Here is a 71,927-nt window from a genome sequence, read left to right on the forward strand (position 1 = left end):
GCTTCTCATGCACCCCGATCTGGGGACTGGACCACAAATGAGGTATGTGCCCTGACCTGGAATTGAACCTGTGACCTTTGGTTGACAGGCTGGTGCTCAACCCACTGAGCCACACTGGCCAGGCATGCTTTTGATTGTAATGTAAATGCTGCCATTAGGCCAAGTCATCCAAATCACAGTCATCATCTCCATACACAGAAACCCAGATGTGACACAGCTGCTAGCCAAACAAGTAGATTAGGGAGCAGGCAGCTCGCCCCATCACTTTCACCTTTTAAAGCCCTAGGCAAGCTGGGTAACTGACAGCCTGAGCACCGCCCCTATTCCACCCTGCCACCGTGTGGCTTCCCTCCTGTGCTCTAATCCCTGCTTTTATGCTTTAATTTCACTAACGGACCTTCCCTGTCCACTCCACCCGCCCCTGCCCCCTGTGGCTCCCTTTCTGTGCTCTAATTCCTTTTAAATTCTTTAAATTCTCCAATAAAGAGTGAATCCTCCAAACCCTAGACACCCCATCCTGGATCTATGTAAAGGCAGAACCCCAGGTCCACGTCTGCACCCCGCCCCCCTACTCTCTGTGTGGTCCCCGGACGTGCTGTGTACCCTGCAGGATCTGTGAGTAAGAGACTCTTAAGTCTCTAATGGTTTTTGCTGAGGCGCATCCTGCAATCACAGTAAGAACTACAAGGGTGGTCCAGGCACAACATGACTGCCGTCCAGGAAATGTCCGTGGGCACTCGCCACAGTGACAGTGGCCCACGCAAGTGTCCCAGGTATTCCAACCTGAGCATCGTGGTGAACAGGCGAGACCCAGACACACCATTCCTCAGCTGATAAACGTCTGGGCCTTTTCCAATTTTAGGCTATTATGAATAATTCTGCTATGACTATACTTGTACATGTGGGTGTGAAGCGGTTTTGTGGTTTTGATTTGCATTTCACTAATGACTAAACATGTTAATCCGTTTTCATGGGCTTAGTGGCTGTTTGTATATTGTCCTTGGGGAAATGTTTTGACTCCTTTGACAAGTTTTTATTTGGTTGTTTGGCTTTTTATTGTTGCCTGGTAAGAGTGTTCATTATCTTCTAGATACACTTCTCTAATCAGGCATATTGTTAGGGATAAAGAAGCAAGCCAGTGACTCTCAAACCAGTAGGAGATAATTAACTAGATGAATCATGGAAAAGGGGCAAGGAAATGACATCCTGCAGCTCCTCACACATATCTCTGGGATCAAAAGGAGGAAGACTGTCATCACCAAACACAGAGAAATGGGAAGATGTAGCTAGATAACTTTGTAAATAAGTTGGAGATAGTTGATTTGAAGATATTTTCTTGGAAGTAGTCTTTTCATTTTATGAATGGTGTTTTTGGAAATAAAAGTTTTAAATTTTTTAGCCTTTATTCATTTTTATTATTTTAGAGAGGAGAAGGGAGGGAGGAAGGGAGAGAAATATCAACATGTGAGAGACACATTGATCGGTTGCCTCTACCACACCCCCAAATGGGGACCTGGCCCACAACCTGTGCCCTGACTGAGAATGGAATCAATGAACTTTGGGTTTGCAGGCCAGCGCTCAATCCATTGTGTCACACCAGCCAGGACAAAAATATTTTAATTTTGATGAATTTCAATTTACTATGTGTCTGTGGCTCCTCTTCCTTGTCCAGGTAGCACTGCTCCAGTCTCCAAGCTTACCCCGTCTCTTGTCACTGTAGACCAGTATGAGGGCTACCTAAGATTTATACAGTAATATAAAAATGGGAGTAACTGCAAGAAGTTCATTAATGGAGAAATGATACCAAGGAAACAAACACCCTTTACAGAGCCCTGTTTAACACCCTGTAATGAAGATGAAGGCTTCCTATCTGATGTTTGACTGAGAGCATTCAAGCCCCATGCCTTCCCCCTGTCAGCCCCACGTCTGGCTCAGCCTTTTAAGAAAGACCTCGGGCTCCCTCCCCTCACCTGAAGGGAAGTTCAAAACACAAAGAGCAAGACCTGCCCCAACTTCTGGCCAAAACGAAAGCCACGGCTAACCCCGCTTCCCCCTTACTTCCCCTGGATCTAACACGAACCCTTCCCCTTTGGGAACCCTATTCTTTCCTGTGTGGGTAGTAAACTACATTTTGTGTAAATTTGTGCTGTGTGTCATTCCTCCTGATACCCATATAAATTCCTGGCTCAGGGGCTGTCCTGTATCCAGTCAGGCCACTAGGCACCCAAGACCACCACCACCTACAACAAAAGTCCCATAGCCAGCTTCCTCTGCCCTTCCCAGTCTCAGTGGTCACTGTCTGTGGCCGGTCTGCTACCTCTACTGGACATAAAGCTCTGTGATGTCAGGGATCAGTGCTGCCATGCCAAAGTGAGGTGCCCATTGTTGGGGACACTGTGTCTTCCAAAGGTCAGAAACACTCAGGTTCTCATGGGAAATAAGAGATATTGAAAGCCCTTTGGCTTTATTCTCTCTGCCCAGTTCCCTCAGTGGGAGGAGGACCCGGGCAGGAGGCCCCTCTGTGGGTCACATGCATGGGGTCTCCATCAGTCCCAGGTCCAGCCCCTCCGAGAGGGGTGAGCAGGCCCCAGTGTTAGGCCCTGCTGGACAAACCCCAAGTAAGACGTGCCTCTACGCAGTTCTGGCTGACTGTCCTTCTGGAATGTGAAACAGAGAAGGAAATTGGGGTTTCCACCTGTCACAGGCTTCCCCACTGGCTTTCCCTGTAGCCCAGCAGCTAAATAGGATGACTCTCCTTCCTGGTATCAAGGGGGTGTTATTTCCACCTGCCTGCAGGGAGCCAGGCAAGAATGGTAGGAATTCCATCTGTGTTCCAAGAATGTCAGGCATGCAGGAGGGCCACTCCCCAGGGCCCTGGGCCCTGTCCTGTGCGCTGACTGGATGGGGAGGTTGCTCTTTGGCTCCGCCTGCATTCCTCAGGTGTCAGGCCTGATTCCAGGTACTGCAACAGAGCTTTTGGGGATCCTCACTGGGATGGGCATGCCAGCTCTTTTCCCTGCTTCAAATGCTCAGTGGCAGCAAACAGAAGCCACTCAGCCCAATATAAGCAGAAGGGGCTTTGAAAGTACAGAGATGAGGGGCTGATATTTCTCTGCCAGAGCTGGACATGCTCCATGCTGAGACTCCACACATGCCAGAGTACGACACTGTCGATCTGGGAAGATTTAACATTTTTTACTTTAAAAAATTGGACCCTGTTTAGCAAAACCATAGAGAAGTATCCAAGTACATGAGTCATCCCCCCTTGCCATGTGGATGAGGAAACCACAATTAGACACCAGGGGTGATGAAGGATGACCCAGGTGGGGACCATGAGGTGACTGGGTGTCCCATCCTCGGGCACTTGTCTTGTAAGGGGCCACATTATGCACAGATTCCAGTGACCTCCATTATCATTAGAATCTGAACTCAGCCATAGGTCTGTACAGAGAGCCCAACCCCTTCTTCATAGAGGGATATAAAGAAATACAACTAGGAGGTGAGTGATACAAAAGAACACAGGCAGACAATGACCTTGAACATTTCACCCTAAACCCTCTCAAGCCTGCAGGTAAGCTTGGGGAGTGGAGTAGTGCACCTCGGACAAGGAAGAGGAGCCAGAGAATAACCACATATCTAGAACTCAATTTACTGGCTGGATTCCAGGATTATCACTAAGGGAGGTCATCACAAGAACTTCCTGAATTTAGAGTGAATTGGAAAAGAATTTAGATACTGAAGACTCAAGAATAGATCGCACTGATAGGGAAAATAATTGCCATGTTCTGTTTCCGTAACTAACTGTGCTTGTATTTGCATCAGAGAATCTTTTTGAACAGTTTGCCCGCAAATGATCTGCCAATGAGTATTGATTCCTATACTTGCTGACAAAATGCCATAAAAGCCTGTAAAATGTGCAGCTCGGGGCTCAGACCTTTGGAGACTACTTCTTTGGGCCAGCATGCGTGAATAAAAGTTTGTTCCTCCGCCTTTCCGAGTGCCACTTGAGTTTCTCGCAATCGGTAACTTCCCGCAACAACACAACTATCATGGACAAGTTAAAATGTATGTCCCCAATTAATTTACACACCAGTACTTTCTTGATCATAACAGATAATAAAAGTCAGAATGGTTTATTTTATTCATACAACACAAAAGGTTACTTAAATAATGCCATGTTACATGTTTTATGAAATAAAACCATTTCTCCACATTTGTGGATTAGATGATTTAATATTGTTAAAATGAGAATAACTTCAAATTCATCTACAGATTCAACATAATCCCTATCAAAAGCCAGCTCTCCATTGTGCAGAAACTGGCAACCTGATACTAATTCATAAGAAAATGTAGGGGACCCAGACAGGTAACACATTCTTGAAAAAGAAGAAAAAGTTGGAGAACTTAAATGCCCCAATTTCAAAGCTCAGTGTAAATGAGAACAGTGTGGACTGGCATCATGATGGACAGCAATCGAATAGAACTGAGATTCCACAAATACACTCGCACATGAGTAGTCAATTGACTTTTGACCAGGGTGCCAAGGTAATTCAATGAGAAAAGAAATGTATTTTCAACCAGTGGTGCTGGGACAACTGACATGCACATGCAAAAAGAAAAAAACTAGTCGGATTAGTTCCTGGCACCATACAGAGAAATATAAAGGCTAAAATTATAAAATTCTTCAAGGAATCTATGAATAAATCTTTATGAGCAAGAAGAGTAAAGCAATAGTTTTTTAGATGAGAATACAGGAGAGAAAAAAGTGAAAACAGAGAAGTTAGAATCCATCAAAATGAAAAACTTCAAAGGACGTCATTGAGAAAGTGAAGACAACTCACACCATGGGAGGGGATATTTGCATATTTCCTGCCTGATCAAAAAATTTTATCCAGAATACAATTACTTTTCAGGCAACAGACAGAAGTATATTAATAAGAAATGGTGAAGTTTACAAACACATTGCTCTACATAAAATATAGAAATGGTAAATAATGGCATGAGATGTTCACCACTTTTAGTCACTAGGGAACTTGTAATAAGAAACACAAAATACCAATCCACACCACTTGTAAACAGATATCCATACTAGCATTGTCATTTTTTTCTATTACAGTTTATATTCAATATTAGTATGTATTAGTTTCAGGTGAATCGCATAACAGACAATCATATACTTTACAAAGTGCCCCCCATCTTGATATTTCAAGTGCCCACCTGGCACCATACAGGTATGACAACATTATTGGCTGTATCCCCTGTGCTGGACTTTACATGCCTGTGACTATTCTGTGACGACCAATGTGTCCTTCTCACTCCCTTCTCCTTTTCACTCAGCCTCCCTACCCCCTCTCTTGTGGCAACTGTTATTCTAACCTGTAACTATGAGTCTGTTTCTATTTTGTTTGTTTATTTGCAAAACAGCATTATTAACAGCCATCAGTGGAAATCAAAACCCCCGCTTTCCATCAGCTGAGGAGTGGGTACATAAAAGGTGGTGTGTCCATGCAGTGGGGTATCACTGACAACAAAAAGCAATGACAGCCTGATGCACACACTACAACAAGCATGAACCGAGACCCCCTATGCAGAGTGAAAGAGGCCACCTAGGATCCCATTTCTATGAAATGTCCACAACAGTCAAACTCAATAGAGACAAGGCGTAGATTAGCGGTTGCCAGGGGCTGGGAGGAGGGGGTGTCAGGAATTAGTGGTGATGGTTGCCCACCTAGGTACATACACTTTTCAGAAAATGCTTTGAGTTATATATACACTAAATGTTTAAAATGGTGGGTTTAAAGTTGTTATATAAATTTTAGCTCAACAAATTACTATTGAAAACAAGTCAGTTGGGGGAGGGAGTGAGAAACCATCCTAGACATACTAGTTTGAAGACACTGTCCTCCTACCACCTTGGAGTCAGGCAAGCCCGTACTCTTCCCTGGCCCTCAAAGGAGAAACTGAGTGCACGTGAACACACATGCACTGTGAACAGCTGCACTATTGGTTCATAGTATGTACACTTTGACCCTAGCTTTTTCTCCTTTATCATGATATTGCAAATATTTTCCATGTTGTTAGTATATCTGTGAAAACTAGATACAAATTAGGTACTGGTGAAATCAGTCTTGGTACAGTCAGACACTGCCACATGGCTCAGCCATAAGAAAGCCTGATATGAATGTATGGGTTCCCAGAAATAAATAATTCAAATTACATTTAAAAGGCAAAAGAGCCCTGGCTGGCATGGCACAGTGGATTGAGTTTTGACCTGCGAATCATGGGCTTGCCAGCTCAGTTTGCAGTCAGGGCACATGCCTGGGTTACGGGCCAGTTCCCCAGCTGGGGGCATGTGAGAAGTTTCTCACCCTCTTTTCCTCCCTCTCCTCCTGGCAATCTAAAAATAAATAAATAAAATTTTAAAAATAATAAAAGGCAAAAGAGTGAAAGATATACATGTATTAAGTTGCTATGCTCCAGGCACAGGTGGAAATTCTTCACAATTATGACTTCCTTTCACCTGGTTTTCAGCACCATTTTCCAATTCAGGAAACTGAGGCACACAAGCCATATCACTCACTCAGGTCACACAATGAATAGCAGGGCAGGCTCTGACCTGGGGACCCCAGAACAGAGTTTCTACTCCCCCAGCACCTGCTACCTCCCATCATGTCAGTGCAGACCTGCACTTTAGGCACAGACCCTTCCTGAAGGTCCCCCTAGACGCAGTTGATAGTGGTTTTTTTTTGTTGTTTATTTCTTTTTGAGTCACAGTTGAAGGTTTATTGCCAGTGTTAGGAGATAGTGTGTTTTTTGAGGAGAGGAAGACAAGGGTTGATGATGGGGAGGAGCTTTGCTTTACATTTTATTTATTCCCGAGCTGCTTATAGTTACAACGTGCTCTTCATAAACATAAAATCAAGACAAATCCAAAATAAAAACAGAAATCATCAGCTATGCCAATATGGGAAGAATGGAAACATTCAGAGATTCAAAATAAAACTTTGTATTTAATATTTAAATTAATTACTAATGACTACAAAAGAAAAACAAACAGATCTTCAAACCAAATATTTGCGAAACATCATCAATGACAAAAAAGAAAACTCAAATGACAGCCGCAGAAAAACCTGTAAAGAGTACATTACTCCGCTCACCCAGTTTCCAGTCAGTACATGACTTTAGATTCCCACGGGTAAATGCTTTTGCCAAATATTTTGTGAGAAGATTCAAAAATATTTCTGAAATATTTTCACTGAAAAAATTTCCAGTGTGTAAAAGCACCCACATGAAGGGAAGTAATTTGGGGGCAAAGCCCAGTGTTCCCCAACTGAAAAGTACTCTGACGTTTTTGAGGCCGATACTGCCAGGGCTTTCCCGTGCCCACCCTTACAAGCGCGCGTACGATCTGCCTTAGAGATCACAGACCAAACCTCAGTCTGATGACCCTGAGTGCCACCCACGCCCGCCTGACCCAAGGCCGCGGCCACGCCCGCCCTCCGCAGCAGCACGTCCGCGTCCCCGCCTGGTCCCACCACGGCCCTGTCGCCCGCTCTCATGGCGCCGAATTTAAGACGCTTCCACTGTCCACTTTCACCGCAGACTGTACTGTAACCGCTTCCCGAAGTCCTGGCCGCTCCCACCTACTGCACACGGGGAAGGACCCGCGGTCACAGGCGACAGGCTCTGTGATGCCAGAGGCCCAGCTTCCGAAAGAGGGACCGCGTTCGGGGAGGACACCCCGGCAACAGCGCGGCTCCCAGCGTCCCGGAGGAAAAGACGCCCCAGAGCCTGGAGGGACGGAACCGCACAGGCAGGGTGCAGAGTTGGGCCGTGGGCAGGAGGGGGACGCCCAGGACCCTGGACAGAGGCCTGTGGGGCCCGGAGTCTCCTGCAGGTGTAGGAGTCCACCGAACATATGGCTTCTCTGCGGAGGAGGCCTGGGCGCCAGCTGCCCCGTGTGTCCAGCGACCCGCGCACACTGCCAGCAGGGCCGGGGCCCCTCCCCTCGCACTCCCAGACCCGAGCGGTGCCGGCCCGAGAAGGTGGGAGGAGCGCCCACCTCAGCAGCCTCCCCAGCCTCGCGCATGCGCCCTGTGGTTCCGGGCAGGTCCCCGCCCATCTCAGCCAACCGCCTGCTGCAGCCCTTTGTCCTGAAAAGATCTGGAGCCCCTGGACCAGGGGCCCATGTTGCCTCCGTCCTCCTCACACAGCGCAGAGCTGTGGGAATGACCGCACCTGTGAGAAGCACCCGGGAGACCCACGGACCGTACCTGCCGGGGCCGCCCTACCTGCACCTGTAATTCATTCAGCCGCGCATCCTACCTCTGGCTTCTCGCCCAAACGTGGGCGCATGCGCACACGGGCCAGGGCGTCCAGACAGAGACGGGAAGCCCGCCCTTTGTAGACTTCCTAGTTTTGCTTGATTTACATGAACCAGGTCGGGAAAGTACGACAGGACTCTGAGAGTCGGTCAAGTTGAATAAGACGTTCGACCTTTTTGTTGTTTGGTGGAGGCCAACATGAGAGTCTGTCCCAACACCTGTCGGGATGAGGGACACTTACTGAGGTGACCTTGTACCCACGTGCAGGTGTGTGGTGGAGGTGATGATGGAGATGAAGGTGCTGTTATTGGGGAGAATGGAAAATAGCTTGGGGTCCCTGGGGAGAAGCTTTTTGGTCTGAGTTCTTTGTAGAAGAGAGTGAGAAGCGGGGTGAGGTTGGCATGAAGCTTGGAGAATCGGGGCTGGGGGATTGTTCGAGGGAGGGGAGGAGCCAGACATGACCCTACTCTCCTCAGGTGCAGACATGGTGGGGAAACCTGCCGCTCCCAGGACGGCCTGCCCCCTCTCCTGGCTTCAGAAATGGATGTGTGATGTGTGATTTGTGTGTGTATGTATGTGTGTGAGGTGAGAGTATGTCCTCCAAACAAACGCAGAACTCAACAAAGCAGACAGACAGACGTTCAATTACGAAGTGCTGTCCTCTCCTCGGAATGCGCTTCCAGGCCCCAAGATGCTGGAAGCCCCAGTCTCGGCTCAGACAATGCAGTGCAGGCACTGCGGTCCTCTCAGAGGATTTGAGCCCAGACAGGCTGGGGTGGGTTTAAATACCAGTGGGCGGGGCCTGTGACTAGGCGGGGTGGATTATGGGAGGGAAGGGGCGGGACCTGGCCGCTCCCTACTCGCAGATTATTCCAGCTTTGTCAGACTGACTCCGCCCAACAGAGAAGTGCTCTCCTGACTTGATGGTACAGTATTCCCCCATTTATGGCAGCTATTACGTTCTAGACCCCGCCCCCCTGACCCCCTCCCCGCGATAGGTGCAAATCTGCGAAGTAGGAACCTTAAATTTTTTTAGTATTTATATATATTTTAAGGCTTTATAAACCTTTCCCACACACTTATAAACCGTTTCCAGTCCCTTATTAACCTTTCCCATTCCCTTATTAATCTTTTCCACACTTTTATAAACACTACTTATGTTCTTAAACATATTCTACACTCTTAAACGTATGTAACTTTAACAACATATGCATACAGTACCGCAAAATCCCGCGATATAGCGAAAATTCCTCGATAAATAATTAAATATAATATTTTTAAAGATCCCGCGATACACTGAGGCTACGATAAATGAACTACGATATAGAGAGGGACTACTGTATACTAAAAAGTGTCAAAAACTGTAAGGCAGGAACTTAGAAACCTTGTTTGACAAATTAATGATGAAGTGTAATTGTATGTTCATGAATTTTAGTAAATTACCACATCCCACGGGGATATTGATAAAGAGGCAGCCTATCGTGAGTAGATGTAGGCTATAACAAATTTCTGTACCTTTACCTCAGTTCTGTTACTAACCTACAACTGTTCCAAAAAATTAATTTTGGTGACTTCCATTCAAGATGAACATGGGGGTAGACATGCTCCGCCTACTGGCAAAGGCATAGAATTACAACTAGATCTCAAAAGTAAATAACAGCCAGAACCGTCAGAAAATTGAGCTATATGGAAGTCCTACAACCAAGGATTTAAAGAAGCCACATTCATCCAGACAGGTAGGAGGGTCCGAGTCACAGACACAGGACGGAGAGGCGGTGTGGCTCCGACAAGCAGCAGTGGCAGCTGAACGGACATCCCACATTTTGTGTGGTGGATAAAAATCGAGAGGGATACCCTGGGAGTGGGCAATCCCAATCCCAGGCCAGACCACACAGCCTAGGGTTCCAATACCGGGAAGATACGCCCCCAAAATCTCTTGCTCTAAAAACCAGTGGGAGTTGGGGCATCAGAAGAAACTACTGAGTTCTTGCCCCTTAAAGGGCCTGCATGCTCTTAGAACACAAACCCCAGGGCAGCAACTGGAAGGGCTCCAGTCGCATACGGGAAGTGGGTGAAGTGACTAAAAACAGGGTGAGTACCAGGCAATATGCAAGGAGTGAGGCAGCAGCATTGTCCCCTTTATGAACCACCTGCCACAGACAGAGCCACAAAGCAGTGAAGTGGATGGTCCTGTCCTAGCAATTACCTAAGGCTCCACCCCACACAATTTACAGGTGCCTTTGCTATGTAGGCCACCTTGCTAAGACAGGGAGTAAAAGCAGCTCTCCCTAATACACAGAAACAAACACAGGGAAGCTGCCAAATTGAGGAGGCAAAGAAATATGCCCCAAATGAAAAAAACAGAACAAAACCCCAGAAAAAGAACTAATTGAAATGGAGTTAGCCAACCTATCAGATGCAAAGTTTGAAACACTGGTGATAATGATGCTCAGAGAAATGACTGAGTAAAAATATAAAGGAAGAAATGAAGGTTACATAAAGTGAAATAAAGGGAACAAACAGTGAAGGGAGGAAAGCTAAGATTCAAATAAATGATTAGGGAAAAAAAAGGAAAAAATAAACATTTCATCAGAACAGAAAGAAGAAACAAGAATACAAAAAAAAAAAATAAATAAAAGAAGAGACCATTAGAAACCTCTGGACTACTTTAGACCTACCAACATCCGAATCATAGGGGTGTCGGAAGGAGAAGAGGAAGAACAAGAAATCGAAAACTTATTTGAAAAAGTAATGAAAATAAAACTTCCTTAATTCAATGAAGAAAATATACATACAAGTCCAGAGGCACAGACAGTCCCAAAAAAGTTGGACCAAGACACATCATAATTAAAATGCAAAAGGTCAAAGATAAATAGAGAATCCTAAAAGAGTAAGTGAAAAGCATTTACCTGCAAAAGAGTACCCATTAGAGCATCACATGATTTTGCAAAAGAAACTTTGCAGCCAACAAGGAGTTTTTGTTCTGACAGTTTTGCCAGCAATGGCAGCAAGTGGCCACAAGGGGTCTGAAGAGAAGTTTCACCTGTGTTCTCATTCTGGCTTGCTAAGAGCAGTAGGAATGAAGGTTAATATCTATGATGACAACGACGGACCAGGCCTCTGGGGTAGTATAGGACTTGGGTGAGCTAGGAAAACAGAGGGTTTTGACAGCAGATGATACCCCACTCAATAGTAGACCCCAAATAGTAGGACTTCTGGAAGCACTGTTATTACCCCAGCAAATTGCTAGTATTAAAACCAAGGGGTTTAATATAAAGAAGTCAAAGGAGGCTCAGGGAAATTAAATGGTTGAAAAGTATTCCAAACTAGAAGCTTTTCAGCATCCTCTTGAGAAATTTAGTCATTTCCAAGCTTTGAGACTACATCCTCTGTCCCACTTTGAGGCCCCAGAACCCTTGTGGGATTATTCACCTTCTGAGAAGGAGACAACTTCTTTAAGATGCACCCTAAGGAATAAAGAATATCCTTGACTTCCAGACAAGATGGAGGCATAGACAGACATGCTGCGTCTCCCTCCAAAACTAAGAAGGAATACAACTACCTCAAAACTAGAAAAACCAGAAGTTCCAGAAAATCAAACTGCATGGAAGTCCAGCAAACAAAGATATAAAGAAGAAACACTCATCCAGACAGGCAGGAGGGGTGGAACTGGGGCGGAGAGGACGAGGTGTGGTGGCAGCAGCAGCAGCAAGCCGGTGGAAAGCACACTCACACATTTTAAAAAGTCAGGAGGGACACCTGGGGAGCATTCCCAGCTCCTCACCAGACCTCGCAACTCACAGTCCCAGCACCAGGGAAAATCAAGCCTCATTGCTTCTGACTGTGAAGACCAGAATGGGTTGGGATGGAGGAAGAAATTGACGGTCTCTCAGAAGAGTCTGCTTGTTTAAAGGGCCCCCACGGCCCTAGAACATCCACAGACCCACCCACTCTGGGAACGATGGCCAGGGCAGCAGCTAGAGGGGCGCCAGTCCCATATGGAAGTGGGAGAAGTGCCTGAAAAAGGGGCGAGTGCTGGGCAGGCGGCATTGTTCCCTCTCAGACCCCTCCCCACATACAGCGCCACAACGTGGTGAAACAGGTCGCCCTGTACTGATGAATCCCTAAGGCTCCACCCTTTACAACATAACAGGAGTGACAGCTCTACCTGGGACGTGGAGGCAAATAAACACAGGAGCCTGTCAGAATGAGGAGACAGAGAAATATGGCCCAAAAGGGGTAACGGATCAAGGTTCCAGTGGGAGAACTAAGCGACGAGGAGATAGCCACCCTAACAGATGAGGAGGTAGACAACCTAACAAATGCAGAATTTAAAACACTGGTGATAAAGATGCTCACAGGCTTGACAGATATGCTTGAGTATGGCACATGCATAAGGGAAGAAGTGAAGGCTATGCTAAGTGAAAAAGGAAAATCCACACAAAACCAATGGTGAGGGGAAGGAAACTGGGGTTCGAATAAATGATTTGGAACATAAGGAAGAAAGAAACAGTCAATCAGTACAGAATGGGGAAGCAAGAGTTGAAAAAAATGAAAAAACTTCCCAAATTTTGCGAAGAACATGGACATACAGTTCCGGGAAGCATGGAGGGTCCCGGGCAAGGTGGACCCAGAGGGGACCACACCAGGATGCATCATGATTGTGATGCCAAAGGTGAAAGATAAAGAGAGAGTCCTGGGGGCAACAAGAGAGAGGCGGAGAGTTGCCTACAGGGGGGTGCCTATAGGACTATCAGCTGATTTCTCAGAGGACACTTTGCAGGCAGGAAGGGACTGGCAAGCAGTATTCAATGTGACGAAAGGCAACCTGCAACTGGGATTACTCTATCCAGCAAAGCTATCATTTGGAATGGAGGGTAGATTAAGTGCTTCCCAACAAGGTAAAGCTAAAGGAGTTCATCATCACCAAGCCATTATTACATGAAATGTCAAAGGGACTTACTTAAGAAAAAGAAGATCAAAACTATGAACACTAAAATGACAACAAACTCACAACTATCAACAACTGAATCTGAAAACTAAAAACAAAATCCAACTAAGCAAACCAGAATAGGAACAGCATCATAGGTATGGGGATCATTTGGGGGGTTATCAGCTGAGAGGGGGGAGGGGGAGAAATGGGGATAGGGTGCAGGGACTAAGAAGCATAATTGGTTGGTACAAAATAGGGGGAAGTTAAGAATAATATCAGAAAGGGTGAAGCCAAAGAACTTATATGCACAACCCATGGACATGAACTATGGGGGGTGGAACTGCTGAAGGGAACGAGGGTACTGGGCAGAGGGGAGCAAAGGGGGAAAAAATTGGAACTAGTGTAACAACATAATCAATAAAATATACTTAAAAAAAAAAAAAAAAGAATGTCCTCATGGCCAAATCACAACAACCCCAGATTTAGAAAGATTGAATGGAGAAAGCTGGATGTTTAATCCACGCAGATGGACTGGAAACACCAGAAAACCACTGGGTCATGCCGAATTCTACCTCCAGAGTCACCTTGTACAGTTAGCATAACTTTTCACACTACAAAGTGTGGGATATTCGGTAGTCCCCAATTATCCCATTTTTACTTTCCTGCAGCTTCAGTGACCCACAGTCAACAGTGGTTTAAAAATGTTAAGTGGACAATTCTGGAAACAAATACATCTTTTAAAATATTTTATTTATTTTATTTTCAGGGAGCTAAGAAGGGAGGGAGAAAAGGAGGGAGAGCAACATCAATGTATGTTTACCTCTTGTGCGCCACCAAGTAGGGACCTGGCCTGCAACCCAGGCATATGCCGAGTCTGGGAATTGAACTGATGACTCTTCGTTTCCCAGGGTGGTGCTCAATTCACTGAGCCACACCAACCAGGGCAATAATTTATACACTTTAAATTGTTCAAGGTTGTGAGTAATGTGATGAAATTTCACACTGTCCTGCCCAAACCCACCTAGGACCTGTGTCATCCCTTTGTCCAGCGTGTCCACATTGTATATGCTTCCCGCCCCTTAGTCACTTAGTAGCCGGCTCCGTTAATAGATGGACTGTCCTGGTATCACAGTGTCTGTGTTCTCGCCACGCTGATTTTACTTAATAATGATCCCAAAGTGCAAGAGTAATGCTGCTGGCAATTCACGAATGCCAATGAGAAGTCATAAAGTGCTTCCTTTAATGAAAAGGTGAAATGTCAACTTAAGAAAAAAAAAAGAACATTGTATGTTGAGGTTGCTAAGATCTATGGTAGAAAGAATCTTCAATCTGTGAAACTGTGAAGAAAGAAAAAAAATGCTAACTTTGTTGTCGAACCTAAAACTGTAAAAGTTACAGCCAAGTGTGTGATAAGTGCTTAGTTAAGATGCAAAAGGCATTAAATTGGTTCGCAGCCGCCGTCGCTCTCTAACGCCAGCGCCTCCTTCAGCTCACAGAGCTCCAGCCGAAGGAAAAGGGGGGTAACTAAAGAGATCTCTCTGCCATGGCTCGTACAAAGCAGACTGCCCGCAAATCCACCGGTGGTAAAGCACCGAGGAAGCAACTGGCTACCAAAGCCGCTCGCAAGAGTGCGCCCTCTACTGGAGGGGTGAAGAAACCTCATCGTTACAGGCCTGGTACTGTGGCACTCCGTGAAATTAGACGTTATCAGAAGTCCACTGAACTTCTGATTCGCAAACTTCCCTTCCAGCGTCTGGTGCGAGAAATTGCTCAGGACTTCAAAACAGATCTGCGCTTCCAGAGTGCAGCTATTGGTGCTTTGCAGGAGGCAAGTGAAGCCTATCTGGTTGGCCTTTTTGAAGACACCAACCTGTGTGCTATCCATGCCAAACGTGTAACAATTATGCCAAAAGACATCCAGCTAGCACGCCGCATACGTGGAGAACGTGCTTAAGAGTCCACTATGATGGGAAACATTTCATTCTTTAAAAAAAAAAAAAATTCTCTTCTTCCTGTTATTGGTACTTCTGAACGTTAGATATTTTTTTTCCATGGGGTCAAAAGGTACCTAAGTATATGATTGCAAGTGGAAAATAGGGGACAGAAATCAGGTATTGGCAGTTTTTCCATTTTCATTTGTGTGTGAATTTTTTTAATATAAATGCGGGGACATAAAGCATTAATGCAAGTAAAGATGTTTCAGTGAACAAGTTTCAGCAGTTCAACTTTATAACAATATAAATAAACCTGTTAAATTTTTCTGGACAATGCCAGCATTTGGATTTTTTTAAAACAAGTAAATTTCTTATTGATGGCAACTAAAAAAAAAAAAAAAAAAAAAAAGGCATTAAATTTGTGAATAGAAGACATGAACAGAAAATGTGTTCCTATTGATGACACTGTGGTGCTCCAGGGAGCTCATGCATCAACTCCAGCATGGATCTCCTGAAAGGAAAAACAACAGCAATTTTCTGCAAGTAAGGGGTGGTTACAAATATTCAAGACTAGGTTTGGACTGAAAAATACAAAAATTATAGGAGAGGTAGTGTCTGCCAACGAAAAAGCTGCTTCCACATTTCCGGCAGAGTGGAAGAAGTTGATGAGGGTTCAGTACTATCCCTGATTTCAGACACCCACTGGGACTCCTGGAATGCACCCTCGTGCCCTGGCCAGGTGTATTCTCTACTCACTCCGAGGGATCACCTTCTATTTTAGTATATGCTGCCATGTTCAGAGACACTGCCTAATGAATTTGAAAACTATTGACATAAGTGAGGGTGCAGGCCAGTGATTTCTGGATAATTGCTTAACCATGGAAAGTAATAGCATTGATACCAGAAAGTAGAAGAGAAAGCGTCAAGAGTGGCTGGCAGTGAGTGTGTCCACTCAGACTTGAAAGCCTGTGGAGGCAAGTTCTCCTCTTGAACTGGATTGCTTTTGAGATCCAGCTCAGCCACAGAACCTGGATGATCGTAATTTTTCAACTTGCTATTTCTCCATCATATTCCTTGCCATCAGACTCTCTGTTGGGCCATTATGTGGTAGGACCTGAGTTTCTGAGCCCTTTGACCTGACCACACCCACAATCACTCACTTTTTGTCACACGAGTTCTTCCTTTCTAGTTTCAGAGTCCCAAGAGATGATGAACAGGTACAGAATTCAGGAACATATGAATATGTTAATAGGATTAGGTCCAAATGATCAAAAGCACATCTCAACATGAAAACTTTTAATTTTAATTTCAACTGAATAGTAAAAAAAATTTACTACAATGTTGAAAAATCAGTCTTCTCTTGAAATACCAAAAACCTTCAGTCTTACACCTGGAAATAAGAATAAAACCTCTTTGATTACTTGCCCATGTCCCACCCCACTCTTACCAGGGCAGGGACAGGGGTGAGGTAGCAGATCAACCTTAGGAACCCAGAGGGAGCAAGAGAGGAACAATTTTGAAGTAAAACAGTTAACCCCATTCCCCTCGGGCAGGGCTGAGAGAAGAAGACATCAAAGAATAGTTGTGGTTTGTAAATGGATCTGGATTTGGTTTGGCTGTAAAGAGGAATTTAGACTTCTGGCCAAGATGGTGGCGTAGATAGACATGCTTCACCTCCTTGCACAATCATAAGAAGGATTACATCTACCTCAAAACAAACAAAGGAAAAAAAAAAAAAAAAGGATTACCAGAAAATCAAACTTCATGGAAGTCCAACAAACAAAGATATAAAGAAGTAATACTCATTCAGACAGGTAGGAGGGGCAGAGCCAGGGAGCTGGGATGGAGAGGATCCGGTTTGGCATCGATGTGACAGGAACTCAGTGACTGTGTTTTGCCTGGGGAATGAGAAGACACACATTATAATAACCAAGAGGGACACCTGGGGAGTGATCCCAGTCCCAGGCCAGACCCCCACAGCTCAGGGTTCCAGCACTGGGGAAGATAAAACCTCATTACTTCTGATTATGAAAACTAGTTGGAGTTTGGTAGTGGAAGAAACTGCCAGTCTCTTAGCAGAATCTCTTTGTTTAAAGGGTCCCCATGGATCTAGGACATACACAGACCTACCCACACTGGGAACCACAACCAGGGAAACAGCTAGAGAGGCCCCAGTCCCATAGGGAAAGTGGGAAAAGTGCCTGAAAAAGGAGATAGTGCTGAGCAAGGGGCATTGTTTTCTCTCAGACCCCTCCCACACATACAGCACCAGAACATGGTGAAACAGTTGCTCATACTGATGAATACCTAAGACTCTACCTGTAACAATGTAACAGGTATGATAGCTCTACCTAATACACAGAGGCAAACACACGGGAGTCTGTCAAGATGAGACAGAGAAGTATGGCCCAAAAGAGAAAGCAGATCAAGGTTCCAGTGGGAGAACTAAGTGACGAGGAGATAGCCAACCTAACAGATGCACAGTTCAAAACACTGGTGATAATGATGCTCACAGACTTGACAGACAAGATTAAGTATGACAAACACATAAGTGAAGAAATTAAGGCTATGCTAAGTGATACAAAGGAATATCCACATGAAACCAATGATGAAAGAAAGGAAGCTGTTTTTCAGATAAATGATTTGGAACATAAGGAAGAAATAAATAGTCAACCAGTGTAGACAGAAGAAAAAGGAATTGAAAAAAAATGAATAGATGCTTAGGAACCTCTGGGAGAACTTTAAACATACCAACATCCAAATCATAGGGGTGCCAGAAGAAGAGGAACAGCAAGAAATTGAAAACCTATGTGAAAAAATAATGAAGGAAAGCTTCCCTAATTTGATGAAGGAAATAGATATACAAGTCCAGGAAGCACAGAATGTCACAAAAAAGCTATGCCAAATAGGCCCAGACCTAGACACATCACAATTAAAATGCTAAAGTTTAAAGGCAAACAGAGAATCTTAAAAGCAGCAAGAGAAGAGAGTTACCTACAAAGATTTCCTAATAAGACTAAGGCTATCAGATGATCTCTCAAAAGAGACTTTGCAGGAAAGAAGGGACAGGCAAGAAGTATTCAAAATGAAGAAATCAAGGAACCAGAACCAAGATTACTCTATCCAGCAAAGCTATTATTTAGAATGAAGCACAGATAAAGTGCTTCCCAGTAAACGTAAAGCTAAAGGAGTTCATTATCACCAAGCCCTTATTATATGAAATGTTAAAGGAACTTATTTAAGGAAAAGAAGAACAAAACTATGAATATTAAAATGACAACAAACTCACAACTATCAACAACAGAATCAAAACACACACACACACACACACACACACACACACACACACACACACACACACAAGCAAAGCAAACAACCAGAATAGAACAGAATCATAGGTATGGGCATCATCTGGAAGATTATCAGCTGGGAGTGGGAAGGGGAAGAAACGGGGAAATGGTGCAGGGACTAAGAAGCATAATTGGTAGGGGGATGTTAAGAATAGAATAAGAAAGGATGAAGCCAAAGAACTACATGCACGATCCATGGACATGAACTAAGGGGGGCGGTTCATGCTGGTGGGAAGGGGGTACTGGGTGGAGGGAAGCAAAGGGAAAAGAAATTGGGACAACTACCTAAGTCGAGTATCTAATTGGAAATTCTCCACTGAAATTTGAAGACAGGATTACGCTTGTATTTGGGGCACATCTGTATCGTGTATGCTGAATAGTTTCTGCTTACATTTTTTACTAAAAAAGAAAAAAATAAAGTTCCCAGTTTAGAGGTGTTGTTACAGGTCATTTCCGGGGTCCTGGCGTGGACCCAGCAACGTAGCCCTGGCATGGAGTTGGCCAGACCTTATTCTGGTACTAAAGCTCCTTCTATTTATAGCAGGTGCCCATGGAGTTTCCCTGGCTGGGATTTGGGGTGTCTGGGTCCAGTCCAGATTGTGGCTTTGGCATACAGTGGGACTTCATGCCAGGTTTTTTTTTTCTGCAGTTCTTGCTGCTGCTGCAGAGCACTGAAGCCTGACCACCCAGATGTTGGCACGTAATGAACGGCCTTTGCATGGAGCAGAGACCTGCCTGGAGCTTGAAGTTCACAGGTGGAGCAAAGGGCGCTATTCCACCCAATCAGACGCTGGAGGGTGGGCCTACACCTCTGCCACTAGGAGTATAGCCCCTCCTCCTCAGCCACATCCCACATACTTGACATTCTTGTGGAAAACAGGAAGTTCCCCTAAATTTCTGCCTGTTTCCTGGAAGGAGCTCCCTGAGGCCAGATGGAAACAACACTGGATGGAAGCAGGAGGAAGTTCGTGAGCACCTGGTGGTGAAGGGAAGCCTGTGATCAGCAAACAGCAGTGGGTGGTCTGTTTCCCATTCAAGGATCCCGGCTGGGCCGGCAACACCAGGCGCTGTGGTTTTCTATCTGGGGTGTGTCCCGGGGGAGCCTGAGATTGGGGCTACGTTCCCTCTCCAGAGGGGCTGGGCCTGGTGCACATCGGGGTTCCCTGGCTGGGATTTGGGGTGTCTGGGTCTAGTCCAGACTGTGGCTCTGACATACAGTGGAGCTTCATGCCAGGGTCTTCCTGAGAAATTGTGCAGAGAGAATACACCCATGGGGCTTCCAGTGGACCCTCTCTCAGCGTGGGCCTAGCATCCCCATGGGGCTCTGGGTCCATCAGAGGAGCCAGGCTCCCCGCAGTCCGATGGGCCAGACGGGCAGCACACGGATGGGGACGTGGGGCAGCTTGTTGGGTGCGGTTTATGCGGCTTTCTGTTTCCTTCCTTTCTCTCTCTTTAAATTTTTTTTTTATTTTTAGAGAGAGGAAGTGAGGGAGAGAAACATGAGTGCGTCTCATGTGCCCCTAAATGGGGACCTGGCCTGCAACCCAGGCATGTGCCCTGACTAAGAATGGAGCAGGCCACCCTTTGGTTCGCAGGTGCTGCTCAATCCACTGACCACACCAGCCGGGGCTCTTTCTTTCTTTTTAACATGTATGGATTCTAGGTTTCTGCTGTGCAGGTGCCTGCCCGGGAACTCTGATGGACACCAGGCACCACCGAATATGAAATAATGCTTATCGTGGCCCAGGAAACAGCACCGGGACTCCCCTGAGGAGATGGCTTCAGGTACCTTCCCATGTGGAGCAGTTGTGAATGTTGACATTGACTTTTTTTTGCCTAGGACGTTGGGCCGGGGTAAGATTCCCGTCTGCAGGCTGGGGGTGGGGGACTGATGTCTGTTCTGCTGCAGGGAAGGCACACGTGATCGGCTCTGACGTGTCTTGGAAGGGAGTGAGATGGGACTCAAAGCCGACAGACTTCAACACAAAATATCAAATCTCCCTCCTATACAGGGGGATGAACAGAGCTCTTTAAATAGCCTACATGACCCTTTAAGAAAGTGCAGAGATTTGAACCCAGGACTGTCTGACCCCAAACTCCCATCACTGTGAAGTCAGGGCTCTTGGTGTCCTCAGACTGGCCCTCAATGCCCATTTCACCAGCACAGCCCCCGAGATGCCCCTCCCCTCCCCTGGCCTCCCTCCATTTCCCCGCCAAGTCCTGACTCAGCTGCCTACCGAGAAGAGGATCCAAGCCAGGAGGGCAGATGGGCTTCTCCCTCCTCAGAGATGCCAACCCCAACTCTGCCCCGGGGACCCTATTTTTCTCTGGGACTGGCAGAGACAGAGGGCTGGGTGCAGGGCCTACTTTCAGTCTCCCAAGAAAAACACCTGGGGCACAAGACGTGGGAGCTGAAGCCGTGTTTTTTAGAAGACATGATGGGGCAGTTAAGTCAGGAAAGAAGACACAAGATTGTGCCTGGAGCCTTCCCACTCCCATGTTTACTACCTGTGTACACATGACTCACTGGAAAAAATTGATATTACATCTAAAAGCAGTTGAACTACCAGGAATGGTAGTACTCTATGCAGTGTGCACTATTCTATTTTCAATAAACTTCTAATTTTTAAAGTGTCAATTTTGACAAACTCATTGGCTCTACAAATGAAAGACTGTCACGATCCACGGTTTGGAGGCTGCTCCCCTGCCCTGCAGCTGTAGGAGAGGCGGGGCCAGAAGAGCAGGGAGAGGAAAATGCTGTCCCCCAGCCCCTGGGGACTCTGGTGTTGCAGGACCATTTCTGCTCTCAGAAGCCTCCTCCCTGCTCTCCTGCCTCGTGTCTCAGCCCTCCTGCCCCCCTCACAGGAGACAGACACTGGGGACTTCCACAGACGCAAACCTCACCACTTTCATCCCCTGGTTGGGACCTGCCCGGGGCTCCCAGTGCCCTCAGGTTAAGCCCCACAGGGTGACTGGTTCTGCCCTGCCCTCTGTCCTCCCAGGGCTGAACCCCAGTGAAATAGTCACAGTTCTGGCTCATTCTTAAAGCCACAGCTCAGATAGCCTCTCCTCCAGGAAGCCACCCCTGATGCCCTAGGCCATCTTCCCAGCCCTATTTACTCTGGGTAATTGTCTGGCGTGGTCTGTGTCCCTCACTGGACTTGAAAACCAGGACAGGGCCTACATCTAAGTCACCCTGGGTCCCCAGCACCAACTAGCACAGACCACCCCAGACAGTGAGCACAGGGTTGATGACAGAGCAGGTGCTCAGTGATAATGAATGAATGAATGAAGGGGTGGATGAATGAGTGAAAGTTCTGTGTTCAGGGTGCATCTGCCCTGAGATACTGACTTTCTGAGAATTGGTGCCTTAAGATCAAACCCCTCCTTCCCCAGGCAGCCTCCCTGTGCTCCCTGTAATGCTTGTGCTCAGCTGGACCCTGGATCTCCTATGCTGGGAAGGCCTATGGGCCCCTCTGTGCAGAAGAACCTCTCCCTCCCTGCCTCATCTCCGCTGTTCCCTCGGTCCCAACCCAGGCGGCCAACACCCAGGCCCTGCCTGCACTGAGTGAGCTGGGCCAGGGCTCAGAGCCCTCTTTGTTACTCATGTTACTAACTACTGATGTTACTGATTGGGCTGCAACTACCAAAAAAATCCAGACATGACCTCATTGTTCAGTTTACACAGTTTCAAAAGAAAAAGAAGAGGAAAACAGGCAGAGAAGTGCACCGGGCGCGGTCCTTCACCTTCTGATCCCATGGGGCTTCTCTTAGAATAAAATGCTGGCCTTCCCACAGATGCAGGATATTCAAGCACAAAAAAGAATTCCAATGAAGGGGAGAACGGAAAGCCTTTCCCTTGCCCTGTTGTCATAACTCTTATAGGGTCATGATCTCCTAGAGAGTCTTTGGCCTTTTTGTCCAGAACGCCAATGAAACAAGTAAGATGATAATGGCATTGGTTACACCAGTGACCTCTAAAGTCATCAATAGCCTAGCAAGGGTCGTGCACAACCTCTCCCATTCTCTCATTCACATTCTCTTCCCCTCTCCCTCCTCCTTCCTTCCATCCCCTTCTCCACACATCCCTCCCCTCCCCTCTTCTTCTCTCTCTTCCTCTCCATGAAGCAAATGGGAACGGTGGCGTTCGCAGGGCAGCCTGAGCATGAATCTCAGAGCGTGCGCCTGTGCCTGAGAGGTACAAACCGTGTGTCAGTGAATAAATGACTGAAAAAAATAACTGAAGTACACATAGTGTCCTTTTGGCACTTGAGTTCCTGTCTTGGTTTCTGGAGTGACCCCAGAAACCTGGCACATTTCCCATTTTGCCCACTTTTCCAAATTAGTTTCCAAATCTGTAAATAAAAGGCCACTGGCCCTCAGTGTCTTTCCCCTGAATAGTAACATCAGCTGGGCTTAGGTGAGCAGCGATTACCCTCCGGTCCTGGGCTGGGAGTGCGAGGTGGGTCAGGGTGTTGACCAGCTCCGTCGGGAGAGTTTGAAGTTTACAGAAGAACGTGGGCAAAGCAGAAGACGCGTGGAGCCAAGTGGATGAGGCGTCTTTTGCTACTTCACTTTGGGAAGGTGGGGACGGCTCCGAGGTGTATCCTGTGCCCTGCTTTTCCCTGAAGCGGCTTTATTACTGGGGGACGAGAGGGTATTAACCACTTTTGTATGTACTCATTGTCAGAACGTGTCTGCAGCTGGATTGTCCAACAGGCCTTTTCACGTATGCAAATGAACTGCATGCAAATTAAATTGGACCTAACCCCTCCATAGGAAATAAAAATGGACTTTGCTCATTCCCAGAGGAAATGCTGCTGGACCTAGCAGGATATATTGAGTGGCCTGGTGGGGGAAAAGCTGGGAGATGTAAATAACCTGCTGACTATGGTCATTGGTAGACTTGCTGTGACCCAAATGTGTGCTTGGCAAATGTGGGGATGGCGCCTGCAGCGTTCAGGCAGGCGATTCTTACAGCTTGTGTGGTTTAGCGGGCGCCTCTGCACTTCCTTTCTTCTTTTTTTTCCTTGTTCCTATGGTTGCAAGTCTACTCGGAGTTTCTTCTTTCTTCCGACCCCCTTTACTCTTTTTCTTCAATAAACCTGGTGTTTAGTCATAGAATGGTTTCCGCTTGGTTTCTCAGAACAAAGCTACCTGACACTTACAGCATTTTAATTGTTTTCTGGTTGTTTTTTAGACTCCTCTGTTTCTTTGTTCTGCAGCAGTCTTTTGGTTCAATGACTCTTTTTAGTGTTATGTTTAGATTCCATTCTTATTATCTTTCCTGTGTCTCCTAAAATTTTGTGTGTGTGTGGTTGTCATATATCAGTCTATACATACACCAGGCTATTTTAAGTAGGCAGCAAGTTAAGTTTGAATGCACTCTAAAGCTACGTTTTTTATTGACATAGAAACTTCATTAAATCCCAAATGTACATACAAATCAGGACATCTATTACACGAAAACACCACTCAAACTGAGTACATATTTACACACAAACATTATCATTTTTTAAGCAATTAATCATTTCTATTGTTATGCTATTATAGTTGCCCCTAATTTCTGACCTTTTTCCTAGACCCCCATCCGACCTCCCACCCCATGTTTTATGAGTTGATGTTTCATAATTTTTGTGAGTTTCTGTTTTCCTTAACTGACTGCTGTGTCTGTGGCAGGAGGCAAGTTCAGGACCCTCTGTGCCGCCGTCTTCAACCGCCCTCCTCACCGTCACTGTTAAAGGGAAAGCACATCAGGACAACCAGGACCTACAGCTTCAGCTCACTAGAGTGATGATTATTTTTAAAATGGAAAAAATGTGTTGGCAAAGGTGTGGAGAAATTGCACACCTCATACGTTGCTAGTGCGAATGTAAAAACGGTACGACCGCTGTGAGAAATTGTTTATTCCTCAAAAAGTTAAACATAACATTACCATGGGAACAAGCAATTCTACACTTTGATATAGAACCAAGCAAACTGAAACTGTTGATCAAACAATCACCTGTACGAAATGTTCCCAGTAACATTATTCACAAGAGTCACAGGGTGGAAACATCAAAAATGTCCATCAGTTCACAAATGGATAAACTAAATGTGGTATATCCGTGCAATGAATTATTATTTCTAGAAACATTGAAGTACTGACACATGCTACAACATGGATATATCTTGGCAACACTGTACTAAATAAAAAAAAGCCAGACACAAAGCATCTATTCTTTCTTTCTATCTACATGAAAAATCCAAAATAGGCAGGTATATTGGGACTGAGAACGGATTCAGTGGTTTCTGGGAACTGGGGGAAAGATGGGGTGGGCAGTGATTGCTCAGTGACTGTGAGGTCTTTTCTTTTCTCCTTCCTTCCTTCTTTCCTTCCTTCCTTCCTTCCTTCCTTCCTTCTTTCCTTCCTTCCTTCTTGTGAGTACTAGCGTAGAGTTTGCTTTTGGGTGATGAAAATATTCTGGTGATTGTTACACAACATCTTGGATCAGTAAATGCCACTGAACTTACAAAGGTTAAAATGGTACATGTTACAGTATGTGTATGTTACCACACGTCACAATGAAAAGTAAAAGCATTGAAGGGCCTGTGTGTGTCCTGAGAGCAAGAGGAGCTGTCCACACCCCTGGTGCTGACCACTTTCCTTCCTTCCTTGTTCCTGTTCCTGGAATGATACTTTCCCTGAGTGTCTTCACTTTACGGTGTGACTCTGATTCCTACCTGCTTGTGCAGAGTGGAGATTGGTCTGGTTAAACTTAATCTAAAACCCTTGATCTAACTGGTCCCTGACACCCGTCATTCCCCTCTCACTGATGATCAGAAACCAAAACTGCCCCTGATCTTCAAGGGTCTTCCCTGACGGCAATGGAACAAAGAGATGTAAGAAGTGCTCAGCAGAAGATGCCCACAGTGTATCAGGGTGAAATAGGGTGACTCCCTGAAGCCTCTCTTTAGAGGGATGTTTTTTGGAGGTGACATTTCAACTGAAAGCTGGAGAATGAATACAACGCGTGTGAAGAGAGAAGGGACAGAGGCAGGAACCATCCTGCACGGACCCTGGAACACGAGGACATGGAGGGGCACAGACACTGAAGCTGAGGAACAGAAAGTGAGGAGAGAGCAGTGAGGCCTGCAGCTGTGAGACATGGGGTGGACCACGGGAGATATTTAGGGTTGCACAGAGGAGCTGTAATAAGTTGAAGGTGATGGGGAGCCATGAAAGGCGGGAAGGACAGCTGTCTCCATCCCAAGGACTCAGGGGCTCCCTGTCTCCAGAGGATGAGCAGCTTCAGACTGCCATCCCCAGGTGGCCCTGCCGCTGGGATGCTTTGAAGGTCTGGGCAGCACAGACCCCACCAGGTGTTTCCCCAGCAGCAACCGCAGGCCCAGGCAAAAGCTCTGAGGAGCCACAGGCTGCAAGGGCTGCAGCTGTAACGTCCAGATCTGTGAGTCACATCAGCAGTGCCATTATGGAGTCACAGCTACAGCCTGCTCCTCCGGGCCTTCCTATGACAAATAGGTGCTGCGACCCATGCAGCTTGATGTCGAAACCTAAGGTACCTGAGAGGGGGGCAACGTAGAGATTAAAATAAAAATACAGACACAAGATTAATGCAAAGTGGGGGTCAGGTGGTCCACTGCCCTTGGATGGAGAGGCAATGACACTGGCCTGAGTCCACCAAGTTTATTTATAATGTTCCATTACATCAGCTACTGACATCCGCAGTCTGGAGGGAAAACTAACAAGTGAAACTTCTAAAAAAGAACACTGATAAGAAACTCCTGAGAAAACTTTAGGCGGAAAGTTCTCAGATATCTTGCAAGTAGCTCCTGCTCTTATCTAATAGTCAGGACGTTCCCTGCTCCTGCTCTGTTTCCAGCCCCTAGGGCTCCTGCTTTCGTTATCAAAAGGCTACATGTTGCACACGTATTCAGTCAGGCAAGACCTTGCAAACACCTGATCCCGGCCAAGCAAGTTGGCCTTCCTTTTGTAACTTCAGCTTTCACAGCCCCCTACATCTCCCCTTTTTTCTTTTCTAAACGAAGCTGATGCAGGGCTACTCGAGTTTGCTGCAGGTTGCCTTGCAATCTTTGCCAGACTGAGCAAAAACCACATAACATCATTAGTAGAAAATCTCCTAAACCAATAAGATACCAGAATGCATGCTGAAGCACATTAAATGGATTAAATCCTCTTAAATCATTTAACAAGTTTTGTGCCAATTGCGCCGGACTCAAAATAGGATTTTTTGCTGCTTGAATATTAGTAATTTCTTTATGAAGAAGAGCCAAATCAAGGCTTATATTCTGATGATGCCAGACTCCAGACAGATGTTTTTAAACCTTTTTCAAATCCCATCCGCTATCATTATAAAGCATGTGAGTGACACAGAGAAAATTTGGCATGACACTGAAGTCGTTGCTGAAACTGAACTGCTTCTACCTGATCTCCAATAGTCATCACTACAGCTTCTAAAGCATTAACTTTAGCATCTGGTCTTAAATTTACATCTTCTTGAGTTTTCAGAGCCTTAGATGTGTTTTGAGCCAATGCATTAATGTTACAGAACCCCTGGGCTGCTCCAGTTGAAAACAAACCCATGGGCTCTTTAGTTAGGGGCCCGATTGCCCGCCGCCAAAATTATAACTCTCAATACCAGAGTTTGGTGAAAAGAAAAAGAATTGTTTATTTAACAGTTATATAGATTTAGTTATTTGTGGATTTCTGTTATTAAGTCTTATGCTCTTTAAAATACCCACAAACAATATCCTTGCCTCCCCCCCCTTCCAAACCAGGCTAGTTTTAGGGAAGTCAGAGAAACCGTTTCCCTACTTTCCCAACACAGTTCAGCTTTACCAGCAGCTGCCAATCATTCAATCCTGATTGGGGAGGTCCTTTCTGTGCTGTGGTGCCCTCCAGCTCTCAATGCAGAACCACCTGGATTCTCAGCCTCCTTGCAAACTGCCTTCTTCCTGAAAACTGCGTGGATCTTCTCTCCTTCTCAGAACTGCATGGCGAGAGCCTCAACGCAGCCTGGAGACCCCTTCTCCAAGCCACATGGAGAAGGCCCCTTCACCAAGCCACGTGGAGGGAGCACACGAGAGAGCGAGAGAGCGAGAGCGAGAGAGAGCGAGAGCGAGAGCGAGCGCGAGCGAGAGAGAGTCAGAGCGCCAGAGCCAGAGCGCGAGTGAGAACCCGAGTCAGAGAGCGAGAGTGTCTCAGAGTGAGAGCACGAGCGAGAGCCAGAGAGAGTCTCAACTAAAATGTCTGCAGCTGCTTATATATCCCTGACTGCGTCATCTGACGCAGTGGGCGTTGCAAACAGTTCTGACCATTCACAGAACCTTACGTAGGCTCTGTGTGCTTTCCATACTGTCCCCTGGTTCAAGACTCCTCCCATCTGCCTGAGGCTTTGGATGCATTAAAGCCATTTGCATAAGAAAGACAGTAGCCACCAGCCTCAGGCATGTGGAAGCATTTGAAAAGCTGCTTACTTCTCCCCATCCCCCAGCAGCAAACTCTGGGGATTTTTGGACTCCCCTGTTTCTGTAACATTAACACAATGAGCCGTTATGCAGCACTGAGGAAGTGCTGCACCGGTCACAGCAGCGAAGCTATAGCAATAACAAGCGTTATGATTCCTGCTATAATAAGTCCAATGGCTCGCTTACGGCGAGTTAAAGCTCTATGCAATTCCTCAGTTACTTGAAGACTAGTATCTTCATACCAAGGTTCTGTAAGATTAACTGGAAGCATTACAAAAGGAGGTTGATGCAAAATTAACACATCTTCTGGAACGTTATAATGAGACACACAATTAGTTAAATTACAATTTGTACAGGTTTCAGAATCATGACCATTCGGCTGAATTATATTTACTAATCCTGTAATAAAAACATGAGGAAATTGTACACAAGAGTAAAGATCATATTTAGAAGAAAAACCAAAAATTGCAGTTGGTCCTGGAGTGAAATTCATTAACTGCAAAGCAGCTCCAAGACGCCACACTTCTTGCTGATAGTGACCCTTTTCTGTAGATAGTAGGTTACCTACAAAACCTCTAGGTAACATCAAGTGATACAGAGGACGAAGTGGATCTAGTCTATGAGCCCAATCATCTATTTTAATATCTGTTCCACTAATAGTGTGCTCTACTGGAATTACCTGAGCAGTTTGGCCAAGGTGGAAACATCCCCATTCTATATTAGTACTATTAGGACAATAAGGAATAGGAGGATGTTTTTGTGGAATACTTTTAAAAACTTCTGAAAAACCCTTTTTAGATACTGTTTGCAAATATTTCCCTATATCTTGAGGTTCTGAAATACTAGCAATTGATGTACCTCTGTAAGCAGTTTGATGTTCCTGCTTTTAACTGCTTTTGAACTAACGCTTGTGCTGCTGTTAATTTTTTTGCCCTGAGAACTGAAGCTGAGACTGCTCTTCTTTCTGTTTTGATCCAGTCTGGGATTTGGCAAAACGCAGCAAAGCCACAGCTTTTAACAAATTCTTATCTTGCACTGAAAGCTGAAAAAAATCTACGCACTAAAGACTGCTTCTCCTCCAAATTATCTATAGGATCTTCCTCTTCTGTATCAGACTCTTTATCTCTTTTAACCTTATCTGTTTTCCGTGCCTAATCTTTAAATCCCTTTCCACTCTCAATCAACAAGGATTCCGTGACAGCACTTCCCCTCCGAGGCATAGGGGGCGGAGCCGTTGGTGGCAGCTGCAAAAGAGAAGAATCCCCCCTGCTATCTCTAATAGCTCCTCCGTGGTGTCCTGTTTCACTTTAACCACCTCTTTCCTGTGATCCATAGAATCCCGAATCAGTGACCAGAAAGTGAAAGAAAAAACGGGCATCCCTGAAGGGCCCTCCCGTGTATAACGCTCCTGTAGCTGCTGCCCTGCTCCAGCCCAAGTTTGCTCACTTACCGCTCCCTCCTCTGGGAACCAAGGACAAGTACTCTGAACATAGTCTAAAAATTGCTCTAGCTGCTGACTTCTCACATTTACTCCTCTATCTGCCAGCACTGATTTCAACATCTGAACATACACCTTGCTCTTGGACGATCCTGAATTCCCCGTGTTTTATACCTGACGCTGTCTAGTCCCTTCGCTCCGGTCCAGTTACGAGTGCGCGCTCTTCCTTTGGAGCGTCTCCCCGTCTGGGGTAGAAGTTCCCTGGACTCTCCCGCCCCACAGGTTGGGCGCCACTTTCCACGATCCGCGCAGCTCAATGTCGAACCTAAGGCGCCTGAGAGGGGGGCGACGTGGAGATTAAAAGAAAAATACAGACACAAGATTAATGCAAAGCGGGGGTCAGGTTGTCTGTGCCCTCGGATGGAGAGACAGTGAAACCGGCCTGAGTCCACCAAGTTTATTTATAACGTTCCATTACATCAGCCACTGACACCAGCAGTCTGGAGGGAAAACTGAGACGTGAAACTTCTAAGAAAGGAAACTGATGAGAAACTCCTGGGAAATCTGTAGGCGGAGTGTCCTCAGGTATCTTGCACGTAGCTCCTGCTCTAATCTAACAGTCAGGACGTTCCCTGCTCCTGCTCTGTTTCCAGCGCCTAGGGCTCCAGCTCTCCTTATCAAAAGGCTACACGTTGCAGACTATTCAGTCAGGCAAGACCTTGCAAACACCTGATCCCGGCCAAGCAAGTTAGTCTTCCTTCTGTAACTTCAGCTTTCACGGTCCACCACAAATAGGCTCTTACACACCATTTAACTCTGAGGCTCCAACCAGGGCTGAAGTGGGGTGAGACCATCCATACTTCCATTTATTCTTTCGTCACCACAAGTCCCTTTGCAGGGAGATGGGTCAGTTACTAAAATCATGATGATGTCATTGGAATAAAGGAGTGACATACTTCCTCATCAACTCAAAAAGGAGGAGGAGTTTCTGTCCCTGGGGAGCCCCTGTCCCTCCTCCTGCATACCTGACATTCTTTCTGTACACAGGAATCCACCACATTCCTGCCTGTCCCCTGAGAAGGAAGCTCCCTGAAGTCAGATGGAAATAACACCCAGATGCTGATTGGAAGGATATTTTCAATTAATATCTTGTCAAGGGAATGCTGGGAGGAAAGCAGGTGAAAGCAGGAAATGCCAGCGTCCTGGTTTTCACATCCACAGCCCAGCTCTGTCAGTCTCAGCCGGGAGCCCCAGATCATCTACCTGGATCTTGCTTAGGGGTGTCTGTGAGCAGAGCCTCCCTGTCCTTCACAGAGGGGCCGGGGGGCCCCTTGGAGGCTCCTGGACTGGGATTCAGGAGTCTTGGGTTCTGTTCCAGCCTGTGTCACTGACCAGTAAGACCATGGCTCAGTGTCTTGCTTGGTTCCAGGGAGCAGGATGAGGGATTAAACAAACAACTATTTGAGACCAGGACCTTACACTTACTACCAAGAGACAAAACCTTTTCTAGCCATTAGCAGAGGCAGAATCCCAATTCCTAACCACCACTTCAAGCAAGACAGGCCCAATCCTGCCTCCCAGAGGTGGGCTCAATGCAGAAGACACAGCTGTCCCCAGACAGCTTGTGTTCCATGGTGGCCACAGTAAGAAGGGGGTGCCTGAGGGAGCTGGTGGTGGAGTTGGACAGGACTGTGTGCAAAGGCTTCTCTGAGGCCCTCAGAAGGGGCCAAGGTGGGGTGCACATCCCAGAGTGTGTCACCCCACAGCCTCAGTGCTGTTGAGTGAATGGCTCTCAGTGTCCAGAGACCTCAGTGTAGGGACAGAGACCCCACGTGGCCTGCCCCGTAACCTGCCACCTGAGTCAGGCCTTGCAAAACAGGCTGTGGCCAGTGGTCACTGTGTCTTGGGAACTGTGGCCTGCAGTCACGCAGACCCTGAGCCAACTAAGGCATAGCCAGTGTCCTGCTGAGAGCTAATTACACCTCATAGCTCCTTCCCCTCTCCCTTAATCAATCACAGAAACAAGGACCAGAAGTCTCCTGACAGCCATCCCTAATCAGGACACATTGATCTTTCCCAAACACCTATACCCTGGACTCTGCAGCTGACCAGAAGGGTGAATAATCCCCCTGAGGATTTGCTCCATGCTCTTAAAAATCCTTCTACCCCTTCCTTTGGTGCTCAGTCTGGTTGGACTCAGCCACCTGCTTGAACATCATCCCTCAATAAAGGTTTTGAACTGGCCCACTGGGAACAAACAGAACACAGCTTCCCAAACACCTGCCCTGTCCTTATCTCCCTCTGCCATCCTGTGACTCAGCTGTGTGACGCGTGGCGTGGGCTGGCGTTTCTATTCAGGCACAACTCCAACATCCCTCACTCTGCAGGAGTCCCAGATTTTGGCAGAGGTGATCAGGCCTGAGTCCCAACCTGCCTGGAGCTATCCTGGGAAATGTGTGTCTCACCATGTCCTCACCCTGGTTTGTGTCTGAAATGGGTGAACTTTGTGGAGGAGCCCCGATTGGGTCTGGGCTCCAGTGGAGGGGCATTTGGGACAGCGAGTGTGGGAGGGTCCCTTGGGCAAGCAGCGAACCTTCCTAAGACAGGAAGGAGGTGTACAGGGTCACGGTGGCCTACTAGAGTGACAGATCACATGTCCTGGGCCCTGAAGAGAACCTTGTGCATGCTGGAATGTGGCTGGGGTGTCCCAGTCCTCACTGCATGGGGTGGTGGTGGGGACACCAGAACTTGAAGAACTGACCCCCCCCAATGTCCCTCAAGGAAATTGTCCTTCACCTTCTGTCTACACATCCTGATCCAAACGTGGCTGTCTCTTTTCAGGGAAATCCTACATGCTTCTCCCTCTAAACAGGCACTATAAGGACCAAAGACATGAAGAATGTCTTGACAGTATTGACATTTCTCTCACAGAACTTTACAGACAGTAATACTGATAATGACACTGACCACAACAACCCAACTAAAATTCTTTCCCTCTGGCTGGTGTGACTCAGTGGATGAGCGCTGGCCTGTAAACCAAAGTCACCAGTTTGATTCCCAGTCAGGGCACATGCCTGGGTTGTAGGCCAGGTCGCCAATTGGTGGACGTGAGAGGTAACCACACATTGATGTTTCTCTTCCTCTCTTTATCCTGCCCTTTATCTCTCCATAAAAACAAATCAATAAAATCTTTTTTTTTTAAATGGGAAAAGCAGAAGACTCAGAGGATGCGATTAAAGGCTCTTTGGTGGATTCATTCTGGAAGAGTGGGCTTGGCTCTGAGCCACGCCCTGTGCCGTCCTGCCTGCTGACAAGGCTGTGCTGCTGGGCATGAACGGGAGGCATTTGGAGAGTATCCAGGTGGGGGTGGGGGCCTCTGTCGTTTCCTGGCTGCCAAAGGATTCCAAGTGCCAGATATGATTTCAGGATATCTTTGGACCCCAGGTCCCAGCATGTCTCTGCAGGCAGGACAGAGGAAGGAGAATCGGTGACATCGCCTCTTATCAAATAAAAGCACCTGCTAGAAGCCGCAGACCTTCCTCTGATTTTGCTGCAGCCAACCCAGGGGCATGGCTCCCCAATGCTACATCCTGAGTATGGAAGACCCAACCCCAGTTCCCTCGGAGCCCCTCGCTGATCTCAGCCACCACCCATCCCAACCTCAGCCCCGTCCTCCTCCTTGGAACCAGGCCTTAGAAAATCCAATCCCCAATCTCATTTCCATCCACATCTGATTCAGTTCCGACACTCATGCCCACGGCCACCCATGTCCCATCCCCACCAAACCCGGCCTTCTAACCTTTCCTGCGGGTTCCCCGCATAACAGCCCAGTCAGCTCAGCCCCCGGAGAGCCTGACAGCGCCTGAGCCTCACACTCAGCTCCTGCCCAGGAAACACGCACCTGCCCCAGCGCCCTGCGCCCACTTATCCCAGGAGTCCTGCCAGCAGCCCTCACCTTCCACGGGACCATAATCCCAAGGCCCCTGAACACAGGGGACTAGGTCCAACCCTGTACAGCTCTGAGCCTCCCCCTGAGCCTCGGTCAGCACACAGACCCCCTCAGACTGTCCCCCGACCCAGGCTGGGCTTCTGAGGAGCACCCATGGCTTCCCTTTCCGCCGCACCTCCTCCATCCTCTCCCACAGCTGTCCTGGCTGCTCTGTGCATCGTCACCCTCCTCTGCTCCCACGGAGCCCCAGGTGAGGCCAGGAAGGACAGTGATACTTGGGGGTGTGGTGTGGCTCCCAGAGGACCCCAGGCTGGGCCCCATCTGCCTTGCCATCTGGGACACAGCAGCTCTGTCTCCTCCAGTGTCTCCCGTGGACGCTCATCTGATGCTGTGCCAGTCACACACACGATGTGGGGACAAGTTCTATGACCCCCAGCAGCACTGTTGCTATGACAACACCATGATGCCCTTGAACCCTGGCTGGTTTGGCTCAGTGGATTGAGCGTCGGCCTGCGAGCTAAGTGTCGCTGGTTCGATCTTCCAGTCAGGGCACATCAGAGAAGGAAAACTCTGATTCCAAAAAACCTCCGCTGCCTTGCGGCATACCTCTTCAGGGGAAAGGCTAAGGGAGTAAACCCCGACAGAAAATCCGGAGCCGGAGTCCCTAAGGCGGTTTGACGTTGTAGTCAACACCGGCAACTCCTGCGGCGCACCTGAAGCCAAGCTGTATTGACTCCGTCTTTCCCTTGGATCCTTCAGCTGCGAAGAGAGGGGGGGTCTGCTGCATGGGCAACAGCAGATCCTCCATATCACCCTGCCCAGGCTCTGTAGCTTCAGCTTCACTGGAGAGGACACTCCAGCGTCATCGCAAGATGTCGATTCAACACGGGAGGAGACATATACCGTGTCACTCCCGAGTTGGACTGCACAGCCATTCTCGGCGGTGCAGATAGACTCTTAAGAAGCTACACCATCGTCTCTCGAGACGGACGGCTGCCGACGACGACGACGACGACGACGACGACGACGACGACGATGCCCTTGAGAAGGACCCGGGGGTGTTGCAGGAACACAGATCCCTGGGTAGGGGCATTCCCATGTCCCTCCGCCCAGGTGTCCTGTGACTCAGAAGACGATGAGCTAATCTAGTCTCCGCCTGCAGCTTTAAGCTGTTCAGGCCACTGGGTCATGGAATCCGGAGGACAAAGAGATCTGTTGAGTACTCCATCTTCCTCCTTGAAGATAAAGTCTTAAATTGGGGCTGGCCTTGATGATTAGTGGATCTGCTTTGTTTCTCTGTTAGATGTTATCAAAACCAGAAGTTACCCTGTCTGTATTTTACATATTAATGATACTTTGTAAGAATTCTTTCACCTGTAAAAATTCTTTTATTGTTGGCTGTAAAGCTCACACCCCGTTCTATTTTTAGTAACATTTGAAATCCTAATAAAAGGAGGATGAGGCTTCCCGCTCTCCGCTGTTGGTCTGAGCGAGCCACAGTCCTCTGAGCATACTGGCCATTCATCCTGCTTGCTGGGATTATCTCAGCGTCCCCGTCCATATTTAACACTACACGGGGGTGTGGAAACGCACCTTCAGGGTCTGCTTCGAGCAGTGCTGTCCCTGGTCATTCAGATCCCAGGAGACCTTCGTGGTAAAAGTGAGAGGCCAGACGTGCTCCTCGGCCCGGTCCTTGGACGACAGGGTTTGTGCCAGGTAAGGTCCTGTCCTCTCACAGCAGCAGGGCGTGCAGGGGACCGGGGAGGGTCTGGATGCCTGGACTGTCCAGGATACCACCTTCCTGCCCTGTTCTTGGTGTCCCCCTGTTACAGAAACAGGGGAGTCCAAAAATCCCCAGAGTTTGCTGCTGGGGGATGGGCAGAAGTAAGCAGCTTTTCAAATGCTTCCACATGCCTGAGGCTGGTGGCTACTGTCTTTCTTATGCAAAATGGCTTTAATGCATCCAAAGCCTCAGGCAGATGGGAGGAGTCTTGAACCAGGGGACGGTATGGAAAGCACACAGAGCCTACGTAAGGTTCTGTGAATGGTCAGAACTGTTTGCAACGCCCACTGCGTCAGATGACGCAGTCAGGGATATATAAGCAGCTGCAGACATTTTAGCGGAGTCTCTCAAGCTCTCGTTCGGGCTCTGGCTCTCACTGGCACTCTGGCTCTCGCTCTGGCGCTCTGACTGGGACTCTCTCTGGCTCTCGCTCGTGCTCTCTCTCTGAGACTCTCTCGCTCTCGGACTCGGGGTCTCACTCGCGCTCTGACTCTGGTGCTCTGACTCTCTGGCACGCTCGCGCGCTCGCTCTCGCTCTCTCACTCTCTCGCTCTCTCGTGTGCTCCCTCCACGTGGCTTGGTGAAGGGGCCTTCTCCATGTGCTTGGAGAAGGGGTCTCCAGGCTGCTTTAAGAGGCTCTCGCCATGCAGTTCTGAGAAGGAGAGAAGATCCACGCAGTTTTCAGGAAGAAGGCAGTTTGCAAGGAGGCTGAGAATCCAGGTGGTTCTGCATTGAGAGCTGGAGGGCACCACAGCACAGAAAGGACCTCCCCAATCAGGATTGAATGATTGGCAGCTGCTGGTAAAGCTGAACTGTGTTGGGAAAGTAGGGAAACGGTTTCTCTGACTTCCCTAAAACTAGCCTGGTTTGGAAGGGGGGGGGAGGCAAGGATATGTGTTTGTGGGTATTTTAAAGAGCATAAGATTTAATAACAGAAATCCACAAATAACTAAATCTATATAACTGTTAAATAAACAATTCTTTTTCTTTTCACCAAACTCTGGTATTGAGAGTTATAATTTTGGCGGCGGGCAATCGGGCCCCTAACCAAAGAGCCCGTGGGTTTGTTTTCAACTGGAGCAGCCCAGGGGTTCTGTAACACCCCTGCCCCCGGCCACCTGTTCTACTCAATCTACTGCTCATTTCTCTTCTTTTGTTTTTCTCTCTCACCCTCTCCGTTGTCCTCCCATCTCTCTTTTCCACTCCTCTGTCCATGTTCATCTGTCCCTCCATTCCTGGCCCTCTCTCTGCAGTGTCAACAGACAGGAAACCTGGTGACCAGCTGGCTGCTGGACTCAGCCTCCTGAATGAGCCTGGTGACAGGTCCCTGGTGCTGACAGAGCTCTGGGACATGGAATGGATGTTTGGGGACAGCAGACACTCAGCTTCAACTGCTCTTCTTATTCTTCCTCCTTTAATTCTCTAAATGTGTCCTTCCATGTTTCTGAACAATCCTGAGGGATACTTTGCTGTTGGAGGCCCGACACCTAGAGCCGGTATCAGGTGCAGGATCCCCAGACACCGGGCACCCTTCGCTGAGACAGTCCATTGCTTTAGATCGTTTTCTCTACTCGGTGCAAACACAAGGCACTATATGAATTTTGCGGTTTTACATTTACTGTCCTGGCTCGTGAGTGGTTCGGAAGGTCATAAATGGTAGAAAGGGGTCCTCTCTCTGGCTCCCAGGGGTTGCAAGGAATGTCCACTTTTGCAAAAAGAAAATAATAATAATAATAATAATGTCACCATAATCTGCTTGTTTCCATAATAAAAAAATCCAATCACAGGTCTCTGATTCTTGTTTTGACCTCATTTTTCTTGGGACTGCGAGGGGACACGATCCACAGGGAGGGAACGGGCTTTATCTCTGAATCTGAGTATCCGCCTATCGCCCAGCAGGTCTTCACGAAAGGGTTGGAAGTCTTTGCCGCCTTGTCCCCTGGCGTGAGCCCAGGTGGCGGGCGGCTCCGAGTGCGGGGCCCCGAGGAGTCCCCAGCGCTGGGACGAAACGTTGCCTCTCCTGCAGCCCAGCCCAGGGCTGGCCTTCCCACTTGTCCCCGCCAGCCAGGAACTCGTGGTGTGGGAGGCTGGGACCTCGGACAGGAAGAATGTACTTCCCTCCAAGAAAGCGGTTTTGGAACAGACATGGGGGGGTCAGCATTTCCAATTGTCCGCTTCCCCCCCAAACGGAGGGTGGAAACGCCTTTCCCGAGGCCCTGGCCTCTCCCAACCACAATCCCCGGGAGGGAGCCGCGGTCACAGGCGTCGGGCTCTGTGACGCCCGCGGCAGAACCTCCTGCAAGGGGGACCCGGGTCAGGGAGGGGGGGCGTGAGGTCACACGGGGCCCAGCGACGGGACAGGAGGGGACAGGACGGGACAGGACGGGCAGACCGTGAACAGAGGTTGCAAATGCCCCCTGTCCTCTCCAGACACTTTTCGAATTGTGAAAGAAATTAAAACTACTTTCATGTATTAGTTTTATTTTTTACAATCATATGATAATAGGACGGAAAAGGCTGGGGCCTCCGGGTCACTGCGGTGGGTCTCCGAAAACGGGTCTCAGGCGACCGCGCCCCTCCCGCCCCCACGTGGTGGCCCAGACGAGGAGCCTGAGCTGCCTGGGCTGTGGGTGAAGGTCAACCACCCCCAGGCTGGTAGGTAACCCCTCCCCCGCCCACCACCGCCGACTGCGGGGGGCCCTGAAGAACCCATCCTTCTCCTGAGGACGCTGCCCAGAGTTTCGGGACTGTCCACTCTGACTTTGCGTCACTAAGGCCAGACCCACCACTATGCACACAAATAAAATAAAAAGCAAAGCTCCTCCCCATCCTCCCCTCAAAAACATAGACGGTGTCTGTGTGACCTTCCAGAAGATTCTGTGTGTGTCTGCAGAGACAGATGGAGGCAGCAGGGGCTGGGGGAACAGGGACTCTGCAGCTGGAGGGCCCAGGTGAGACCCTGCTACTGAGTATGCATTCTGGGAGTGACAGTGCCTCTGTGCCTCAGTTTCCTCATTTGTAAAATGACGATGAAAACCTGGCAAAATGGATTAATATTTATAAAGGATTTCAAACAGTGCTGGGAATATATTAAACGTGTAAGTGCTTATTGAAAGATACACGTTTTCTTCTCTATTTTAACTGACATGTACAAATAACTTTCATTATTTTGTCTTTTTAACGTAAGAAAAAGTGTAAAACTATTTCAGTGTGAGGACCCATAGATTCATCTTAAAGTTCCTAATGGCAGAAAATTAGTGCAGTGTCTGTACAAGATTTTTAAATCCAGTGTCTTCTGTTTTTTAAATATATTTCAAAGACTTTCAAATTACATGGAAAATGTTCACAATATAATGTTAAAGGAAAATATTCCTAAGACCATTAGCTCAGTCTTTTTAAAAGATTTTATTCATTTATTTTTAGACAGATGGGAAGGGAGGACAAAAGAGAGAGAAAGAAACATCAGTGTGTGGTTGCCTCTCGTGCACCCCCAATTGGGTGCCTGGCTCCCAACCCAGGCATGTGCCCTGACTGGGAAATGAACCAGCAAGTCTTTAATTCGCAGGTGGGAGCTCAATCCACTGAGCCATGCCCGCCAGAGCTAGATATTGTTTTTGGAAGTAAAAGTTTTTAATTCTTTTAGTTTTTATTTATTTATATTTTTTTAGAGAGGGGAAGGGACGGAGAGAGGGAGAGAAACATCAACATATGTGAGAGATACATTGATCTGCAGCCTTTCTCTCACCCCTATATTGGGACCTCGCCCACAACCCAGGCATCTGACCTGATGTGGAATTGAACCCGTGACCTTTGGTTCACAGGCTGGTGAACCACACCAGGCCAGGCATGCTTTTGATTGTAATGTAAATGCTGCCATTAAGCCGAGTCATCCAATCACAGCCACCATCTTCATACACAGAAACCCAGATATGACACAGCCACTAGCCAGACAAGTAGATTAGGAAGCAGGTGGCTTGCTCCTGCACTTTCACCTTTTAAAGCCCTAGGCAAGCTGGGTAACTGACAGCCTGAGCACCGCCCCTATGTCCCCCAAAACTCCCACCGCCTTGCGGCTCCCTTTCTGCACTCTGTTTCCTGCTTTTATGCTTTAAATTCACCAATAAAGAGTGAACTCTCCAAACCCTAGACACCCCATCCCTGGATCTATGTAAAGGCAGAACTCAGGTCCACGTCTGCACCTCCCCCTCCACTCTGTGTGGTCCCCGGGCGTGCTGTGTACCCTGCTGGATCTGTGAGTAAGAAATCTTGTTAAAGAGTCTCTAATGGTTTTTGCTGAGGCGCATCCTGCAATTATAACAAGAACTACAAGCGCTAGTCCAGGCACAACATGACAGCTGTCCAGGAAATGTCCGTGGGCACTCGCCACGGTGACAGTGGCCCAGGCGAGTGCCCCAGGCGTTCCACCCTGAGCCTCGTGATGAACAGGTAGAGACCCACACACACCATTCCTCAGCTTATAAACATCTGGGTCATTTCCAATTTTAGGCTATTATGAATAATTCTACTATGAATATACTTGTACACGTGGGTGTGAATCTGTTTTGTGGTTTTGATTCGCATTTCCCTGATGACTAAACATGTTGATCCCATTTTCATGGGCTTAGTGGCTATTTGTATATGGTCTTTGGAGAAATGCTTTAAATCCTTTGGCAAGTTTTTATTTGGTTGTTTGGCTTTTTATTGTTGCCTGGTAAGAGTGTTTATTACCTTCTGGATACGCTTCTCCTATCAGCCATATGCTTTGAAAGTATTTTCTTGGAAGTGTCTTTTCATTCTCTGGATGGTGTTTTTGGAAATAAAAGTTTTAAATTTATTTTTAGTTTGTATTTATTTTTATTATTTTAGAGAGGAGAAGGGAGGGAGAAAGAGAGAGAAATATTAACATGTGAGAGGTACATTGATTAGTTCCTGCTACCACGCCCCCAATGGGGACCTGGCCCACAACCCAGGCATGTGCCCTGACTGGGAATTCAATGAGTGAACTTTCGGTTCACAGGCTAGCTCCCTCTGCGCTGCTCAGTCTCAGTGGTCACTGTCTGTGGTCGGTCTGCCACCTCTATTGGACTTAAAGTTCTGTGATGTCAGGGATCAGTGTTGCCATGGCCAAAGTGAGGTGCCAGTTTGTGGAGGACATTGTGTCTTCCAAAGATCAGAAAACACCAGGTTCCCATGGGAAATAATAGATATTGAAATCCCTTTGCTTTATCCTCACTGCCCAGTTCCCTCAGTGGGAGGAGGACCCGGGCAGGAGGCCCCTCTGTGGGTCACACGCATGGGGTCTCCATCAGTCCCAAGCCCAGCCCCTACCAGAAGGGCGAGCTGGCCCCAGTGTTAGGCCCTGCTGGACAAACCCCAAGTGAGATGTCGCTCTATGCGGTTCTGGATGACTGTGCTTCTGGAACGTGAAACAGAGAAGGAAATCGGGTTTTCTGCCTGTCGCAGGCTTCCCCACTGGCTTTCCCTGTAGCCCAGCAGCTAAATAGGTTGACTCTCCCTCCTGGCAGCACTGGGGTGTTATTTCTACCTGGCTGCAGGGACCCCCTCCCTGGGGAGAGGCAAGAATGTGGAGGAATTCCATCTGTTCTCTTGAGAACGTCAGGCATGCAGGATAGGCACTCCCGAAGGCCCAGGGCCCTGTTCTGTGCTTGCTGCTGGATGGGGATGTTGCTCTTTGGCTCCACCTGCATTCTTCAGGTCTCAGGCCTGATCCCAGGTACTGCAACAGGGCTTTTAGGGATCCCCACGTGGATGGGCATGCCTGCTCCTTTCCCTGCTTCAAATGCTCAGTGGCAGCAAACAGAAGCCACTCAGCCCAATATAAGCAGAAGGGGCTTTGAAAGTACAGAGATGAGGGGCTGATATTTCTCTGGGAGAGCTGGACATGCTCCATGCTGAGACTCCACACATGCCAGAGTACGACACTGTTGATCTGGGAAGATTTAACATTTTTTACTTAAAAAAATTGGACCCTGTCCAGAAAAACCATAGAGAAGCACCCAAGGACATGAGTCATCCCCCCTTGCCATGTGGATGAGGAAACCACAATTAGATACCGGGTGTGATGGAGGATGCCCCAGGTGGGGACCATGGGGTAACTGGGCATCTCGTCCTTGGGCACGTGTTTTGGAAGTGACCACATTATGCAGAGATTCAGGTGATCTCCATTATCATTAGAATCTGAACTCAGCCCCAGGTCTGCAGAGAGCCCAATGCCTTCCTCCTAGAGGGATATAAGGAAATACATCTAGGAGGTGACAGTGATACAAAAGAACACAGGCAATGACCTTGAACATTTCACCCTAAATCCTCTCAAGCCTGTAGGTAAGCTTGGGGAGTGGAGTAGTGCACCTTGGACAAGAGGAGTCAGAGAAAAGCCATGTATCTAGAACTCAATTTACCGGCTGGATTCCAGGATTATCACTGGGGGAGGTCATCACAAGAACTTCCTGATTTAGAGTGAATTGGAAAAGAATACAGAGCATACTGAAGACTCAAGAGCAGATCACACTGAAAGGGAAAATAATCGCCATGTTCTGTTTCTGTAACTAACTGTGCTTATATTTCCATCAGAAAACTTTTGAACAGTTTGCCTGCAAATAATCTGCCAATAAGCACTGATTCCCACGCTTGCTGGCAAAATGCCATAAAAGCCTGCGAGATGCACAGCTCGGGGCTCAGACCTTTGGAGACTACTCCTCTGGGCCCGCATGCGCAAATAAAAGTTTGTTCCTCTGTCTCTCCGAGTGCTGCTCCAGTTTCTTACAACCAGTAATTTTCCACAATGACACAACTATCTTGGACAAATTAAAATTTATGTCCCCAATTAATATACATATGAAAACTTTTTTGACCATAACAGATAATAAAAGTCAGAATGGTTTATTTTATTCATACAACAGAAAGGTTACTTAAATAATGCCATGTGACATGTTTTATGAAATAAAACCATTTTTCCATGTTTGTGGATCAGATGATTTAATATTGTTAAAATGGCGATAACTCCAAATTCATCTATGATTCAACACAATCCCTATCAAAACCCAGCTCTCCATTGCACTGAAACAGAAAACCTGATACTAATTCATAAGAAAATGTAGGGGACCCAGACAGGTAACACATTCTTGAAAAAGAAGAGAAAGTTGGAGAACTTAAATGCTCCAATTTCAAAGCTCACTGAAAAGCGACCATAAATGAGAACAGTGTGGACTGGCATCATGATGGACAGCAATCGAATAGAACTGAGATTCCACAAATACACCCTCACACAAGTAGTCAATTGACTTTTGACCAGGGTGCCAAGGTAATTCAATGAGAAAAGAAACGTATTTTCAACCAATGGTGTTGGGACAACCGACATGCACATGCAAAAAGAAAAAAACTAGTCGGATTAGTTCCTGGCACCATACAGAGAAATGTAAATCCTAAAAGTATAAAATTCTTCAAGGAATCTAAGAATATTTTCATGAGCTAGAAGAGTAAAGCAATAGTTTTTTAGATGAGAACAAATACAGGAGAGAAAAAAGTGAAAACAGAGAAATTAGAATCCATCAAAATGAAAAACTTCAAAGGACGTCATCGAGAAAGTGAAGATAACTCACACCATGGGAGGGGATATTTGCAGATCTCCTGCCTAATCAAAGAATTTTATCCAGAATACAATAACTTTTCAAGTCAACAGACAGAAGTAAAATGAATAAGAAATGGTGAAGATTACAAACACATTGCTCTACGCAAAATACAGAAATGGTAAATAATGGTATGAGATGCTCACCACGTTTAGTCACTAGGGAACTTGTAATAAAAAACACAAAATACCACTTCACATCATTTGTAAATAGATATGCATACTAGCTTTTTTTCTATTACAGTTTATTTTCAATATTAGTATGTATTAGTTTCAGGTGAATTGTAGAGTATGCAGACAGTCATATACTTTACAAAGTGCCCCCCATCTTGATATTTCAAGTGCCCACCTGGCACCCTACAGGTATTATAACATTATTGGCTGTATCCCCTGTGCTGTACCTTACATGCCTGTAACTATTCTGTGACTACCAGTGTGTACTTCTCACTCCCTTCACCTTTTCACCCAGCCTCCCCACCCCTGTGAAACTGTTAGTCTAATGTCTGTAACTATGAGTCTGTTTCTATTTTGTTTGTTTATTTTGCAAAACAGCATTATTCTTAACAGCCATCAGTGGAAATCAAAACCCCCACTTTCCATCGGCTGAGGCGTGGATACATAAAAGGTGGTGTGTCCATGCAGTGGGATATCACTGACAACAAAAAGCAATGACGGCCTGATGCACACACTACAACACGCATGAACCTGGAGCCCCTATGCAGAGTGAAAGAGGCCACACAGGATGCCAATTCTATGAAATGTCCACAACAGTCAAACCCACAGACACAAGACATAGATTAGCGGTCGCTGGGGGCTGGAAGGAGGGTGCACCGGGTGTTAGTGGTGATGGTTGCCCACCTAGGTACATACACTTTTCAGAAACCCATTGAGTTATATATGCTAAATGTTTAAAATAGTGGGTTTAAAGTTGTTACATAAATTTTAGCTCAATAAATTACTATTGAAAAGCAAAGCAGTTGGGTGAGGGAGGGAAAAACTAGACATACTAGTTTAAAGACACTGTCCTCCCAGCACCTTTTGAGTTAGGCAAGCCCCTACACTTCTCTGGCCCTCAAAGGAGAAACTGAGTCCACTGCCAAATGGCTTAGCCATTACAAAACCTGACATGACTGTATGTATTCCCAGAAAAAAAAAATATTTCAAATTACATATAAAAGGAAAAAGAGCCCTGGCTGGTGTGGCACAGTGGATTGAGTTCTGACCTGCGAACCATGGGGTTGTCAGAACAGTTCTCAGTCAGGGCACACGCCTGGGTTGCAGCTCAGGTCCCCAATTGGAGGCGCGTGAGAGGCAACCACACGTTTATGTTTGTCACTGTCTTTTTCTCCCTCCTTTCCCCTCTCTCTAAAAATAAATTAATGAAATTTAAAAAATAATAAAGTAAAAAACAAAAGAGTGAAAGATATAGATGTGTTAACTTTAAAACAAACAAAACCCATTTCTGTCTCAATAAGCACTTACACAATGTTTGCTGTGCTCCAGGCACAGGTGGAAATTCTTCACAATTATGAATTCATTTTATCTGGTTTTCAGCACCATTTTCCAATTCAGGAAACTGAGGCACAGGAGCCATATCACTCATGCAGGTCACAGTTAATAGCAGGGCAGGCTCTGACCTGGGGACCCCAGAGCAGGGTTCCTGCTCCCCCAGCACCTGCTACCTCTCGTCATGTCAGTGCAGACCTGCCCTTCTAGGCTCAGACCCTTCCTGAAGGCCCCGCAGGCACTGCTGATGGTGGGTTTTCGGAGGAGAGGAAGACGAGGCTGAGGATGGGGAGGAGCTTTGCTTTACATTCTATTTATTCCCGAGCTGCTTATAGTTACAACGTGCTCTTCTCATATATAAAATCAAGACAAATCCAAAATAAAATAACAGAAATCATCAGCTATGCCAATATGGAAATAATGAAAACATTGAAATATTAAAAATAAAACTTTGCATTTAATATTTACATTAATTACTAATGATTACAAAAGAAAAATAAGCAGATCCTTAAACGAAATGTTTGTGGAATGTTATTGGTGACAAAAAAGAAAACTCAAATGACGGCCGCAGAAAAACCTGTAAAGAGTACATTACTCTGCTCACCCAGTTTCCAGTCAGTACATGGCTTTAGATTCCCACGGGTAAGTGCTTTTGCCAAATATTTTGTGAGAAATTTTAAAAATATTTCTGAAATATTGTCACTGAAAACATTTCCAGTGTGTAAAAGCACCCACATGAAGGGAAGTAATTTGGGGGCAAAGCCCAGTGTTCCCCAACTGAAAAGTACTCTGACGTTTTTGAGGCCGATACTGCCAGGGCTTTCCCGTGCCCACCCTTACAAGCGCGCGTACGATCTGCCTTAGAGATCACAGACCAAACCTCAGTCTGATGACCCTGAGTGCCACCCACGCCCGCCTGACCCAAGGCCGCGGCCACGCCCGCCCTCCGCAGCAGCAAGTCCGCGACCCCGCCCGGTCCCACCACTGTCCACTTTCACCGCAGACTGTACTGTAACCCCTTCCCGAATCCTGGCCGCTCCCACCTACTGCACACGGGGAAGGACCCCGCGGTCACAGGCGACAGGCTCTGTGACGCCAGAGGCCCAGCTTCCGAAAGAGGGACCGCGTTCGGGGAGGACACCCCGGCAACAGCGCGGCTCCCAGCGTCCCGGAGGAAAAGACGCCCCAGAGCCTGGAGGGGCGGAACCGCACAGGCAGGGTGCAGAGTTGGGCCGTGGGCAGGAGGGGGACGCCCAGGACCCTGGACAGAGGCCTTCGGGAACCCCGGAGTCTCCTGCAAGTGGACAAATCCAGCGAACTCGGGCTTCTCTGAGCAGGAGGCCTGGGCGCCAGCTGCCCCGTGTGTCCAGCGACCCGCGCACACTACCAGCAGGGCCGGGGCCCCTCCCCTCGCACTCCCAGACCCGAGCGGTGCCGGCCCGAGAAGGTGGGAGGAGCGCCCACCTCAGCAGCCTCCCCAGCCTCGCGCATGCGCCCTGTGGTTCCGGGCAGGTCCCCGCCCATCTCAGCCAACCGCCTGCTGCAGCCCTTTGTCCTGAAAGGATCTGGAGCCCCTGGACCAGGGGCCCATGTTGCCTCCGTCCTCCTCACACAGCGCAGAGCTGTGGGAATGACCGCACCTGTGAGAAGCACCCGGAGACACACGGACCGTACCTGCCGGGGCCGCCCCACCTGCACCTGTAATTCATTCAGCCGCGCGTCCTACCTCCGGCTTCCCGCCCAAACGTGGGCGCATGCGCACACAGGGCCAGGGCGTCCAGACAGAGACGGGAAGCCCGCCCTTTATAGACTCGCTAGTTCCGCTTGATTTTCATGAATCAGGTCGGGAAAGGACGACAGGACTCTGAGAGTCGGTCAAATTGAATATAATGTTCAAACTTTTAATTGTCTGGTGGAGGCCAATAGGAGAGTCTGAACGAACACTTCGAAGGACACTTGCTGAGGTGACCTTGTACCCACGTGAAGGCATGTGAAGGAGGGTTTTGTTTTTGTTTTTAATTATTTGTTTGTTTATTTATTTATTTTTAGAGAGAGGGGAAAGGAGAAAGAGAGGGTGACAAACATCACTGTGTGGTTGCCTCTCACTCGCGCCCCCAACGGGGGACTTGACGTGCAACCTAGTCATGTGCCCTGACTGGGAATCGAACCAGCGACACTTGGTTCACAGGCCAGCACTGAATCTACTGAGCCACAGCAGCCAGGGTGTGAAGGAGGTGCCAGGGTGTGAAGGAGGTTTTGATGGAGATGAAGGTGCTGTTATTGGGGAGAATGGAAAATAGCCTGAGGTCCCTGGGGAGGAGAAGGTTTTTGGTCTGAGTTCTTTGGAGAAGAGAGTGAGAAGCGGGGTGAGGTTGGCATGGATTTGGAGAGTCATGGCTGGGGGACCCTTCGAGGGAGGAATCAGACATGACCCCACTCTCCTCAGGTGCAGACATGGTGGAGAAACCTGGTGCTTCTAGGACGGCCTGCCCCCTCTCCTGGCTTCAGCAATGGATGTGTGATGTGTGATTCGTGAGAGTGTGTGAGTGTGTGTATGTGTGTGTGGTAGGACTGTGTCCTCCAAACAAACGCGGAATTCAACAGAGCAGACAGACAGACGTTCACTTAGCAAGTGGTTGCTAAGATCTATGGTAGAAAGAATCTTCAATCTGTGAAACTGTGAAGAAGAAAAAAAAATCATTCTAGCTTTGCCGTCACACCTCAGACTGTAAAAGTTACAGCCAAGTGTGTGATAATTGCTTAGTCAAGGCGCAAAAGGCATTAAATTTGTGGGTAGAAGACATGAATGGAAAATGTGTTTCTATTGATGACACTGTGGTGCTCCAGGGAGCTCATGCATCAACTTCACAATGGATCCCCTGAAAGGAAAACACCAGCCATTTTCTGCAAGTAAGGGATGGTTACAGATATTCAAGACTAGGTTTGGACTGAAAAATATAAAAATTACAGGAGAGGTGGTGTCTGTCAACATAGAAGCTGTTGCCACATTTCCGGCGGAGTGGAAGAAGTTGATGAGGGTTCAGTACTATCACTGATTTCAGACACCCACTGGGACTCATGGAATGCACCCTCATGTCCTGGGCAGGTGTATTCTCTACTCTCTCCCAGGGATCACCTTGAATTTTAGTATTTTCTGTCATGTCCAGAGACATCGCCTAATGAATTTGAAAACTATTGACATGAGTGAGGGTGGAGGCCAGCGATTTTTGGGTAATTGCTCCATCATGAAAGGTTATAGCATTGATACCAGAAAGGAGAAGAGAAAGTGTCAGTTGTCACCAGCAGGGAATGTGTCCACTCAAGATTGGAAAGCCTGTGGAGGCAAGTTCTCCTCTTGAACTGAATTGCTTTTGAGATCCAGCTCAGCCACAGAACCTGGATGATCATAATTTTTCAACTTGCTATTCCTCCAGCATGTTCTGTTGCTTTGCTCCGTGAATGGGGACACAGAGAAAATCTCCGCAAGCAGAATGAGTGGCCAACAATGGACAGAGAGCTGAAGCTTGCTCAGGCTGTCAGCGAAGACTAGCAGCCCAACCGCTCCTTTTATTAGGTAAATGAAGTTACTAATAATAGAATCAAAGGATCTTCATGTATTCAGTTATACATTTTTCTCAAGAATGTGAGAGCAAACACAGCAGTATTCAAAACACATCTGTTATTTCTATTATGGCTACAAAACAAGGCTATAAATCTAAAGGGTATGTTTCACATAAGACATTATCGCTATGGGAAAGGAGACACAGCTCTCCGACTTCTTTTCTCCTCAGGACCTTGAGACTTCAGCTGCCATAAACAGGATCTGCCTTGCAAGACCTCTGGGCCGAGTCACAGGACACTTGGGCTGGAAGGCTCACCTGCAAACCTTCAGGCAGAAGTCTTAGGAGCTGACCCTTCATGTTCCTTGCCATCAGACTCTCTGTTTGGCTATGACGTGGTACATACTGAGTTTCTGAGCCCTTTGACCTGACTGCACCCACAATTAGTCACTTTTTGTCACACGAGTTCTTCCTTTCTGGTTTCAGAGTCCCAAGAGATGATGAACAGTACAGATATTCAGGAACATATGAAGATTTTAATAGGATTTGGTCAAAATGATCAAAAGTACATCTCAACATGAAAACTTCACACTTTTATTTCAACTGATATAGTAAAAAATATTAGTTGCAATGTTGAAAAATCAGTCTTGTCCTGAAATAATAAAAATCTTCAGACTTACACCTGGAAATAAGAATAAAACCTCCTTTAATTATTAGCACATGTCCCACCCTACCCCCATAAGGGTGGGGGCAGGGTAAGGTAGCAGATCAATCTTAGGAATTCAGAGGGAGCAAGGAAGGCACAATTTTGGAGTAAAACAGTTAACCCCATTCCCCCAGGGCAGGGCTGAAGGAAGGACACATTAAAGAATAGTTGTAGTTTGCAAATGGATGTAGATTTGGATTGGCTGTAAAGAGGAATTAGACTTCTGGCCAAGATGGCGGCGTAGAGAGACATGCTTCACCTCCTTGCACAACCATAAGAAGGATTACATCTACCTCAAAAAAAAAAAAAAAAAAAACCCAGAATTTCTAGAATATCAAACTACATGGAGGTCCAACAAACAAAGATATAAAGAAGTAATGCTCATCCAGACAGGTAGGAGGGCAGAGCCAGCGAGCTGTGGCAAAGAGGATGCCATTTGGTGGCACTGTGATAGCGCCTCAATGACTGCATTCTGCCTGGGGAACAAGCAGTCACATATCATAATAACCAGGATGGACACCTGGGGAGTGACCCCAGTCCTTGGCCAGACCCCACAGCTCAGGGTTTCAGCACCAGGGAAAATAAAACCTCATTACTTATGACTGTGAAAGCCAGTGGCGGTTGGGTAGTGGAAGACACCGCTTGTCTCTCAGCAGAATCTGTTTGTTTAAAGGGCCCCCATGGTCCAAGAATGTCCGCAGATCCACCTATGCTGGGAACCACAACCAGGGAAAAAGCTCTAGGGGCCCCTGTCCCAGATGGTAAGTGGGAAAAGTGCTTGGAAAAGGAGCGAGTGCTGAGCAAGCGGCATTGTTTCCTCTCAGACACCTCCCACACATACAGTGCTAGAACATGGTGAAACGATTGCTAATACTGATGAATACCTAAGGCTCCGCCCCTTACAACATAACAGATGTGACCGCTCTACCTAAGACACAGAGGCAAACACACAGGTGCCTGCCAAGATGAAGAGACAGAGAAGTATGGCCCAGAAGAGAAAGCAGATCAAGGTTCCAGTGGGAGAATTAAGTGACAAGGAGGTAGCCAACCTAAGAGATGAGGAGATAGCTAACCTAACAGACGCAGAACTCAAAATGCTAGTAATAAATATGCTCACAGACTTGACAGGCAAGATTAAGTATAACAAATATATCTGAAGAAATGAAGGCTATGCTAAGTGGTACAAGGGAAAATCCACATGAAACCAATGATGAAGGAAAGGAAGCCATTTTTCAGATCAACGATTTGGAACATAAGGAAGAAATAAATAGTCAACCAGTACAGATTGAAGAAACAGGAATTGAAAAAAACAAAGAGAGGCTTGGGAACCACTGGGAGAACTTTAAACATGCCAATATCTGAGTCATAGGTGTGCCATAAGGAGAAGAGGAACAGCAAGAAATTGAAAACCTATGTGAAAAAATAATGAAGGAAAGCTTCCCTAATTTCTGGAAAGAAATAGACATAGAAGTCCAGGAAGCACAGAGTGTCACAAAAAAAGGTATGCCGAAAAAGCCCACACCTAGACACATCACAGTTAAAATGCTAACGTTTAAATGCAAAGAGAGAATCTTAAAAGCAGCAAGAGAAGTGAGTTACCTACAAAGATTTCCCAATAAGACTAAGACTAATACTATCAGATGATCTCTCAAAAGCAACTGCAGGCAAGACAGGACTGGCAAGAACTATTCAAAACGATGAAAAGCAAAGGCCCACAACCAAGATTACTCTATCCAGCAAAGCTATTATTTATAATTAAGGAGAGATAAAGTATTGCCCAGATAAGGTAAAGCTAAAGGAGTTCATCATCACCAAGCCCTATTATATAAAAAGTTAAAGGAACTTATTTAAGAAAAAGAACAAAACTATAAATATTACAATGACAACAAACTCACAAATATCAACAACAGAATCCAAACAATAAAAACAAAAACAAGTGAAGCAAACAACCAGAATAGAACAGAATCATAGGTACAGGCACCATCTGGAAGGTAATCAGCTGGGAGTGGGAAGGAGGAGAAATGGGGAAATGGTGCAGGGACTAAGAAGCATAATTGGTAGGAGGATGTTAAGAATAATATAGAAAGGGATGAAGCCAAAGAACTACATGCATGACCCATGGGCATGAACTAAGGGGCAGGGGTCCTGCTGGAGGAAAGAGGGTACTGGGTGCAGGGAAGCAAAGGGAAAAGAAATTGGGACAACTACCTAAGTCGAGTATCTCATTGGAAATTCTCCACTGAAATTTGAAGACAGGATTACACTTGTATTTGGAGCATATTTGTATTGTGTATGCTGAATAGTTTCCACTTACAGTTTTTACTAAAAAAAAAAAAAAAAAAAAAGTGAAGTTCCTAGTTCAAAGGTGTTGTTACAGGTCATTTCCGGGGATCTGGCATGGCCCTAGCAACGTAGCCCTGGCATGGAGTTGGCAGACCCTATTCCGGTACTAAAGCCCCTTCTATTTATAGCAGTCTGAGTGGTTTCTTTTTTCTGCAGTTCTTGCTGCTGCTGCAGAGCACTGAAGCCTGACCACCCAGGTGTTGGCACGTAATGAACGGCCTTTGCATGGAGCAGAGACCTGCCTGGAGCTTGAGGTTCACAGGTGGAGCAAAGGGCGCTATTCCACCCAATCAGACATTAGAAGGTGGGCCCGTGGCCACTAGGGGTGTAGCCCCCCCCCCTCAGCCACATCCCACATACCTGAGGTTCTTGTGGAAAACAGGAAGTTCCCCCAAATTTCCGCCTGTTTCCTGGAAGGAGCTCCTTGAGGCCGGATGGAAACAACACTGGATGGAAGCAGGAGGAAGTTCGTGAGCACCTGGTGGTGAAGGGAAGCCTGTGATCAGCAAACAGCAGTGGGTGGTCGGTTTCCCATTCCAGGGTCCCGGCTGGGCCGGCAACACCAGGCGCTGTGGTTTTCTATCTGGGGTGTGTCCCGGGGGAGGCTGAGATCGGGGCTACGTGCCCTCTCCAGAGGGGCTGGGCCTGGTGCACATTGGGGTTCCCTGGCTGGGATTTGGGGTGTCTGGGTCCAGTCCAGACTGTGGCTCTGACATACAGTGGGGCTTCATGCCAGGGTCTTCCTGAGAAAATTGTGCAGAGAGAATACACCCATGGGGCTTCCAGTGGACCCTCTCTCAGCGTGGGCTTGGCATCCCCATGGGGCTCTGGGTCCATCAGAGGAGCCAGGCTCCCTGCAGTCTGATGGGCCAAACGGGCAGCACACGGATGGGGACGTGGGGCAGCTTGTTGGCCGTGGTTTATGCGGCTTTCTGTTTCCTTCCTTTCTCTCTCTTTAAATTTTTTTTTTTTTTTTTGAGAGGAAAGTGAGGAAGAAAGAGAGGGAGAGAAACATCAATGTGTGGGTGCGTCTCATGTGCCCCTAAATGGGGACCTGGCCTGCAACCTAGGCATGTGCCCTGACTAAGAATGGAGCTGGCCACCCTTTGGTTCGCAGGCGCTGCTCAATCCACTGACCACACCAGCCGGGGCTCTTTCTTTCTTTTTAACATGTATGGATTCTAGGTTTCTGCTGTGCAGGTGCCTGCCCGGGAACTCTGATGGACACCAGGCACCACCGAATATGAAATAATGCTTATCGTGGCCCAGGAAACAGCACCGGGACTCCCCTGAGGAGATGGCTTCAGGTTCACTCCTGTGTGGAACAGTTGTGAGTGTTGACATTGACTTTTCATTTTTGCCTAGGACCTTGGGCCGGGGTTAGGTTCCTGCCTGCAGGCTGGGGTAGGGGATTGGCTTCTGTTCTGTTGCCAGGAAGGCACACGTGATCGGCTCTGATGTGCCATGGGAGGGACTGAGGTGGGACTCCAGGCTGTCAGAATTGAACACAAAAAAATCAAATCTCCCTCCTATACAGGGGAAGAACAGAGCTACTTGTAAATAGCCTATATGACCCTTTGAGAAAGTGCACAGATTCGAGCCCAGGACTGTTGATTCCAAACCCTCATGACTGTGACATTAGGGCTCTTGGTGTCCGCGGACTGGCCCTCAATGCCCATTTCACCAGCACAGCCCCTGAGATGCCCCTCCCCTCCCCTGGCCTCCCTCCATTTTCCACTCAAGTTCTGACTCAGCCGCCTACAGACGAGGACCCAAGCCAGGAGGGCAGGTGGGTTCCTCCCTCCTCAGAGATACGAACCCCAACTCTGCCCCTGGGGCCCTGTTTATCTTTGGGACTGGCAGAGACAGAGGGCTGGGTACAGGGCCTACCTTTGGTCTCCCTAAGAAAACACCTGGGGCAGATGACGTGCGAGCTGAAGCCATGTTTTTTAGAAGACGTGATGGGGCATTTAAGCCAGGAAAGAAGACACAAGGTTGTGCCTGGAGCCTTCCCACTCCCGTGTTTACCAACTATGTGTACATGACTCACTGGAAAAAGTAGATATTACATCAAAAAGAGAGTTGAACTACCAGTAATGGTAACACTTTATGCAGTGTGCACTATTCTATTTTCAATAAACTCTATTTTAATTTTTAAAGTGTCCATTTTGACATACTCATTGGTTCTACAACTGAAACTGTCACGATCCACGGTTTGGAGGCTGCTCCCCTGCCCTGCAGCTGTAGGAGAGGCGGGGCCTGAAGAGCAGGGAGAGGAGCTGCTGTCCCCCTGCCCCTGGGGACTCTGGTGTTGCAGGATCGTTTCTGCTCTCAGAAGCCTCCTTCCTGCTCTCCTGCCTCCTGTCTCGGCCCTCCTGTCCCCCTCACAGGAGACAGACACTGGGGACTTCCACAGACGCAATCCTCACCACTTTCATCCCCTGCCTAGGACCCTCCTGGGGCTCCCACTGCCCTCATGTTAAGCCCCACAGGGTGACTGGCTCTGCCCCACCCTCTGTCCTCCCAGGCGGAACCCCAGTGAAATAGTCACAGTTCTTGCTCATTATTAAAACCCCAGCTCAGATATCCTTTCCTCCAGAAATCCACCCCTGATGCCCTAGGCCCTCCTTCCTAGCCCTGTTCACTCTGGGTAATTGGGGTGGTTTGTGTCCTTCACTGGACATGAGAACCAGAAGGACTAGGCCTACGTTTAAGTCACCATTGGGTCACCAGCATCAACGAGCACAGATCACACCAGACAACTAGCACAGCGTTGATGACAGAGCAGGTGCACAGAGATATTGAATGAATGAATGAAGTCACAGAAAAATGAATGAATGAATGAAGGAGCGGATGAATGAGTGAAAGCTCTGTGTTCAGGGTGCATCTGTCCTGACGTACTGACTTTCTGAGAATTGGTGCCTGAAGATCAAGCCTCTCCTTCCCCAGGCAGCCTCCCTGTGCTCCCTGTAATGCTTGTGCTCAGCTGGACCCTGGATCTCCTATGCTGGGAAGGCCTACGGGCCCCTCTGTGAAGAAGAACCTCCCTCCCTGCCTCATCTCTGGGTTCCAACCCAGGCGGCCAACACCCAGGCCCTGCCTGCACTGAGTGAGCTGGGCCAGGGCTCAGAGCTCTATTTGTTACTCATGTTACTAACTACTGATGTTACCGATTTGGCTGCAACTACTGAAAAAATACACACATTGCATCATTGTTCAGTTTATACAGTTTCAAAAGAAAAGAAAAACAGGGAAGTACAACATCATGCTTCCTCTGGGGCACGGTCCTTCACCTTCTGATTCCATGGGGCTTCTCTTAGAATAAAATGCTGGCCTTCCCACAGATGCAGGATATTGAAGCACAAAGAAGAAAAATTCCTATTAAAGGGATGATGGAAAGCCTTTCCTTCGCCCTGTTGTCATAACTCTTATAGGGTCATGATCTTCTAGATTGTCTTCGGACTCTGTCCAGAACGCCAATGAAACGAGTAAGAATGATAATGGCATTGGTTACATCAGTGACCTCTAAAGTCATCAACTGCTTAGCAAGGGTCCCGCGCAACCGCTCCCATTCTCTCATTCACATTCTCTTCCCCTCTCCCTCCTCCTTCCTTCCATCCCCTTCTCCACACATCCCTCCCCTCCCCTCTTCTTCTCTCTCTTCCTCTCCATGAAGCAAATGGGAACAGAGGCATTTGCAGGGCAGCCTGAGCATGAATCTCAGAGCGTGCGCCTGTGCCTGAGAGGTACAAACCGTGTGTCAGTGAATAAATGACGACTGAAAAAAATAACTGAAGTACACATCATGTCTTTCTGGTATTTGAGTTCCTGTCTTGGTTTCAGGACTGACCCCAGGAACCTGGCAAATTTTCCCATTTGCCCACTTTACAAAATTAGTTTCCAAATCTGTAAATAAAAGGCCACTGGCCTTCAGTGTCTTTCCCCTGAATAGTAACATCAGCTGGGCTTAGGTGAGCAGCGATTACCCTCCGGTCCTGGGCTGGGAGTGCGAGGTGGGTCAGGGTGTTGACCAGCTCCGTCGGGAGAGTTTGAAGTTTACAGAAGAACGTGGGCAAAGCAGAAGACGCGTGGAGCCAAGTGGATGAGGCGTCTTTTGCTACTTCACTTTGGGAAGGTGGGGACGGCTCCGAGGTGTATCCTGTGCCCTGCTTTTCCCTGAAGCGGCTTTATTACTGGGGATGAGAGAGTATTAACCACTTTTGTATGTACTCATTGTCAGAACGTGTCTGCAGCTGGATTGTCCAACAGACCTTTTGACGTATGCAAATGAACTGCATGCAAATTAACTTGGACCTAACCCCTCCCATAAGGAATAAAAATGGACTTTGCTCGTTCCCAGAAGAAATGCTGACAAACCTAGCACAATATATTGAGTGGCTTTGTCGGCGAAAAGCTGGGAGATTAAATAACCTGCTAAATGTGTTGATGGATAAACTCGCCGTGACCAAAATGTGTGTTTGGCAAAGTGTGGTGACGGCGACTGGAAAGACTCAGGCGGGCCATTTTCAGAGCTTGCGTAGGGGAGGGCAAGTCTCCACACTCCTTTTCCCCTTCCGTATTCTCTTGCTCTCGTGGCCGAGAGATGGGCCATGAGTTTCCCTTTAGCCCCGGACCCCTTTACCCTCTTCCTTCAATAAGCCTGGTGTTTAATTCTAGAATGGTCTTCCGGTGCTTTCTGAGAGCCAAGCTACCTAACATTTATACCGTTTTGTTAATTCCGTTCTGGTTGTTTTGTAGGATCTTCTGTTTCTTTCTTCTGCAGCTGTCTTCTGGTCTGATGACTTTTTTTAGTGTTATGCTTAGATTCCATTCTTATTATCTTTCCTGTGTCTGTTATAGTTTTTTTGTGTGTGTGTGTGTGTGTGTGTGGTCATCATGTATCAGCCTATACGTACAGCAGGCTATTTTAAGTAGGCAGCAAGTTAAGTTTGAATGCAATCTAAAGCTATACATTTTTTTATTGACATAGAAACTTCATTAAATCCCAAATGTACATACGAATCAGGACATCTACTACATGAAAACACCACTCAAACTGAGTACGTATTTACACAAACATTACCATTTTTTATCAATTAATCATTTTATTGTTATTCTATTATAGCTCCCCCGTTTCCCCCCTTTGTCCTAGACCCCCATCCGACCTCCCACCCCATGTTTTATGAGTTGATGTTTCATAATTTTTGTGAGTTTCTGTTTTCCTTAACTGACTGCTGTGTCTGTGGCAGGAGGCAAGTTCAGGACCCTCTCTGCTGCCGTCTTGAACTGCCCTCCTCACCGTCACTGTTAAAGGGAAAGCACATCAGGACAACCAGGACCTACAGCTTCAGCTCACTAGAGTGATGATTATTTTTAAAATGGAAAAAATTGTTGGCAAGGGTGTGGAGAAATTGCACACCTCATACTTCGCTAGTGTGAATGTAAAACGGTACGACCGCTGTGGGAAATTGTTTATTCCTCAAAAAGTTAAACATAACATTACCATGGGAACAAGCAATTCTATACTTTGATATAGAACCAAGCAAACTGAAACTGTTGATCAAACAATCACCTGTACAAAATGTTTCCAGTAACATTATTCACAAGAGTCACAGGGTGAAAACATCAAAAATGTCCATCAGTTCACAAATGGATAAACTAAATGTGGTATATCCGTGCAATGAATTACTATTTCTAGAAGCAATGAAGTACCAACACATGCTACAACATGGATATATCTTGGCAACACTGTACTAAATGAAAAAAGCCAGACACGGACATCTGTTGTATCTTTCTGTCTATATGAAAAATCCAAAATAGGCAGGTATATTGGAACTGAGAGCGGATTCAGTGGTTTCTGGGGACTGGGGGGAAGATGGAGTGGGCAGTGATTGCTCAGTGAGTATGAGGTCTTTTCTTTTCTCCTTCTTCCTTCCTTTCTTCCTTCCTTCCTTCCTTCCTTCCTTCTTTCCTTCCTTCCTTCTTGTGAGTACTAGCGTAGAGTTTGCTTTTGGGTGATGAAAATATTCTGGTGATGGTTACACAACATCTTGGATCAGTAAATGCCACTGAACTTACAAAGGTTAAAATGGTACATGTTTCAGTATGTGTATGTTACCACACGTCACAACAAAAAGTAAAAGCATTGAAGGGCCTGTGTGTGTCCTGAGAGCAAGAGGAGCTGTCCACACCCCTGGTGCTGACCACTTTCCTTCCTTCCTTGTTCCTGTTCCTGGAATGATACTTTCCCTGAGTGTCTTCACTTTACGGTGTGACTCTGATTTCCACTTGCTTGTGCAGAGTGGAGATTGGTCTGGTTAAACTTAATCTAAAGCCCTTGATCTAACTGGTCCCTGACACCCGTCATTCCCCTCTCACTGATGATCAGACACCAAAACTGCCCCTGATCCTCAAGGGTCTTCCCTGATGGCAATGGAACGAAGAGATGAAAGAAATGCTCAGTAGAAGATGCCCACGGTGTCATCCGGATGAAATAGGGTGACTCCCTGAAGCCTCTCATTACAGGAATGTTTTGGGGGGTGACATTTCACCTGAAAGCTAGAGAATGAATACAACGCGTGTGAAGGGAGAAGGGACAGAGGCAGGAACCATCCTGCATGGACCGTGGAACACGAGGACATGGAGGGGCACAGACACTGAAGCTGAGGAACAGAAAGTGAGGAGAGAGCAGTGAGGCCTGCAGCTGTGAGACACGGGGTGGACCACGGGAGACATTTAGGGTTGCATGAGGAGCTGTAATAAGTTGAAGGTGATGGGGAGCCATGAAAGGCGGGAAGGACAGCTGTCTCCATCCCAAGGACTCAGGGGCTCCCTGTCTCCAGAGGATGAGCAGCTTCAGACTGCCATCCCCAGGTGGCCCTGCCGCTGGGATGCTTTGACGGTCTGGGCAGCACAGACTCCACCAGGTATTTCCCGAACAGCAACTGCAGGTCCAGGCAGAAGCTCTGAGGAGCCAAAGGCTGCAGGGGCTGCAGCTGTAACGTCCAGATCTCTGTCACATCAGCAGTGCCATTATGGAGTCACAGCTACAGCCTGCTCCTCCGGGCCCTCTTGTGAAATTAGCCTCTTACTCACCATTTTACTTGAAGGATCCAACCAGGGCTGAAGTGGGGAGAGACCATCCATTCTTCCACTCATTCTTTGGTCACTACAAGTCCCTTTGCAGGGAGAGGGGCCAGGTACTAAAATCCTGATGATGTGATTGGAGTAAAGGAGTGACACATCTTCCTCATCAATCTGTCCCTGGGGAGCCCCTGCCCCTTCTCTTGCATACCTGACATTCTTCTGATACACAGAAATCCACCACATTCCTGCCTGTCCCCTGGGAAGGAAGCTCCCTGAGGCCAGATGGAAATAACACCCAGATGATGATAGGAAGGATATTTTCAATTAATACTTGGGCAAAGGGAATGCTGGGAGGAAAGCAGGGGAAGGCAGGAAATGCCAATGTCCTGGTTTCACAGCCATAGCCCAGCTCTGTCAGTTTCAGCCGGGAGCCCTAGAAGATCAACCTGGATCGTGAGCAGGGGTGTCTGTGAGAAGAGCCTCTCTGTCCTTCGAAGAGGGGCCAGGGGCCCCTTATAGAGTCCTAGACTGGGATCCAGGGGTCCTGAGTTCTGTTCTAGTCTGTGTCACTGACCAGTAGGCCCGTGGGTCAGTGTTTGCTTGGATCCAAGGAATGGGATGAGGGATAAAATAAATGACTGATTGAGGCCGGAATCTTACACTTACTATCAAGGGAGAGAAAAACTTTTCTAGCCATTAGCAGAGGCAGAATCCCAACAGCTTTACCAGGACAGGCCCAATCCTGCCTCCCAGAGGTGGGCTCTCATGCAGAAGACAGAGCTGTCCCCAGACAGCTTGTGCTCCATGGTGGCCACAGTAAGAAGGGGGTGCCTGAGGGAGCTGGTGGTGGAGTTGGACAGGACTGTGTGCAAAGTCTTCTCTGAGGCCCTCAGAAGGGGCCAAGGTGGGGTGCACACCCCAGAGTGTGTCACCCCACAGCCTCAGTGCTGTTGAGTGAATGGCTCTCAGTGTCCACAGACCTCAGTGTAGGGACAGAGACCCCACGTGGCCTGCCCCGTAACCTGACACCTGAGTCAGGCTTTGCAAAACAGGCTGTGGCCAGTGGTCACTGTGTCTTGGGAACCGTGGCCTGCAGTCACGCAGGCCCTGAGCCACCACCTGCTGAAACAAAGAGGGTCTGCGTCACCGGCCATGCACCCGATCATGAGATTCCCCATTAACAGAGGTGATGAAGGCACAGCTGGTGTCCTGCTGAGAGCTAATTACACCCCCATTGCCCCTTCCCTTCTCCCTTAATCATTTCACAGAAACAAGGACCAGAAGTCTCCTGACAGTCATCCCTAATCAGGGCACATTGATCTTTCTCAAACACCTATACCCTGGACTCTGCAGCTGACCAGCGGGGTGACCCATCCCCCTGAGGGTTTGCTTCACGCCCTTAAAAATCCCCTTACCCCTTCCTTTGGTGCTCAATCTGGTTGGACTCAGACACCTGCTTGAACATCCCTCAATAAAAGTTTAGAACTGGTCCACCTGTCTTGTCCCTTCTTCTGGAACAAACAGAACACAGCTTCCCAAACACCTGCCTTGTCCTTATCTCTCTCTGCCATCCTGTGACTCAGCTGTGTGACTCGTGGCGAAGGTTGGGCGGTTTCTATTCAGGCACAACTCCAACATTCCTCACTCTGCTGGCGTCCTACATTTTGACAGAGGCCATTAGGCCTGGGTCCCAGCCTGCCTGGAGCTATCCTGAAAAATGTGTGTTTCACCATGTCCTCACCCTGGTTTGTGTCTGAAATGGTTACACTTCATGGAGGAGCCCCAACAGGGTCTGGGCTCCAGGTGGAGGGGTGTTTGTGAGACCAAGTGTGGAAGTGTCCCTTGGGCAAGCAGTGACAGAGCAGGAACTTTCCTAAGACAGAAAGGAGGTTCAGAGGTGTACAGTGGCCTCCTTGAGTGACCGGTCACACATTCTGGGCCCTGATGTGCACCTCGTGCATGCTGGAATGTGGCTGGGGTGTCCTAGTCCTCACTGCATGGGGTGGGGGGAGATCCAGAACTTGAAGAACTACCCCTTGCCTGTGTCCCTCAAGAAAACTGTCCTTCACCTTCTGTCTTCACATCCTGACCCAAACGTGGCTGTCTCTTTTCAGAGAAATCCCACATCCTTCTCCCTCTAAACAGGCACTATAAGGACCAAAGACTTGAAGAATCTATTGATGGTGTTGGAACTTCTCTCACAGAACTTTACAGACAAGTAATACTAATAATGACATTGACCACAACAACCCAAATAAAATTCTTTCCCCCGTTTGGTGTGACTCAGTGGATGAACGCCGGCCTGTGAACTAAAGAGTCACCAGTTTGATTCCCAGTCAGGGCACATGCCTGTGTTGGGGGCTGGGTTACTGATTGGTGGACGCAAGAGGCAACCACACATTGATGTTTCTTTCCCTCTCTTTTTCCTGCCCTTTACCTCTCTCTAAAAATAAATAAATAAAATCTTAAAAAAGAAATGTGGGAAAAGCGGACGACTCAGGGGTGTGATAAAATGCTCTTTGGTGGATTCCTGTGCCATCCTGCCTGCTGACAAGGCCGTGCTGCTGGGCATGCACGGGAGGCATTTGGAGAGTATCCAGGTGGGGGTGGGGAACTCTGTCTTTTCTTGGATGTCATAGGATTCCAAGAGCAAGATATGATTTCAGGATATCTCCGGACCCCAGGTCCCAGCATGTCTCTGCAGGCCAGGACACAGGCAGGAGAATTGGTGACGTCACCCCTTATTAAATAAAAGCACCTGCTAGAAGCCGAAGACCTTCTTCTGATTTTGCTCCAGCTAACCCAGAACCATGGCTCCCCGATGCTACAGCCTGGGTAAGGGGGACCCAACCCCAGTTCCCTCAGAGCCCCTCTCTGATCTCAGCCACCACCCATCCCTACCTCAGCCCCTCCCTCCTCCTTGGTGCCAGGCCTTAGCCGATCCAATTCCCAATCTCATCTCCATCCACATCTGACTGAGTTCTGAAACTCATGCCCAGGGCCACCCATGTCCCATCCACTCCAAACCCGGTCTTCTAACCTTTCCTGTGAGTCCCCCGCCTAACAGCCCAGTCAGCTCAGCCCCCGGAGAGCCTGACAGCGCCTGAGCCTCACACTCAGCTCCTGCCCAGGAAACACGCACCTGCCCCAGCGCCCTGCGCCCACTTATCCCAGGAGTCCTGCCAGGAGCCCTCACCTTCCACGGGTCCGAAATCCCAAGGCCCCTGAACACAGGGGATAGGTTCCACCCTGTATAGCTCTGAGCCTCCCTCTGAGCCTCAATCAGCACAGAGACCCCTCAGTCCTTCCCCCACCCCAGGCTGGGCTCCCCTTCAGCCGCACCTCCTCCATCCTCTCCCTCAGCTGTCCTGGCTGCTCTGTGCATCGTCACCCTCCTCTGCTCCCACGGAGCCCCAGGTGAGGCCACGAGAGACAAGGACACTTGGGTCTTGGGTGCGGCTCCCAGAAGACCCCGGGCTGGGCCCCACCTGCCTTGCCATCTGGGCCACAGCAGGTCTGTCTCCTCCAGTGTCTCCCACGGGCGCTCACCTGATGCTGTGCCAGTCACACACACGATGTGGGACCAAGTTCTACGACCCCCAGCGACACTGTTGCTATGACAACGCCGTGGTGCCCTTGAGCAGGACCCGGGGGTGTGGAAACTGCACCTTCAGGGTCTGCTTCGAGCAGTGCTGCCCCTGGTCATTCAGACCCCAGGAGACCTTCGTGGTAAAACTGAGAGGCCAGAAGTGCTCCTTGACCCGGTCCTTGGATGACAGGGTTTGTGCCAGGTAAGGTCCTGTCCTCTCACAGGAGCAGGGCGGGCAAGGGACCGGGGAGGGTCTGGATGCCACCTCCCTGCCCTGTTCTTGGTGTCACCCTGTCCCCGGCCACCTGTTCTACTTAGTATACCTCCCCCATTCTCTCTTTGTTTTTCTCTCTCACTCTCTCTGTTGTCCTCCTGTCTCTCTTTTCCACTCCTCTGTCCATGGTCCATCTGTCCCTCCATTCCTGGCCCTCTCTCTGCAGTGTCAGCAGACAGAGAACCTGATGATGAGTTGCCTGCTGGATTCAGCTTCCTGAATGAGCCTGGTGACAGGTCCCTGGTGCTGACAGAGATCTGGGACATGGAATGGATGTTTGGGGACAACAGACACTCACCTTCAATTGCTCTTTTTATTCTTCCTCCTTTAATTCTCTAAATGTGTCCTAAGTTGGTGACGGGTCCTCTTTCCGTGGTTCTGGACAATCCTGAGGGATACTTTGCTGTTGGAGGCCCGACACCTAGAGCCGGTATCAGGTGCAGGATCCCCAGGCACCGGGCACCCTTCGCTGAGACAGTCCATTGCTTCAGATCGTTTTCTCTTCTCGGTGCAAACACAAGGCACTATAGGAATTTTGCAGTTTTACATTTACTGTCCTGGCTCGTGAACGGTGTGGAAGGTCATAAATGGTAGACAGGGGTCCTCTCTGGCTTCCAGGGATCGCAAGGAATGTCAACTTTTGCCAAATACAAACAAATTTCACCCTGTTCTGCTTGTTGCACTAATAAAAACTCCATCCCATTCACAGGGCTCCGCTTCCTGTTTCGCCCTCGCTTGGCCGGGACTGGGAGGGGATGAGATCCACCGGAAGGGAGGGGGCTTTTGCGCTGAATGAGTAACCCCCCCCGCCCGCCCCCACCACCTGTCTCGCCTCATTGATGGGAGGTCGTGGCCGCCTCGCCCCCTGGCGGTCGGCGGTGGAAGAGCAGCGGGCTCGGGGGCGGGGGCGGGGGCGGGGACGGGGGCGGGGGGCGAGCGCCTCCGAGTGCGGGGCCCCGAGGAGTCCCCAGCGCTGGGACGAAACGTTGCCTCTCCTGCAGCCCAGCCCAGGGCTGGCCTTCCCACTTGGCCCCTCCAGCCAGTAACTCGTGGTGTGGGAGGCTGGGACCTCGGACAGGAAGGATGTACTTGCCTCCAAGAAACTGTTTGGAACAGACATGGGGGGTCAGCATTTCCAATTGTCCGCTTTCCCCCCAAACGGAGGGTGGAAACGCCTTTCCCGAGGCCCTGGCCTCTCCCAACCACAATCCCCGGGAGGGAGCCGCGGTCACAGGCGTCGGGCTCTGTGACGCCCGCGGCAGAACCTCCTGCAAGGGGGACCCGGGTCAGGGAGGAGGGGCGTGAGGTCACACGGGGCCCAGCGACGGGGCAGGAGGGGACAGGACGGGACAGGACGGGCAGACCGTGAACAGAGGTTGCAAATGCCCCGTCCTCTCCAGACACTTTTCGAATTGTGAAAGAAATTAAAACTACTTTTATGTATTAGTTTTATTTTAAAACAATCATATAATAGGACAGAAAAGGCTGGAACCTTTGAGTCACGGCGTGGGGTCTCCCAAAACGGGTCTCAGCCGATCGTGCCCCTCCCGCCCCTGCGTGGTGGCCCAGACGAGGGGCTTGAGCTTCCTGGGCTTTGGGTGACGGTCAACCACCCCCAGGCTGATAGGTAACCCCTCCCCCGCCCACCACCGCGGACTGCGGGGGGCCCTGAAGACCCATCCTTCCCCTGAGGACACCACCCAGAGTTTCCGGACTGTCCGCTCTGACCTCTGTCTCTACTTTGCGTCACTAAGGCCAGACCCACCACTTTGCAGAATTCTATGCAGGCGGATAAAAGAAAAATCAAAGCTCCTCCCCATCCTCCCCTCAAAAACATAGATGGTGTCTGTGTGACCTTCCAGAAGGTTCTGTGTGCGTCTGCAGAGACACGACGGAGGCAGCAGGGGCTCGGGAAACAGGGACTCTGCAGCTGGAGGGCCCAGGTGAGACCCTGCTACTCAGTATGCATTCTGGGAGTGACAGTGCCTCTGTGCCTCAGTTTACTCTTTTGTAAAATGACGATGAAAACCTGGAAAAATGGATCAATATTTATAAAGGATTTCAAACAGTGCTGGGAATATATTAAACGTGTAAGTGCTTATTGAAAGATACACGTTTTCTTCTCTATTTTAACTGACATGTATAAATAACTTCCATTATTTTGTCTTTTTAACATAAGAAAAAGTGTAGAACTATTTCAGTGTGAGGACCCATAGATTCATCTTAAAGTTCCTAATGGCAGAAAATTAGTGCAGTGTCTGTATCAAGATTTTTAAATCCAGTGTCTTTTGTTTTTTAAATATATTTCAAAGACTTTCAAATTACATGGAAAATGTTCACAACATAATCTTAAAGGAAAAATCCCTAACATACATCACTGCATTGACAATTACCCAGTCTTTTAAAAAGATTTTATTTATTTTTAGAGAGACAGGAAGGGAGGGAGAAAGAGAGGGAGAGAAACATCAATGTGTGGTTGCCTCTCATGCACCCACAATTGGGGACCTGGCCCACAACCCAGGCATGTGCCCTGACTGGGAAATGAACCGGCAACTCTTTGGTTTGCAGGCGGTCACTCAATCCACTGAGCCATGCCAGCCAGGGCTAGATACTGTTTTTGGAAGTAAAAGTTTTTAATTCTTTTAGTTTTTTTAATTTATATTTTTGTAGAGAGGGGAAGGGAGAGAAACATCAACATATGTGAGAGATACATTGATCAACAGCTTCTGTCTCGCCCCCAATTTGGGACTTGGCCCATATCCAGGCATGTCCCCTGATGGGAATTAAACCAGCTACCCTATGGTTAGCAGTCCAGTGCTCAGTCCAGTGAGCCCCACCAGCCAAGGCCCAATATCCCGGTTTTTAAAATGTGTGCTCCTGTGCTCCTGGTGCCATGGTTTTTCTTTAGGGCCAGTAACGCCTTGACACTGCCTGATCTGCGGTCTTGGGTGTCAGCCATGTAGCCAGTAAATCTATGGTTGTTTTTTCTTCAGTCCTTATTTTTTATTATTGTTGTTTTAAAGTAAAATTGACATAACATAGAATTTCTGATTTAATTAATCAGGGAGTTTCGATGTATGTATATACTTAGAAGGTAGTGCAGCACTCACCACTAATTCCAAAACGCGTCAATCAGCTCAATGAGAAACCCCATACCTATTAGCTGTCACCCCCAAGTCCCTTTCTTCCACCCCTTCCACCCACTGACCTGCTTTCTGTCTCTATGGATTTGCCTGTTCTGGGCATTTCATAGAAATGGAATCACGCACGATGTGATGATCTGTGTCTTTCATTTAGTGTAAGGTATTCAGAGGTCATCCATGTTGTACTTGTACCTGAGATACACTTTTTTAAAAAAAAAGATTTTATTAATTTATTTTTAGAGAGAGTGGAAGGGAGGGAAGGAGAAAGAGAGGGAGAAAACATTGCATTGACGTGTGTTTGCTTCTTACGCACCCCCAACTGGGGACTGGTCCACAACCAAGTCATGTGCCCTGACCTGGAATTGAACCTGTGACCTGTGGTTCACAGGCTGGTGCTCAACCCACTGAGCCACACTGGCCAGGCATGCTTTTGATTGTAATGTAAATGCTGCCATTAAGCCGAGTCATCCAAATGACAGCCACGATCTCCGATCTCCGTACACAGAAACCCAGATGTGACACAGCTGCTAGCCAAACAAGTAGATTAGGGAGCAGGCAGCTCGCCCCAGGACTTTCACCTTTTAAAGCCCTAGGCAAGCTGGGTAACTGACAGCCTGAGGACCACCCCTAAACCCCTCAAAGCTTCCACCGCTGTGCGGCTTCCTTTCTGCGCTCTATTTCATGCTTTTATGCTTTACATTCGCCAATAAAGTGTGAACTCACCAAACCCTAGACACCCCATCCTGGATCTATGTAAAGGCAGAACCCCAGGTCCACGTCTGCACCCCCCACCCCCACTCTCTGTGTGGTTCATGGACGTGCCGTGTACCCTGCAGGATCTGTGAGTAAGAAATCTTGTTAAGAGTCTCTAATGGTTTTTGCTGAGGCGCATTCTGCAATCACAGTAAGAACTACAAGGGTGGTCCAGGCACAACATGACAGCCGTCCAGGAAATATGTCCTTGGGCACTCGCCACAGTGACAGTGGCCCAGGCGAGTGCCCCAGGCGTTCCACCCCGAGCCTCATGATGAACAGGTGGAAACCCACATACACCATTCCTCAGCTGATAAACGTTTGGGTCATTTCCAATTTTAGGCTATTATGAATAATTCTGCTATGACTATACTTGTACATGTGGGTGTGAAGCGGTTTTGTGGTTTTGATTCTCATTTCCCTGATGACTAAACATGCTGATCCGTTTTCATGGGCTTAGTGGCTGTTTGTATATTGTCCTTGGGGAAATGTTTTGACTCCTTTGACAAGTTTTTATTTGGTTGTTTGGCTTTTTATTGTTGCCTGGTAAGAGTGTTCATTATCTTCTTGATACACTTCTCTAATCAGGCATATTGTTAGGGATAAAGAAGCAAGCCAGTGACTCTCAAACCAGTAGGAGATAATTAACTAGATGAATCATGGAAAAGTGGCAAGGAAATGACATCCTGCAGCTCCTCACACATATCTCTGGGATCAAAAGGAGGAAGACTGTCATCACCAAACAGAGAAATGGGAAGATGTAGCTAGATAACTTTGTAAATAAGTTGGAGAGAGTTGATTTGAAAATATTTTCTTGGAAGTTGTCTTTTCATTTTCTGCATGGTGTTTTTGGAAATAAAAGTTTTAAATTTTTTTAGCTTTTATTTATTTTTATTATTTTAGAGAGGAGAAGGGAGGGAGGAAGGGAGAGAAATATCAACATGTGAGAGACACATTGAGCGGTTGCCTCTACCACACCCCCAAATGGGGACCTGGCCCACAACCTGTGCCCTGACTGAGAATGGAATCAATGAACTTTGGGTTTGCAGGCCAGCGCTCAATCCATTGTGTCACACCAGCCAGGGCAAAAATATTTTAATTTGGATGAATTCCAATTTACTGTGTGTCTGTGGCTCCCCTTCCTTGTCCAGGTAGCACTGCTCCAGTCTCCAAGCTTACCCCGTCTCTTGTCACTGTAGATCATTATGAGGGCTACCTAAGATTTATATAGTAATATAAAAATGGGAGTAACTGCAAGAAGTTCATTAATGGAGAAATGATACCAAGGAAACAAACACCCTTACAGAGCCCTGTTTAACACCCTGTAATGAAGATGAAGGCTTCCTATCTGATGTTTGACTGAGAGCGTTCAAGCCCCATGCCTTCCCCCTGTCAACCTCACGTCTGGCTCAGCCTTTTAAGAAAGACCTTGGCCTCCTCTCACCTGAAGGGAAGTTCAAACCACAAAGAACAAGACCTGCCCCAACTTCTGGACAAAATGAAAGCCATGGCTAACCCCGCTTCCCCCTTACTTCCCCTGGATGAAATGTGAGCCCTTTCCCTTTGGAAACCCTATTCTTTCCTGTGAGGGTAGTAAACTACATTTTATATACATTTGTGCTGTGTGTCATTCCTCCTGATACCCATATAAATTCCTGGCTCAGGGGCTGTCCTGTATCCAGTCAGGCCACTAGGCACCCAAGACCACCACCACCTACAACAAAAGTCCCATAGTCAGCTTCCTCCACACTGCCCAGTGCCAGTGGTCACTGTTTGAGACCAGTCTGCCACCTCTACTGGACATAAAGCTCTGTGATGTCAGGGATCAGTGCTGCCATGCCAAAGTGAGGTGCCCATTTGTTGGGGACACTGTGTCTTCCAAAGATCAGAAAACACTCAGGTTCTCATGGGAAATAAGGGATATTGAAATCCCTTTGTCTTTATCCTCTCTGCCCAGTTCCCTCAGTGGGAGGGGGACCCTGGCAGGAGGCCCCTCTGAAGGTCACACACACGGGGTCTCCATCAGTCCCAGGCCCAGCCGCTCCCAGAGGGGTGAGCAGGCCCCAGTGTTAGGCCCTGCTGGACAAACCCCAAGTAAGACGTGCCTCTACGCAGTTCTGGCTGACTGTCCTTCTGGAATGTGAAACAGAGAAGGAAATTGGGGTTTCCACCTGTCACAGGCTTCCCCACTGGCTTTCCCTGTAGCCCAGCAGCTAAATAGGTTGACTCTCCCACCTGGCAGCACTGGGGTGTTACTTTCACCTGCCTGCAGGGAGCCAGGCAAGAATGGTAGGAATTCCATCTGTTCTCTGAGAATGTCGGGCATGCAGGAGGGCCACTCCCCAGGGCCCTGGGCCCCGACCTGTGCTTGCTGACTGGATGGGGAGGTTGTTCTTTGGCTCTGCCTGTACTCTTCAGGTGTCAGGCCTGATTCCAGGTACTGCAACAGGGCTTTTGGGGATCCTCACTGGGATGGGCACGCCAGCTCTTTTCCCTGCTTGCAATGCTCAGTGGCAGCAAATGGAAACCACTCAGCCCAATATAAGTAGAAGGGGCTTTGAAAAGTACTAGGGATGAGAGGCTGATAAATTCTCTGGCAGGTCTGGACATGCTCCATGCTGAGACTCCAGACATGCCAGAGTATGACACTGTCGACCTGGGAAGATTTAACATTTTTTACTTAAAAAAATTGGACCCTGTCCAGAAAAACCATAGAGAAGTACCAAAGTGCATGAGTCATCCCCCCTTGCCATGTGGATGAGGAAACCAAAATTAGACACCAGGGGTGATGAAGGATGCCCCAGGTGGGGAACATGAGGTGACTGGGCGTCCCATCCTTGGGCACTTGTCTTGGAAGGGGCCACATTATGCACAAATTCCGGTGACCTCCATTATCACTAGAATCTGACTCAGCCCCATGTCTGTGCAGAGAGCCCAATCCCTTCTTCCTAGAGGGATATAAGGAAATACATCTAGGAGGTGACAGTGATACAAAAGAACACAGACAGACAATGACCTTGAACATTTCACCCTAAACCCTCTCAAGCCTGCAGGTAAGCTTGGGGAGTGGAGTAGTGCACCTCGGACAAGGAAGAGGAGCCAGAGAATAGCCACATATCTAGAACTCAAGTTAGCAGCTGGATCCTAAGATTGTTACTGGGGAAGGTCATCACAAGAACTTCCTGAATTTAGAGTGAATTGGAAAAGAATACAGAGCATACTGAAGACTCAAGAATAGATCGCACTGATAGGGAAAATAATTGCCATGTTCTGTTTCTGTAATTAACTATGCTTGTATTTGCATCAGAAAAACCCTTTGAACAGTTTACCCGCGAACATTCCGCCAATAAGCATTGATTCCCACGCTTCCTTGACAAAATGCCATAAAAGCTTGGGAGATGCGCAGCTCCGGGCTCAGACCTTTGGAGACTACTACTCTGGGCCCGCATGCACGAATAAAAGTTTGTTCGTCTGCCTCTTCCAGTGCTGCTTGAGTTTCTCGCAACCGGTAACTTCCCACAAGAACACAATTATCTCGGACAAGTTAAAATGTATGTCCTCAATTAATTTATACACCAGTAATTTCTTGATCATAACATATAATAAAAGTCAGAATGGTTTATTTTATTCATACAACACAAAAGGTTACTTAAATAATGCCATGTTACATATTTTATGAAATAAAACCATTTTTCCACGTTTGTGGATCAGATGATTTAATATTGTTAAAATGGGAATAATTAACTCTAAATTCATCTACAGATTCAACATAATCCCTATCAAAAGCCAGCTCTCCATTGTGTAGAAACTGGCAACCTGATACTAACTTATAAGAAAATGTAGAATACCGAAAACAGGCAACACATTCTCGAAAAAGAAGAAAAAGTTGGAGAACTTAAATGCCCCAATTTCAAAGCTCACGGTAAAGCTACTATAAATGAGAACAGTGTGGACTGGCATCATGATGGACAACAATCAAATAGAATTGAGATTTCACAAATACACCTGCACAAGTCAATTGACTATTGACAAGGGTGCCAAGGTAATTCCATGAGAAAAGGATTGTATTTTCAACCAATGCTGTTGGGACAACCGACATGCACATGAAAAAAGAAATAATCTAAGTCGGATTAGTTCCTGGCATGGTACAGAGAAATGTGAAGGCTAAAAGTATAAAATTCTTCAAGGAATCTAGATATAAATCTTCAGACCTAGAAGAATAATGCAATGTTTTTTTAGATGATAACAAATACAGGAGAGAAAAAAGTGAAAACAGATAAATTAGAATCCATCAAAATGAAAAACTGCAAAGGACGTCATCAAGAAAGTGAAGACAACTCACACTGTTGGAGGAGATATTTGCACATTTCATGCCTGATCAAAGAATCTTATCCAGAATATAATAACTTTTCAAGTCAACAGACAGAAGCAAAATAAATAAGAAATGGGAAAGATTACAGGACCATTGCTCTACACAAAATACAGGAATGGTAAATAACGGCATGAAGTGCTCACCACTTTTAGTCACTAAGGAACTTGTAATAAAAAACACGAATACCACTTCACATCATTTGTAAACAGATATCCATACTAGAATTATCTTTTCTTCTATTACAGTTTATTTTCAATATTAGTATATATTAGTTTCAAGTGAATTGCAGAGTATGTAGATGGTCATATACTTTACAAAGTGTTCCCCGCCTCAATATTTCAAGGCCCCAACTGGAACCCTACAGGTATTACAACATTATTGGCTGTATCCCCTGTGCTGGACTTTACATGCCCGTAACTATTCTGTGACTACCAGTGTGTACTTCTCACTCCCTTCACCTTTTCACCCAGCCCTCCCTACCCCCTCTTCTCTGGCAACTATTAGTCTAATATCTGTAACTATGAGTCTGTTTCTATTTTGTTTGCTTATTTTGCAAAACAGCATTATTCTTAACAGTCATCAGTGGAAATCAAAAACCCCACTTGCCATCAGCTGATGAGTCGGTGCATAAAAGGTGGGGTGTCCATGCAGTGGGATATCACTGACAACAAAAAGCAATGAGGCCACATAGGATCCATTTCTATGAAATGTCCAAAACAGTCAAATCCACAGTGACAAGATGTAAATTAGCGGTTGCCAGGGGCTGTGAGGAAGGTGTATCAGGAATTAGTGGTGATGGTTGTCCACCTAGGTACATACACTTTTCAGAAACCCATTGAGTTACATATGCTAAATATTTAAAATGATGGGTTTAAAGTTGTTATATAAATTTTAGCTCAACAAATTACTATTGAAAAGTGAAGCAATTTTGTGAGGGAGTGAGAAACCATCCTAGACATACTAGTTTGAAGACACTGTCCTCCCAGCACGTTGGAGTCAGGCAAGCCCCTATGCTTCCCTGGCCCTCAAAGGAGAAACTGAGTCCATGTGAACTCACATGCATTGTTGAACAGCTGCACCATTGGTTCACAGCATGTACACTTTGACCCTAGCTTTTGCCCCTTTAACATGATACTGTGAATACTTTCCATGTTGTTAAAATATCTGTGAAACCTAGGAACAAATTAGGTACTGGTGAAATCAATCTTGATACAGACACTGCCACATGGCTCAGCCATTAGAAAACCTGACATGAATGTGTGTGTTCCCAGAAAAAAAATATTTCAAATTACATATAAAAGGAAAAAGAGCCCAGGCTGATATGGCACAGTGGATTGAGTTCCGACCTGCGTACCATGGGGTTCCCAGATCAGTTCCCAGTCAGGGCACATGCCTGGGTTGTGGGCCACGTCCCCAGTTGGGGGCATGTGAGAGGTAACCACACGTTTATGTTTCTCACCCCCTTTTTCTCACCCCCTTCCCCTCTTTCTAAAAATAAATTATACTTAAAAAATAAAATAAAATCAAAAGAGTGAAAGATACATATGTGTTAAGTTTAAAACAAACAAAAATCATTTCTGTCTCAATAAGCACTTACACCATGTTTGCTGTGCTCCAGGCACAGGTGGAAATTCTTCACAATTATGAATTCATTTTATCTGGTTTTCAGCACCATTTTCCAATTCAGGAAACTGAGGCACACAAGCCATATCACTCACGCAGGTCACACAATTAATAGCAGGGCAGGCTC

The 71,927-nt window shown here is 47.4% G+C and overlaps 2 protein-coding genes across 2 annotated transcripts; both read left to right on the forward strand.

The window, feature by feature from the left end:
- Positions 1-14,709: 14,709 nt before the first annotated feature.
- LOC149994958 (histone H3.3A) lies at positions 14,710-15,450 on the forward strand. The gene has a single exon (XM_090259000.1). It carries the CDS (start codon positions 14,801-14,803, stop codon positions 15,209-15,211), a length of 411 nt encoding a protein of 136 aa, XP_090115126.1. The 5' UTR covers positions 14,710-14,800; the 3' UTR covers positions 15,212-15,450.
- A 45,384-nt stretch (positions 15,451-60,834) lies between these two features.
- On the forward strand, positions 60,835-62,265 carry LOC149994959 (insulin growth factor-like family member 1). The gene is made up of 4 exons (XM_090260188.1): positions 60,835-60,881; positions 61,410-61,463; positions 61,576-61,837; positions 62,076-62,265. The coding sequence occupies exons 1-4, from the start codon at positions 60,857-60,859 to the stop codon at positions 62,095-62,097; spliced, it is 363 nt and encodes a 120-aa protein (XP_090116314.1). The 5' UTR covers positions 60,835-60,856; the 3' UTR covers positions 62,098-62,265.
- Positions 62,266-71,927: the final 9,662 nt, after the last annotated feature.

Source organism: Furipterus horrens, unplaced genomic scaffold, assembly GCF_987537825.1.
Source record: "Furipterus horrens unplaced genomic scaffold, mFurHor1.1.pri manual_scaffold_13, whole genome shotgun sequence".
NCBI lineage: Eukaryota > Metazoa > Chordata > Mammalia > Chiroptera > Furipteridae > Furipterus > Furipterus horrens.

Bases quoted from the DNA above. Each gene is read 5' to 3' on its own strand.
- LOC149994958 (XM_090259000.1), top strand. From the start codon at position 14,801: ATGGCTCGTACAAAGCAGACTGCCCGCAAATCCACCGGTGGTAAAGCA.
- LOC149994959 (XM_090260188.1), top strand. From the start codon at position 60,857: ATGGCTCCCCGATGCTACAGCCTGG. The intron at 61,464-61,575 runs GTGAGGCCACGA...TGTCTCCTCCAG, and splicing joins CTGCTCCCACGGAGCCCCAG to TGTCTCCCACGGGCGCTCAC. The intron at 61,838-62,075 runs GTAAGGTCCTGT...CTCTCTCTGCAG, and splicing joins GATGACAGGGTTTGTGCCAG to TGTCAGCAGACAGAGAACCT.